The sequence below is a fragment of the Triticum aestivum genome, chromosome 4A (assembly GCF_018294505.1).
Source record: "Triticum aestivum cultivar Chinese Spring chromosome 4A, IWGSC CS RefSeq v2.1, whole genome shotgun sequence".
NCBI lineage: Eukaryota > Viridiplantae > Streptophyta > Magnoliopsida > Poales > Poaceae > Triticum > Triticum aestivum.
This window is the reverse complement of record NC_057803.1, coordinates 372,990,942-373,054,979: the sequence shown is the minus strand read 5'-3', so window position 1 is coordinate 373,054,979 and position 64,038 is coordinate 372,990,942. Positions and strand designations below refer to the sequence as shown.

General features: G+C 45.7%; 1 long non-coding RNA gene across 1 annotated transcript; it reads right to left on the bottom strand.

Annotated features, from left to right (window-relative positions):
• Window positions 1–32,282: 32,282 nt before the first annotated feature.
• On the bottom strand, window positions 32,283–35,771 carry LOC123082013 (uncharacterized). The gene is made up of 7 exons (XR_006438905.1): window positions 35,174–35,771; window positions 34,081–35,079; window positions 33,870–33,994; window positions 33,293–33,717; window positions 32,780–33,202; window positions 32,643–32,706; window positions 32,283–32,554 (listed from the first exon to the last, which is right to left on the bottom strand). It is a non-coding gene; the product is annotated as an uncharacterized lncRNA (long non-coding RNA).
• Between the last annotated feature and the right edge of the window lie 28,267 nt (window positions 35,772–64,038).

Genomic DNA, 64,038 nt, shown 5'->3' with positions numbered 1-64,038 from the left:
CGGCTCCCGCATCCCGAGGCCGCCATCCGCCGCCCTGCGCCGTTCGCCGCCATGCCCCGCCGCCCCGCGCCACCTCGGCCCCGCGCCTCCACTCCGGCTTCCTCCCCTTCCTCCGGCAAGTCCCGCCTCTCCGGTGAACATTTTTTCTGGCGAGACCCGACTGCTACAGTGAACTCCGTCGATCATCGTAATCCACGTCGATCTGGATCCAGATCTGAAAATATCTCGGTTGACTTTTCTCCCCGAAACCCTAACTTTTTGCATACTTTGACATGCCATAACTCCGCATCTGTAGCCCCGATTCATGCGTGTAGCATATCAAAATGTTCGTCTCGACGAGTAAATCATTTCATCTCATTGCGTCATTTTCATTTGAGCTCATCTTGATGCCTGAAATGCTATTGGACGAGGGCTATGTGATGATTATGTCAGATCTGTTTCAACAAATGGCCTTTTGTCATTTTTTTAATGATTATTGGGTGCATGCTATGATCATGAGCTCTACATGTGTTTTGTAGAATGCCATGTCATCTTTACAGGGGTGTATGCCATGTATTTTTGTGAACTTCGTGGTGACTAGCACAAGCATGCAAAGTAGCCTACTCATTGATGCTGATTTCAGTGACTTAGAATTTCACCAAGTCCTTAACCTGTCTTTATTTTTATGCCATATGTTCATGTTTTTTTCCTAGTGATTCGTGCCACTTTTGAGGATGATCAGTAAGGATGTTTTGTTAATATTGTCGTGCTCTATCCATACATGTCTTTGTTTGCAATTATGGAGCACCCTAGCTTGAGTCAATCGAGCTCTATTTTTGCTATAAATTGTTCCTGGCAGATTGTTAACATGTTCAGTAATTTTGCGGAGGTTGTTGCTATTGATTTGTGCATGCTATGATGTTGTTCTTGCCACGCCTAGCTTCTATGCCATGTCTTCTTCATGGGTGTATGCTTAGTTTGTCATGCGATGCTATGTAGTGAGTGCATCGAGATCGTAAACATGCCTACTTGTTAATCTGTTTGCATGCTCCAGTTTTTCACAAAGTCTGAATCTGTTTATGTTTTTGCTATGTTCACATGCTTGCAATTGTATTTTCTGATCCCTTTTGGCTCAAGGTCACTAAGGGACTTTTGTTATATAATTAGAGTAGCTTCATGCCATGCCTTGATTTGCCATGATATGTTCCTGTAGCATGTAGTTTTCATGTTCTAAAGATTGCTTCCTGATGATAAACCTGTTATCTTTTGCACTTTTGCCATGCTTGTTTGAACCTGCTATTGTGTGATTTGGCTGTAGCTCAGTGTTCATCTTTTGTCAAGCATCATGAGTGGATCCCTGCCATGTATTTTTTTGCTATATTTGGCTGATGTAGCATCTTGCTCTTGATGCATTTAGAAGGCTACTTGCTGTTTATCGCAGACCGGTGCCATATTTGTTATGCTTGCCATTTCCAAACCGTGCATCCGATTTCGGTGATCTTTATATCAATTTCAACCGAAATCACCTCACCTTTCCAGTGGCACTCTTGGATTTCCATGTTGAGGCCAGGTTCAATCATTCCTTTTGAAATCATGCATATGCATCACATACCGCATCCCGCATATCATACCATGTTCGTGTGTGGTTTGTTTACTATGTTGTGTGCTTCTTTCCGGTGTTGCTTCTTCGGGTTGGTTCCGATTACATCGCGTTTGTGAGGACCCGTTCGACTACGTCCGCTTATCTACTTCATGGACTCGTTCTTCTTCCTTGCGGGATTTCAGGCAAGATGACCATACCCTCGAAATCACTTCTATCTTTGCTTGCTAGTTGCTCACTATTTTGCTATGCCTATGCTGTGATACCTACCACTTGCTTATCATGCCTCCCATATTGTTAAACCAAGCCTCTAACCCACCTTATCCTTGCAGACCGTTGTTTGGCTATGTTACCGCTTTGCTCAGCCCCTCTTATAGCGTTGTTAGTTGCAAGTGAAGATTGGAGTTTGTTCCTTGCTAGAACATGGAATTTTGTTGGGATATCATAATATCTCTTATTTAATTAATGCATATATACACTTGGTAAAGGGTGGAAGGCTCGGCCTTATGCCTGGTGTCTTGTTCCACTCTTGCGGCCCTAATTTCCGTCATATCCGTGTTATGTTCCCGGATTTTGCGTTCCTTACGCGGTTGGGTTATAATGGGAACCCCTTGAGAGTTCGCCTTGAATAAAACTCCTCCAGCAATGCCCAACCTTGTTTTTACCATTCGCCACCTAGCCTCTTTTTCCCTTGGGAGTCGCGCTCCTGAGGGTCATCATTATTTTAACCCCCCCCCCGGGCCAGTGCTCCTCTGAGTGTTGGTCCAAACTAGAGCCCTGTGCAGCGCCCCCTCGGGGAAACTCGAGGTCTGGGTTTAGTTGTATGGAGCGCTCATCTGAGTGTGCTCTGAGAACGAGATATGTGCAGCTCCTATCGGGATTTGTCGGCACATTCGGGCGGTGTTGCTGGATTTGTTTTACCATTGTCGAGGATGTCTTGTAACCGGGATGCCGAGTCTGATCAGATTGTCTTGGGAGAAGGAATATCCTTCATTGACCGTGAGAGCTTGTGATGGGCTAAGTTGGGACACCCCTGCAGGGATTTGAACTTTCGAAAGTCGTGCCCGCGGTTATGGGCAGATGGGAACTTGTTAATGTCCGGTTGTAGAAAACCTAAAGTTGATCTTAATTAAAATGCACCAACCGCGTGTGTTACCGTGATGGTCTCTTCTCGGCGGAGTCCGGGAAGTGAACACGGTGTTGGAGTTATGCTTGACGTAGGTTGTTCTAGGGTCACTTCTTGATCATAGATTCTCGACCGTGCTTTTTCCTTCTCTTCTCGCTCTCTTTTGTGTATGTTAGACACCATATATGCTAGCCGCTTGCTGTAGCTCCACCTCATACCTTTTACCCTTCCTATAAGCTTAAATAGTCTTGATCGCGAGGGTGCAAGATTGCTGAGTTCCCGTGACTCACAGATACTTCCAAAACCAGCTTGCAGGTACCGTTGAACCATGCAGATGACGCAACCAAGCTCAAGGAGGAGCTCGTTGAAGATCTTGTCCTTTATGTTGTTTCGTTCTAGTTGATCAGTAGTGGAGCCCAGTCGGGGCGATCGGGGTCTGTGTAGCATTTGGGGTAGTCTTCTTTTATTTTGGTTCCGTAGTCGGACCTTGATTGTATCTGGATGATGTAATGCTTTTTTCATGTAATTGTGTGATGTGGCGATTGTAAGCCAACTATGTACCTCTTTCCCTTATTTATTACATGGGTTGTGTGAAGATTACCTTACTTGCGACATTGCTTTCAATGCGGTTATGCCTCTAAGTCGTGCTTCGACACGTGGGAGATATAGCCGCATCGAGGGCGTTACAGTAAGTCACCTTAAGAAAACCAAATAATTCGAAAACACTTAGGCATGGTACATTAACTCCCTCCCCGTTTCTTGTTTTGTGACATATCAACCAATAAGAGACGTGGGCCGTGCATGCTTTCAATGACTTGAGACTAAAAAACATGACATGTAGTGGTTAGTTCATTGCATGCAATGCTATTAATTAGCAAAAAGACATTAAGTTTTCTTGTTTTACTCTCCGCCTTGGTCGCAGTGCACAACGTAAGATGACTTACACACCTAGACGGAGTAGTTGTTTCCTCTTCGTGTATTTGTGTTAACCTACTAGTGTGGACTCATGCACCCTTCATGCACTCTGCCAAACACCCAAAAGTGGGTCGAGAAGGGAACTTTTGCTCCCATCCTGTGCACCCTTCATACACCCTGCCTAACACAATTCGTGCTTCATATGGTTCATGTTTTGTGGAGTACTGTAGCACCGTACTCTCCGTGCGCTGTAGACCTAGTTCTGTTAACATTGATCTCACCGTTCATTCTCGACCAGACAGTCGAGAAAGCGGTACTATGTTACTACATTACTGTTCATATAGTTCACATGCGCACAACATTATTTGTTGTCGGCATATCTTACTACACTAGCAACAAGATTATGTAGTACTGACGTATGAACCATTGCACATGCCTAGTAGTAGGAGCACTATGTATGTTCAAGTGGGTGCCGTGTTTCGCACTCCTCTGTTGTTAGAGTGGAAACGCTTGCTGTAATCATTTTTTTCTTCAGAAAAATAGTGGACATGCTCTACCATGCGGATCCTCCTCCAGCCATGCACTAAATTACTCACTTTCTCTGACGTGTGGGACAGCCAGCATCGGGGTCCACCAGCCATACACTAAATTACTTCATAGTAGAGTGACGGTAGACTACCCTGATCGAAGTGCCGTAGTAATGCCCAATGAGCCGTCAAATCACAAAACCCCCTCCTTTCCAGCAGTAAGTTGGACGGACGAAGCAACCATCATTTCACTCTTCTCTCTCAGCTTCCTCTCTACCCAACCCTTGCTTCTCCCTCATCTTGTTCCTCATTTCTTTAAGAAAACCCCAACCTGCTTCTACCATTGTTCTTCTCTCCCAAAGAAGGAAAGGTGGGCGCATCAATGGTGTTGATTCTGGCCAAGGCCCGGTCTTGCAACCCCGAGACTGATCTTATAACTCCCTCTCTTTTCTTCTTTTGGGTTTGTGATTATGGTTTCTTTTCTTTTATTTCTATTTCACAGTTTCTTGATGGATGCTGGAGCACCGCCCGAAGTGATGTCTATGGCTCTAGCCAAAACCATCGAGGCTCATGGTACGAAGAAGTGCAAGCACCCCGCCGAGACTACCACAGACAAGCTCAAATCCATCGCCATGTCCAAGCCCCCCTCTCTGGGATCACTCATTAAGCAAGTCTAGGTAATATCTCTTCTTGATGATCTTTTTCTCGATCTTGATCGTGTTTTTTCATCTAACACGCAGCACTAGTACTAGTAGTACAACTTTCTGAGTGATCTTGCATGTGATTTTTGTGTGCCAAATGACGGTTCTAAATTCCTCTTTTGACCAAAACATGCGAGTGGTTGACACTGATTTCTTATAGATTACCTTCAACTACTCCCTCTGTCCCAAATTTCTTGTCTTAGATTTTTCTAGATACGGATGTATCAAATACTAAAATGTGACTTGATACATCCATATCTAGACAAATCTAAGACAAGAATTTTTGGACGGAGGGAGTACTTTATGAACATCAATGCTACCTTTGAAGAGGGTATATTTGCTTCAGTAACTTGTGTTATGGATATTGCAAGCAATCCCTCTGCTCTCATGCCTTTGAAGACATGTTCTAGTGTCTTTGTTCACTCATTTCTATGCGTATATGTAGTCATCTATGGAGTATAATATCGAAAATCATCTTATATTTCTGAACGGAGGTAGTAATAAAATATGGTTTATGTTTGAATTAGAACCAGGTCCGCGGTGGAGATGAAGTTCTCAAAGTCATGCCGTGTGAACTGGAAGACCTGAGGATGAGTTCTAATGCTAAACTATCTAGCTGTTGTGTCCTTGTCGCCATGTGTCCTGAACTAGTGTTTTCCTGTAGCATTGTTGTCAGGCATGTTCTCGAGGCTGTACTGGACCACAACAATTTCCTGGCTGTGCCTTCGATTGTGAAGGGTGTGGTTCTTGTAAAGCTTCCCAACAAATCTGATGCAACCTGTCTTCATGATCATGTTTATGAGTGGAAATACCACTCTGTTAGGTTCTCCAAAGTTGACAAGATGGTGATGGTGCATGTAGACATCTCTCACGAAGTCCATGGCCTGTCAGTTATGCGGGGTTCATCCCATAGGTCAGTGGCAAGAAATCGTATGCAGAGTTTAATTAGTTCAACTTTGCTTGTCTGTAGTAAGTACTATTGTTCAGTACTTGATTTGTGTTTGTGAACCATGTCTTGTTTATTAGTACTACTGGTTTTGGTGTGTGGTCAGTCCTGAGAACGATCTACGTTAATGTCTATCCACTCAATTCAGTCTGTATATTTTGAAGTATCCAGATCATCTTTTTTGTGAGGACGGTTTATCAATTATGGTTACACTCCAATATCTATATGCATTGCAGGGTTTATCGCACCCACCAGGATTTCCAGTCCCATGGATGTTCGGTCCATACGATTTGTCACGACCTTTGGACTGTCCTGCTTGTGGGAGTAGGCGGGGGCCCTGCATGCCACCCGTAGTTGGACGATCAATCTTCTGTTTAGTACTTCAACATAGTGATTTCCTGGTAAGGATTCACTCGTGTCACATCAAGTAAATCTTATTGATTTACTGTCTAAATCTTATTGATTTAATGTCATGTTTTCTTTCTTTTCCTGCAATTTTACGATGCAGGTTTTGCCATGTGGCATTCATCACAGAATAAACTGTTTGGTTTTCTCTACGATGGCTATTTTTGCAGGTTCACTTCTTATGTCGTGTCAGTAACGAAGGCACTGTCCATCACTCATATTACTGGAAAAAATGGATCAGTCTGTTGTCTGAGTACAAGTTGAATCCCTATGATGAACTGCAGTTTGGTTTAACAAAAACGCCACAATTAGTCCTTCCCGCGTTCAAAAGAAATGAAGAAAAAAACTGGATCACGGTCACAAAGCCTAGTCAAGTTAGGAAGCTGATCATAGCAGACCAAACACGATTGCCGCTGTCTCGCACATCGGTACCACCTTCAGCAACGGATCGAGCACCAGCAGTTGCTCTAACACTGATAGCGGCAGCAGCTCAGTCTGATCCAGCTGAGGATTGGGCACCGACCGCGTGAGCGGATCAGGATGATCTACCGGAGGATCGGGCATCGACACCGGCACCAGCTCCGACACCGGCACCAGCTCTACAAGGAGCACCATCTCCGGCAGCAGCAGAGGCTTCGGCACCTGCACCAACACTTGTACTTGCATCTGCTCCGGCCCGTGCCACGACAACCGAACGAGCAGTTGCACCGGCAACAGACTGGGCTGTAGTTCGCACTTCATATACCAAAGTCCTTACAAAAACCAACATGTCCACCTTCTTGGTAAGCATTGGCCTCCCAAGTGTTTCGTTCTTTTTTATTTCCATGTTGTTTCGCATGATTCACTGTGTTGATCTAACTGTTTGGGTATGTCTTCTTGTTTGAAACAGAGAATTCCTAGAGCAACGAGGGAGTCGTTCAACAATCCGGGCGACAGCGGCCAAGTTTCTCTTACCATGCGCAACCTTGGTGTGAATGAACCAGCTCAATATACCATAAGTACAAAGGATGGTCACATGATGATTGATGCTAAAGGATGGTCAAGGTTAAAATCTAAATCATATCTTGCGGTAGGGGATGTTGTCAAAATCAAACTTTCTCGGCAAGGAGAACTGGTCCAAATCAACTTTGAAATTCTTCAGTACTGCCGAACTGATCTATCCGCCGAGAGATTTTGATGTAATACTCTAGCATGGTGAAACAAGTGTCCTGTGTGTGTAAGTAGTACGACACTATCATTGATAGAATTGCAACTCTGATTGCTGGTTAGGAACTGTCGTTTGATTTCATTCCAACAACGGTTGCGCTTTATTCAATTTTGTGTATTCGCCTTGCGACAACATCTAAAACCAGCGTCGTACCGTCCGCTTACAATATGAAAAGCGCTGAGGTAGAACACATGGCCCCCCAAACATGCAGCCCATCGGCTTGTGGCCCAAAGTCCAGAACCGTGAGCCTGTCTGAGTATTTCTCAGCTGAACCCCCATAATGCTCGTGTGTTGCACATAACATCAAGATGCATTTGTATGAGTATTTTATCTTGTGAGAGAAAGGGATGAACGAGGGAAGGCCTTATTTGCAAATGCGGAGAGGTGTGTGGGTACCTTTTTGCAAAATTGCCATAGTTTCCTTCCTATCCGTAAGATATAAATCGGACGGCCTATATTGCAGGATGACAGGCACACCATCATCACCAACTCGTCTATACCATGTTAAAAAACTCTGTTTTTTATAATTATATATGTTATATATATTCCCCTTGATTTTTCTTATGTATAAAGTTGTGATATGAAAGATCTTTATATTTCCTTACAGAGGGAATATCACTGTGTCAAAAATATATTTATGTGTAATAACTAGTTACTCATGTCTTTCTACTTCCTTGCGCTGATATGTGGGGCATCCGGCAATGGGGTCCACATGCCATATGCACCAAATTAGAGTGCACAACTGCACGGTAGACACATCCCGGTCGTAGCGCCGCATTAATGCCCAATGATCCGTCAAATCACAAAAAAACCACCTTTCCAGCTTTAGCAGTAAGATGGACGGACGAAGCGGCAATATTTCACTCGGCCTGAATCCCTTCTCCCTTGTCTGCTTGTTCAGAGAAAACCCCCGCTCGGCGATTGCATAGGGTTTTCTCATGGAGAACCTGGTACGAATTCTTCATCCATCCCCGATAAATCCAAGTCCCTTAGTCGCGGGTACTCCTAGGATGGCAGCCGCCACCGTTGATGCATTTTTCTTCCTACTGAATCAAGCGTGTTTCATTTGCAGTGCCCAAAGTGCGAGGACCCTATAGGTTTCTGCGCCCTCGGCAAGATGCCACACTTGTTCCTTCTCATCCTAACAAAGGATTTTAAAACACGCACAGTATGTTCCTAGAATCCTCTTTTCTATCCAGGAGGGTGGGGTTGTTTGAACATGATGTCGACTAATTTGGAAATTTGGATTGCTATATTTGGATAAAAGGTACTAGTACCATGGTCAACACTGACGTGAAGGAGCAAAGTATTTCTAGATTTGGATATAGGGAATACATTGTGTTCTCATATTATTTTTCCTGCAGTGCATTCCTTGCTCTGCCAGAACACATGTACCCAAGATGCTCGGCCTTGCCATAACTGAATACACTAGTTTAATGGTAACAGTGAAGACAAGCCATGGATATAAGTTTCGAGTTGGGTTCATGAACCAAGGAGATCGCTGCTTTTTTATGGCGAACTTGGATAAACTTTCTCAAGTGTTACAGACTGAAAGTTGGCGCACAAAGGTTGATGGAAATAGCAGAACCTGGTCTCATCTTCACTGTGATCTTCCACCTCAACGTCATTCCAATTGTTCATCTATCTTAGTTTTGTATCTGGTTCTTGCTTGTTGCCTCGATTACTTTTTAATCCACCTATTATGTCTAACTGATCACAATTTAACTTTAGAAATAGCAACGAATCTCTCACGAAGATGCTACTTCTAACTAATATTTTTTTATAATTGGTGACACGTGTAGGTTTTTCAGAGTTAAGCAGGCTGCTCGTTTGTTATTCTATAACAACTCGGCTGTTACTGATGGCACTGAAGTTGACTAGGACGACATCCACAAGTTCCTACATTTTATTGATCGTCTTGAGGTCCTTGTGGGGCGTTTCAATGGTGGAAGGCCACGTGGGATATGTGTGCCACTGCTGCACTCGTTGAACAGGTCCAACTGTGTCGAGAAACTTATGGTACGAGCTATTTTCTGTTATATATGTTGTTCATAAACTATTGCTTATACATAGTTTTACAACTGTGATCTTCTTGAAACAGAAACTGCCCAGTTCTATCGTTCCTATACGGATGGCTGACCATGGTCGGGTTAGACTTGCGCTTGGTCACAACATGATGTTTATGTCGACCTACTCCATTCCCCTTGGAGGTGAAAAGATACTTATTCATGGGTGGTCTCAATTAATGAAGGCCCGTCCATTTTGGAGAATAGGACAGAAGATTATGTTCCTGCTTTTCCGTGGATCTAAAGCGAATATCCTGTTTATTGACCACATTGCGAGATGAAGCTGCTTTCAGAAGGTTGTGGATGCGTGGGGTGGCGCCTGGGCCTTGTCCCGGGGCTTGGCGGCCTCACCCTTGGTTAACTGTAGGCAAAGTGGCACTGTTCGAGGCGTGCTTTGTATGGTTGAACCTGTATAAGTACTCATACTGCTTTCAGCTATGGTTTTAAGTGCCCCTGCTGGTTTCAGTTAAGGTTGTTCAGTACTCCTACTGCTTTTACAGTCTATCGTGTTTCTTCAGTCCTGTCTTCCTCCAGCCGCCAAAACCAAACCAGCGCCGGTGGGGCCGCCTGCTTCCGCCTCCCACAGCTGACTGTGCCTCAGCGCACGCATCGCCGCCCCACCGTCTCCTAAATCATTAACCAAGGGTGAAGTAGCCCATCCTCTGCGCGCTTTGGTGAGCTTGCCGCGGCGCCGCCCTCTCGCGTTGTCAACATGGTCAACAAACAACAGGAATCAACAGAAGTACGTGGAGAGGATGACATTAGGGCCCACCATGTCAGCATATGGAAAAATAAAATGCTTCCAACTAGTGTTTTCCTAACATCAGGGACCCACGACATTGTGAGCGTATATAGTCAATAGACAAGAGAACAGCACAAGATCGGCTGACACGTGGGATGTAGTAGCTTGAGCAGTATTTTTTTTGTTATAGTTGAGATGGAGCAGGGTTCGAACTAGGCTGTGGCCCGTCTGGCCCAGGTTTATATTTTATGTTCACCATGTGACCAGCCCAGCTATTTTTTCTTTGTGAAAATGAGCCAGTTTATTTTTCTAAAGAATACCCAATCCAGGCCTACTTATTTTTCTATGCCCTGATGGGCTGCAACTCTTTTAAGACGCCTGCAAATCTTGAAAGTAATATGAAATGGGTTGTAAATACAAAAACAAATGACAAATCGGCAATTACTTTATAATTTCTGATTTTTTCACATTTTCATATTCCTATTTCACTGGGCATTAACCTAATTTGAATATATCTTCAAAGTACTTTACATCTGGCTCGACATTTCGGTATTAAAAATAGTTTGGAACCCACAGAAATATGCGAAATTGGCCCTGGCCAACCAAAAAACGGACTGCAATAAATTACATAAGAAGTCGCAATGAGCTATATATAAATTAAAAAAAGAGGGAATGGTCTGACTTATGGGCCTATTAAGTTGAAGGGTATGCAAGATTTTTTTAGTTATTATATACGTCAACAAACGACTCTAGCAGACGTAACCATTGGATGTTAATCCAACGGCCGTCGTGTTTTTTCAATCTCTGATCTTCTTGCTCCAGCCGCCAAATCCAGCGTCGGCGGCACCGCCTGCTCCCGCCTCCCGTGCAGGCCTCACCGCCCCTACTACTCCCACCGCTGGCCAGGGCATCCCTCTACTCACTGACACCCCCTCTTATTCTGCGGCAACGGTAGCCTCACACCGCAACCGAACCAGTGAACCCTCGTACTCCTCTCCCGTGGGCATCCACTGCCGCGTCTTCCTCGGCTCTGTGTCGTCCCCTTCCTAAGCATCGTCGTCGTCCATCGCCCTGGTGCTCTCGGCGTGGCGTGGTCTACGTGGTCAAGGAACTACTTCCATCGGAAGAGTACTGTCATGGAGACGCTGATAGCTGGGTCCACGGCAGCCACAAGAAATGCCTCCTTATTACGCGGAAAATAATTATTCCTCCACCTGACAGTAGGGACCCACCGGACGGGCCACCAAATTTGGTGAAAAAAACATTTCCCCCGACTGCTGGGACCCACCGGACGGGCCACCGTATTTCGCGAAAAAACGGTTCCCTCCGCTGTCAGCTCGGACCCATAGGAAGTGCCTCCTTATTACGCACAAAAAAATGAATACTCACCCTGCTAGTTGGGACCCACCTTGGTGGGAGGCTGACTTGTGGACCTACTAAGTTGACGAGGACGGAGTGCTTTGTCAACTTAGTCAATATGAATGATTCTAGCTCCAGTGACCGTAGGATGTCAATCCAACGGCCGTAGTGCTTCTTCAACCTCTGGTCTTCTTGCTCCAGCCGCCCAAACCAGCGTCGGTCGTGCCTCGTGCTCCTGCCTCCTGTGGCCGGCTCCGATGCGGCGGAGGCCTCACCGCCCCCTACTACTCCCACCGCTGGCCAGGCCATCCCTCTACTCACCCACACCCCCTGTTATTCTGTGGCGACGGCAGCCTCACACCGCAGCGAACCAGTGAACCCTGTACTACTCTACGCATGTGCATCCACTGCCGCGTCTTCCCCGACTCCGCGTCGTCCCCTTCCTAGGCCTCGTCATTGTCCACCGCCCTGGTGCTCTCAGTGCGGCGTGGTCAACGTGGTCAAGGAATGGCTTCCATCGGACGTGGACTGTACGTGGAGAGGCTGACAGCTGGGTCCACGGCCACAGCAAGGTAGTGCCTCCTTATTACGTGCAAAATAATTATTCCTCCACCTGACAGCGGGGACCCACCGGATGGCCATCGTATTTTGCAAAAAAAAACATTTCCTCCTGACTGCTGGGACCCACCAGCTACATCTTCGCACACAAGGAAGTGCGTCCAAGCAAAAAAACGATTCGCCCCCTGACTGCTGGGACCCACCAGCTACATCTTCGCAGGCAAGGAAGTGCCTGACAGTCGGGACCTACCTGGTCGAAGCGTACGTAGCGTTGTCATTCTGGTCGCGAATGTGTACGTACATACTGGTCGATGTAGAGGCGCACACATGTCATAGTAGAGGCGCGCATGTAGCATGTACACGTACGTACAGCGGCCAGTATGCAAGAAAGAGAATATGGCCACGTATGTACATACAGGCAGGGTCTCGAACGCCTCCTCACGCATACGTACGGCCAGGGCTCGTGTACATGGCTGGGTCGGAACGGAGAAACAATGTCGTTGTCGTGTTCATGGGGAGCCAACCGGATAGGTCAGAACGGAATGCGTCGTCGTGTTCATCGGGAGGGCTTGGACGGAACAGCCGATGGAAACGAGGCATGGCGTACCGCAGAATGGAGGAAACGGCCTTGTGTTCGACTGGCCACGTTCGAACCGGGATCCTGTTCATCGAGAGGTGTCTGGCATACCGCAAAATGGAGGAAACGGACCTCCTACGATCGAAATGGGGGTCCTGTTGATTGGGAGGGGTATGGCGTACCACAAAACAGAGGAAACAGACTTGTGTTGGAGCGCTACGGTCGAAACGGGGGTCCTGTTCATCGGGAGGGGTGTGGCGTACTACAAAACGGGACTCCACGAGATACTATTCATCTCCACCGTCGACCCCCTCCAGCCTCCAAGGGCTACTGTTCATCCACCGTCGACCTCCTCCAGCCTCCGCCTATGACTGTTCATCCACGGGCTCCTCTTCATCCAGCCTCCACCATGCGCTACTCCACCGGCTACTGTTCAACCAACCCTCTCCACGGGCTCCTGTTCAACCACCCCTCCATGGGCTACTGTTCATCCTACACTCCACCATCTACTGTTCATCCTGCCCTCCACGGGGTGGTCCTACTCATCCTTCCCTCCACGGGGTCCTGTTCATCCAGCCCCAACCGGCTCGATCGATCGGGGTACTGTTCATCCAGAGGCAACACCACGGGTTCTTGTTCATCCACCCCCCCCCCCGCAACGCTCACTGTTAATCCAGAGGCAGCATCGATCGGCTTCAGTTAGCAGCAGCAGCGAAGGAATCGCTCGATCGGGTTCAGTTAACAACCATCGATCAATCGCTTGGGTTCAGTAACGCGTAGCCTGGAGTGCAATCGCTTGGGTTCAGTTAGATCCCAATGCCTCACACACACAGATGTACGTATGAGAGAAACGCGCATCGCTTGGCCCCCGACCACCCACCGTAACCGGGGACTCCTCGATATTTTCCGCGCCCTCGCTTCTACCATGGTATTTTCCGTCATGGACGGCCCAAAGAATGTCATGCAGCTGCATCTCCGACCCGCCCAGGATGAAAAGCCCATTTTCTGTCATGATTTTTTGTCATAGAAGTAGGACCCCACCACATCTATGATGATACCGTGTTTTGTCATAATTATTGTCATAGAAGTGTCATAAGTATGACAGAAAAAAATTTCGTTGGGCCCAAAATGTCACGGATGTGTCCTTTTTTGTAGTGGTAACTAGGTATCAAGGAGAAGACCATGAAGAAGCAAGAAGGGATCTCCAAGTACACATGGAGCCCAAAGGAGAAGAAGGGACCCCAAGACAAGAAGAACCAGAGGCTCTCACGACACCTCGGGTGCCTGCACCATATACCCCCGGGTGCCCGAACCATCCACTCCCGGGTGCCCGGACCATCCACTCCAGGGTGCCCGGACCCCCGAGTGCCCGCACCGGCCGCCCAAGTAGGGCGCGACTCCTCTGACCTCCTCGGGTGCCCAGACCCCCTTGGGTGCACCCCGGGTGCCCGACCCTTAGCCCCGGGTGCTCGGCCTCCTCCTCCAAGGCATCCCCGGGTGCCCGGACATTTACACCGGGAGCCCGGACATCCCGAAATGTGCATGCCTTCACATAGGGTCAAAATACCCTTGTACCCCCATTTTCCCTCATTTCGTCCCTAGGCTATAAGTACTCCTCATCTAGCTCATTTTTAGGGTTCGCAAAGTATTTGATAGACACTAGAGAGGTTTGTTCCTTGTATCCCCTCCTCTTGGAGATCAAGACCCCTCTTTGGGAAGAATCCTTGTGGATTATCAAGGCCTCCTCTTGGAAAAGTTCAACATCAAGACCCCATCTCCTTGGAGTGGGAAGAACTCTACCCTAGTTCTATTTTCCTTGAATTGTTCTTGTATGCTTGTGGATCTCATGTATGTTACTCTAGTGGATGTGTTATTTGGGTTTGTTTGAGTGATTTCCCTCATGTGTTCTTGTCTGTTCATCACTTTTTCCCCTTCGAGTGTGAAAAGATCCCCTCTAGGGTTTCACCCTACAACATCTTGGTATCAGAGCCAGGCTGATTCACATCTTGGAGTCCCACGCCCATTTGCTAGCCTAATTTCATTGCTTTTTGGTCCCAATTTGAAAATCCACACAAAAAATGCCCCAAAAACTTTCCTTGCAATTTTATTGGTTCTTGTGAGATTTTGTTGTTTTGGTCCATGGATTTGTTGTTTGGCAGGTGGATCTAGCCTCTCCCTAACAATCCCCACCCTTCCCAGCACGAAATCCACAAAAATCTTGAATTTCCCATAATTTTCGCCTAAATTTATCCATCACCGGGCGCCCGCACCCCGTACCCCTAGGAAAATTTCACCCACCATCCCTGACCACCCCGGGCACCCGCACCCCCTACCCCCGGGTACCAAAAGCCCTAGTTTTAGCTCACTTTCACACACCGTTTCGGCCATAACATTCACTCCCGAAGTCCAATTTCAACATTATTTAGCTCGTTGAGTAGCTATTGACATCCCCCATCCATGTAGGTAGGTTCCAACATCATTTGACTCCACTAAATTTTGGCATTTTGGCATCTTTTACTAGGCCCTCCACCATATCATCTACAAACCCACCATAGCTTTCCGCAACCTAACCCATTTTGAACCATATAGTATTTGTGGTTGCTTGAGTGGTGACTTGAGTCTCCTAAGGTGTTTGGGCTACTTAGGGACAGTTTCTTGTTCATAAACCACCACCACCACATCCGCATTGTCAACTCCAGAACCACCAACGCATTCCGCTATCACCATTTTACACGTTCCGTTTGATATTTTGAGTTTGCGGTTTTTCCGTTTCCTAGGGTGTTTCAGCTAACTAGGAACGGTTTGACATCATCAACACCGCCGCTCAACTTCGCCAAGGATTCGACATCAGCCACCTTCACTTTTTTGACACCCTAACCATAAGCAAGAATGGTAACCCCTATATTATCTTGGTATCGTGGTATCCCATCATTGTACATTCTTTCTTGACATTGCATTATTAACCCCTATCCCATTTTGCGACACTTTCCTATCGAGACTAGTCATTTGAGTATTGTCGGGCCACACTACTTGTGCACTATAGTGATCATTGATACAAACCTACCATTGCATACATACCTCATCTTGGTATCGTCATATCATCTATCGTGTCACAAGGTTGTTCCCGCATACACAATTGCTATCTTGGTTCGAGCATTTTGCAAAAGTGTCCAAAGAAAGAAAAAGAATAAGCTTTTAAGCAAAAAAGAGAACAACAAAGAGCTTGTAAGCATTAGCTATAGCATACCCTCATTGCATATCTTACTACCGTATTGATCATCTTGGATCATCGTGATCGAAGCACCTGAACATCATACATATATATCAAACTTGGAATAGAAAGTTGATACATTTTGCATCTCATAGGTTGTGCACAATTGCCGTATCCGCCTATTGAGCAATTGTGCTAGCGTCTATCTAGAGTTGTGCAACATGAGCGTTTTCCGTCGATTCCAAATTTTGAGTTCATTCCTTGGTTGCACGACCCCGTTTATCTATCCGTGTGTGTGTTTCCATGTGCCATTATTTACCATTGGTCTATTCTCTTTACATGCAATTTTGTGAACCATCTCAACATTATCGATATCTTGACTAACATTTGCTTGAAATTTTGTGACACCCATCACTACTGCAAGATGCTGCTAACGTGACACTACGATCAGAGACCCTTCAATGAAACTGTGTGCGATGCATTAATCACAAACGGTGATGTAAAAAAACTCGTCAAAAAAGATGCAAAATATTTGCGATGGCGGATACATCTAACACGATTCAGATTTTAGGTGCATGTGCGATGCGGGGCATACGGTTCAGTTCAATGAACTGATTGTGATGAGGTAGAAGAATAGAAACGGGCAGGCAGATGGAGGCATGTGCGATATACGACATACAATTTAGTCGGATTAACTGTTTGTGATGAGGTGGAACAACAGAAACGGGCAGTCAGATGAAGGTGTATGCGATATACAGTATACAATTCACTCAGATGAATTGTTTGTGATTAGGCAACACAACAGAAATGGTCAGCCAGATCAAGGTGTGTGCGATATACAGCAAACAGATTCCTAATCAGAAATGTGTGCGAAGACCCATAATAACATAGACAATTTCTCCTTGTGTGTGTTGTGGGGAAACATTTGCTGGTATACGATTGTCAGCGATTGATGGATTCATCACTGACGGGTTTCCTAGTATGGTCCGTTGCATTGTCATTGCATACATAACAAAAATATATGTACTTATGAGGACTTGATTCCATAACCAAATTGAACATCCAATTACATAGGTGGCTAGTAGACACATGACCTTCGCACACACCAAAGTATGTTAAAAACTGCCTAGAAAACTCAAACGATGCATAAAAAAGCAAAATGAACGCTGAATAATTTCATATTTTTTAGGACGGCACTCCTATAGTGGCATGTTGCCTCTGAAAATAAATCAAGGCGGGGAGAAACAGCGTACGTCGTTTTGCACACATATAGGTGACAAGTTCCCCCTCGGAACCATCAGGCTTCTTGAGAGAAGCTCCGGTTTGTAAGAAGTTTATACCAAAACTTGTCCCAAATTAGACTATTTCTTTATCACAACATGTTGGTGCCATGTCATAATACCATGCGATGTCTCATGATTTTAAGGCAAGTTTTGCATTTACAGTAATTTTAAAACCAGGTTTCGAAACGTTTACTGTCAAGTCGGCACCGCCCTAGATAGGCGTTGTCCTCATGGGTCCTAAATGTCAGAATACAAATCTTCCACTACCATGCAGCTTCTACTATTAAGAATTACATCCCATTTGGTGTGCTAGCTGAAAATAAGTTTGGGGGTGTAGGTGGGTGCTAAGAACTTGTGGGTTCTGTAATGAACAAAGATCAAAGCCCAGTATGAAAGAAAATATGGGTCAAACCCTAGTTGAAAAGGACATTAATGTCTAACTCCAGCTTACAAAAGGTACAAAAGCACGAGGATTAATTGTTCATCAGGTTTACACATAACCCGTATTGAACAGGGCAATAACATCTACTCAACCAAAGTTTTTGCCAGTCACAATCAAATGGATCGGTCCGATCCACAAAATCAAGATCCCGCTACAAAAGATCTACTAGTCCATGATGATGACAAGTTGTTGTAAATATAAGTCAAGCACGATCAGAAGCCCTTAGGTCCACCTGAAACTTCTTTTTATGTTGTTCAACATACAGTTCCATGAGAAATTTCTTGTTGAAAAACTTAATACTCAGGGACATTAGTGCCCTTGCATTCGTCATGAAGAATGTGACAAAGCCAGTGTTTACATGGTTGGATGCATATCCTTCCACCGTTATTGTCTTCAAATGAATGTCATGAGATCTGAGAAAATCCTTGTGCTTCCTCTGCCATCAATTGGTTAGACTTTTTTTCTCGAAGCCCTAGTACCTAATAATACATGAAGATTGAAAACAGTTAATGTCTAAAATATAGTATGTCGAAGGAGCAACAACTGAGTGGTTAATTCTAGTACATTATATATGGGCTTTGAATGTGTGTGAAATCATCACCTTTATATACAAATTCTCCAGACATGGAAAGCATCACAACAAGCCAATAGTGGTGTTCAGATCAAGACACCGTATTAAAATTTATAAGGTCTTGACAGAATCCAGCACCCCTGATACACCATCTATGGACAAGCTCTTCATTCAACATAGAACATAATAATAGCACCGAAAGTGTACTCCAAGATGATATTTAACTTGTGCACACAAATGAAAAATGCTGATTACTAAAGTTTACATGGATAACATACAGTACCTGAACAAGTGTAGAGCCAACCACCAACTTGTAACATTCAAACGGATGAGGAAATGCACCCAAGGTCTCCATTTTAGGCGCAAAGACCATTGTTATTTGCGATAGCTTATAACAACAATCAAGGAGCAACCTTTGAAGTGAAGGGGCATCTTAGATGATGAGCTCCTACCCTTCAAAATGAATTCCAATGCTTACAAGGTGAGTCGACATTATTTTGAGACAAGGGATATGGATTCCTAGTCCAAAAACAAGCATCAAATGCTCCAGCAGAGGGCAACTGGAGTGGATGATGTTGTGAAGTGAGGCCACCGATAGATCAACCAACACAAGCGCAAGTTTTCTCAGAAGTGGGAGTCGAAGAATTTGTACCAGATTGTCAGCTAGATGGCACCAGGTCAAGGTGGAGGTGTGGAGAGAGGAGGAAAACCATGAGATGGGCATCGGTGGTGAGGGCACAGATGCAGTTCTTGGTGGTACCCTATTGTTGTAGTAATGGTAGAACTCAAGTTGCTGGAGTTTATCGAATTGACAGGATGTTAGCCAGTCGGCCATCGTGCAGGGTATGTCCAGTAGGTAGCATGCCGAGATGTAGATGCGTTGAACGGAGCCTTGGTGGGATGAGATGATGGCTTCGGGGAGTTCAGAATCATCATCGGCAGATAGCTGACGACAGTCGAGATTAAGAGGCATGGCGCACCACAGGGTGCGCCACCGAGATGCGAGGACTTGTGCGCGGTAGCCATCCTTGGTGGGGAGAAGGGAGATGATCTCCCCAAGGATGTCATCCTGGAGATCGCTGATGCGGTCCGCTGGAGATTCTACTAGTTCCTCAGGTCCAGGGGGCGGGGCTGCTTCTGGCCGCACGGCCGGGTCCAAGATCTACATCCGGCGGTGGCACTGGTCGGAGCCTCATCTGTGTACATACCAATCTGAAAGAAAAAATGGCAAAAACATAAATGTAGGACATTCAAAATCAATTATCATGATCTGGAAGAAAAAGGCACAAACATATATGTATGACATTCAAAATCAATTCTCAAGATCTGGCCACGAATAATTAGCACATAAGCTAACCCTAGTCGGATTATTAGCAAAATCATCTGTACAGAACAAACAATTAATCACTGACTCTATACGGATGACAATCAAACAATCAATACACTACGCACGTCTAATGGATCATAATTACTCTGATTTCATGGACTGAGACAACATAACCATAGGTTTTGTATTCCAAAAAATTATAGAGGGGGGAATAAGCAGAGAAAACACATGATATGTTTGCTGCACAAATGGCTATATAGATGACTAACCGATTTTCCGTCGGAGTCGCAGTCATTGCCAGAGTTGCTGTTGACCTCTGGCTCCGGCTTGGTGGAGGGTGGGGGGCATGACGGCGTCGACGAAGTCAAGGTCATGTTGCTGCCCGCGTGAGACCTCGTCAGCGGCGACGGCAACCTATGTGCCAAGCTTCACGAGTTGCGTGGGTGCTTCACCAGCCCCGGCGTCGCCACTCCCTCTGATGATGCGCTTTGGCGGCATCCTCATACACTCCAGAGTCTAGACGTTGGTGACCACTATGGACCGCGGGTGCGGCCGCTTATTATGGCCAGTGGCTCAGGCGTGCAATTAATACGGACCAGTGGGAGCGAGGCAGGAGGCGGTCAAAGGCTGTCTCGCCTCCCGGTGAGCCTACACGGTGGACTTCTACCATTCGTACCATCATTTCACACAGCTACTCGCACGCCTCCCGTCAATACGCACACATGTACGCATGCCTGCCTGTGTGCCTATGCGGCGGACTGCTCACATGCATCCCGTCAACTCATGCCTGCTCGCACGGCACACGGGGCGTGTGGCAGCACATATATTTTTTGGTTTATTGATGATTCATTTTGCCGCTTTACTGCTTAACCGAAGCATGGAACGGTCCAACGCACATGGTCCGAATAAATAGTCCGTATGAGATATTGGTTGCCAGTTATTAGTAATCTCCCATTTGTAAGAAGATATCAAAACAAGTCTCAAATTTGACAAATATAATATCACAGTCTACATGTGTCCATATATGACACCACGATAAGTTTCATGAATTTCAACTAAGTTTTTGATTTATTGAATTTTAAAAATCTATATTCTCAAAGTTTTGAAATCTCTTGCACGGGGAAACATGCACCCAGGGACACATATGATTTTGCAATCCATTTTGGTGCACATGTAGCTCAAATTTGATTTTTGCACGTTAAATCCCTAGGAAATCAATTAATGTATAAAAATGATCGAATGATGTCTGTTTTTTTTAAATTAACACCACACTCCGCCTTTGGTCACATGTTCACTGCAGAAAAAGTTTGACATGCCTCAGAGTGGTTGTGGTGGTGCGAGATGTGTGTGTGTCTATTTGTGGGGGGTGGGGGAGGGGTCCGATAGTACACTATGAGTCGTGGACCTCCGTGTGGGATTATTGATCATTTTGTTAATCTTATATGCCAGATCAAAGTCGTGAATTGGTTATTTAAAGCATTACACAACCCTTTCATACATACATGCTCGGGCCATGCATTGGTCGTCCTCTTGGCCACTATCCCTCGTGCGGTTATCAGCGACGTGCCCATTCATTAGCCCACAAAGGTTTTCAGTTTCCACTGACAACGAGAGGCATTTTACCAAAAGGTGGATTCATCTTGGCATGTGTGCGGGGACAATGGTGAGATTCCATATCAAAGTTCATGCACGTGCATACACACCCTCCCAACGGCTTGAAGTGAGGGGGCTACTCATTGTGGTGTAGTGTGATTCCGGTTTGTGAAGCATGTGCCACATCAAAGTTGTGCATCGGGTATTCAAACATCACATAACACATGGGCACATGAATGCGATGGTTTTGTCCTATGATACTCACTCGCATGTGCTTCTCTCTATGGGCCCACGAGGTCGTCGTCGACCAGTTGAACGTACAACGAGACAGAGCTTAATTTGACCAACAAGGATGGTTCTTTTTTGGTTTGTGCTACGTATATGCACGGTAGGAGTATGTACATGTTAAAGAGGGGGCAACATGAATACTCTATATATATGCATGTCATAACCTTGCTCCATGTGGGGACTTTCCGGTTCCCTAGGCAGGTGCTACATCAATGTTGTACATTATATTGGTATTCAAACATCACACAATACCATGTAGGTGATGGTTTCCATATAGGAACTCACTCGCTTGTGGCGCTTCCATCCATGGGCATGGGAGGTTGTCCTCCCACTTTGAACCAACAAGAGAGAGGTTAATTTCACTATGAAGGAATGATTCTTTTTTGGTCTGTGATATAAAGTAGAAGTACATATATACCACGCGTCGAATGGGGGCGTACATGTAGCACATAGCACACATCATGAACCTTGCGCTCTGATGTAGAACATCCTATGATCATCCCCAAGCCCCAAGAGGACATACGATGAGACCTTGACCATGCGCCATTGGACACAAGGTGAACTCACTCCTCTTCGAACCGTCACTTTCCACATATGAGACATGGTTACTACCTCATGCATGGACCTTGTGTATACTCAGGCTGATATGAGATGACCATGGAAATTCAAAGGACCAAGGCCAAGCATGGAAGAGAAGATGGAAGAAAGGAGAAGAAGACGGAGCGGATGCTGGAGTCAGCCCGAAGGTCCGGACCTCCGTCTGGATCATCCGGACTCATCCGGATCATTTGGATGCCCCCGGATCATCCGGGTAATCCCACAGCCATGACAACCGAAGCTTGCAGAATACACCCGACGGAGCCCGATCATCTGGACGAGGAATCGGATCATCCGGCCTTTGCCTACGCGCATGACTTGGGCCGAGGCCCGTGTACCCCTTCGCCCCTCATTTACCCCTTCGTGGCTTAGAACTATATATAGACACCCTCCTCCTCCTAGTTAGGGTTAGCAATGTGATAGCTCATATTAGAGATAGAGCTTTGCTCATCCACTTTGTTACTTCTCCTTTGGAGTCAACTACCTCTTCGGAGAAGATCCCCCAAGCGGATTCAAGACCCCTTTACCGGGAAGAACCCCCTCAAGACCTCCTCACGGAGAAGAACCGGTTACCTTTGTATTGTCCCCTGTTGATTGTGGATCATGTATCTCCTTTTGTGTTTCAAGGATCTAGCATATGTGTGACCGTATCTTGTTGGTTTGAGTGATTCTCTCATGTTTCCCTTTGTGATTTCTCCTCATGTTCTTCGTGTTCATCGCGGGATCTGCTCCTTTCGTGAAAGATCGGCCATCTAGGGTTCCACCCAACATCATCTTGGATCAGAGCAAGGTTGATCACGAGTTTGGAGCCCCTACCCCTTGTTTTTCTAGCCTTGTTTTGTTGGTTTCGTCCTAAATCCAAAAATCCCCACCAAAATAGCCCCATTTTTTGTCATTTGTTGGTTTGGATAATGTTTTGTTGATTTTCATCCATGGATTTGCTTGGTTTCGAGTGGATCTAGCATCTCCCAAAGTTTCCCCATCTTCCATCCACGAAATCTCCTCAATTTTGCCCTGAAAATCATCCATTTTCTGCCCAAAAATTCGTCCCCGAGAGGAAATCCCGAGAAGTTTGACCTGCTCGGATCATCCGGAAGTGCTCCCGGATCATCTGGACACCTCCCGGATCAGCTGGACCCTCTCCCAGACGGATAACCCACGCACCTGAATACCCGAACCAGAGTTGACGAACCTGGATCATCTGGAAATACTCCCCGGTCATCTGGACATAGCCCGAATGAGATGGACATCCTCGCGGATGTCCGGTTAACCCTGAAGCTGACACGGACAGATTTCTGTTTTGGTCATAACTAATTCATCTGGGGTCTGATTTTGATGTTCCTTAACTTTTTTGAAGCTATTGACATCCCCCATCCCACAAAAATACTACCAACACCATTTGAGTCCATCAAATTTTTGGAACTTTGGCATCTTTGCCTAGGGCTTCCACCATATCTACCACATTACCACCACCGATTTCCGCACCCTAAACCATTTTGTTCCCTATAGCATTAGGGTTTGCTTCAGTAGTGATTCGAGTCTCCTAAGGTGTTTCGGCTACTTAGGGACGGTTGCTTCTTCATCAACCAGCACTACCACTTCCGCATAACCTTGCCCCACATACATTTCTGCCACCCTAACTTAACCCAATTTTGTTTGTGTTGTGAGTTGTGTCTCCTAAGGTGTTTCGGCTACTTAGGGACCATTCTTCCGACTTCGACACCGTGTATAGCCCATCATACACTTCCGCCACCTTAACCCATTTTGACCGGTTCCCACCAATACTTCCGCAACCACCACCGCATTCCACTATCACCATTTGACATTTGAGATTTTGAGTTCGTGGTTTTTCCATTTCCTAAGGTATTTCGACTAATTAGGAATGGGTCTACATCCAGAACACCGCCACTCATTATCACCACGAGGTCATCATCGACATTGACCACTTCATCATTATCTGTCCTTATGTACACTCGACAAACCATTGACGGTAACCTCAACGACACCAATGTACATTCTTCTTGCAATTGCATTAATAACCCCTAGCCCATTTTGCGTTACTTGCCTATTGAGACTAGCCATTTGAGTATTTCCTGACAATGTTACTTGTGCACATTAGTGATTCGTACCTTTCATTGCATATATACCATATCATCTTGGTATCATCCCTTGTGTCACAAGATTGTTCCCCGCATATACACAATTGCTATCTTGGTTTGTGCATTTCGCACTGTGGTCGTATAAAAAATGAGAATAAGATTTTAAGCAAAAGAGAAAGAGCAAAGAAGCTTATAAGCAAGTGCCATAGCATCGACACATTACATATCATACTACCATATTGATCATCTTGGATCATCATGTGCAAAACACCAGGAACCATACATACATAGCATACTTTGGATAGAAAGTTCATACGTTTTGCATCTTATAGGTTGTGCACGAGTGTCGTATCCGCCTATTGAGCAATTGTGCTAGCGTCTCTCTTGAGTTGTCAACACGAGCGTTTTTCGTGGATTCCACATTTTGTGCTCATTCCTTGGTTGCACGACCCCATTTATCTAGCCGTGTGTGTGTTTCCGTGTGCCATTCATTGCTATTGGTATACTTGTTTCACTTGCGAATTTGTGAATCTCTTTCAACATTATTGACTGTTGCTAAAATTTTGCATCAAAGTTTTGTGCCACTACCCTCACCAAGCTACCCCATAAGCCTTAATTGTGTAGGTGTGAGAAATCGACGAGAAACAGTACCAATTGTGCCATTTCCTTGTTACATCGTTGAGTGATCATTGATCCATCTTCAACTTCGGTCAAGGTACATTTGGGATAAGTTATTATCTTTCTCCCACTCATATTTGCTCGTGTCTTGTGATGGATAGGCAAGGCATTTCATCTCCGGTCTTCCACGACAACGACGGCACAAACAACTACATCACCAAAATGTCCATCTTCGGACTACAACACTAAATGCAAGGTGCGCAATCTAGCTTGCGAGAGCGCCTTGACGACCTCACCATCGACATACGACACTCTGAAGCAAGGAAAAGGGAGTACATCGGCACCAAGTTGGACGAGCTAAATTATCAACTATGAGACATGGTGGCCGACTACAAGTCTTCTTCTTCCCCTTCATCATCCTCAAGGCGAAGGCGAGCAAGTCGATCATCTTCGGAGCGGCCAAGCGATGCAAGCGCAATTCGTCCATGTCCACATCTCCATGGCGACCACCATCACATTCGTGATCCAGACCGTCATGAAGGGCGAGTCACCTCCAAGCATCATGTGCACGATGACGACGAACAACATCTTCTACAAGCTCAAGAACAACAATGACACCATCATCATGAAGATGCTCGACACGCACAAACCTACAAGTCCCAACAAGCTCTACATCAAGCTACGGCCAAACTTCATGAGCACAAGAAAAGACTGCGAGACAAGCACCACCAAGAGGACGCTACGGCTACTACAACCACCACTTCGGTATCCTCACCAAGTGCTATCAAGGCATCTTCTCCTTTGGATGTACGACATCTTCACCTACTTCCCATGAGTTCGCCTACATCGACATCTTCAACAACAAGGCGACCACCTACGAGCGAGGGCGACACTTCCATCTTTGGAAGCCCCTCAAGGAAGATGGCCGAGCATGGGAATTTCCCTTCGGTCATGGAGACGAGCTACCAGGTGCCACATTATATGGGCCTCCTACAACAAGACCGCGACAAGACGGTCGAGCAAGGGCCATCCCCTTTGACCATGGCGGCGAGTACATATGTCTTCCACAAAATGAAGACGTCGCCCCAATATGTCTCCTACTCCGAGTCAAGCTATGAGACCGCACATGAGACCTTCTCTTTGTTCTCGGAGGAGAGTGATGTTTTGTCACATCCTACGGCATTCACCTTTGCAGTCATTGTGGATGAGGAGGTTGAGCATGGGACTATCCCTTCAACCAAGGCGGCGATAGGAGTTGAGCATGGAGACATTTGCACCAACATCTCTCTGACACCCACATGTGATGAGATGCCCCAATTCCCATGTGAGGAGAGCGACTCCACCATGAGTGATATGAGTGACTCCACCATATGTGACATTGAGTGCATTTCCTATGAGAGGATAAGTGTAACCACCACTAGCCCCTCATATGAGAGCATGCCACACATCCTATGTGAGGTTGAGAGCCATTTGAGTGACTCCACCAACCATATGAGTGAGAGCATCTTACCGGGAGTGAGTGAGACACATCACTTAGTGAGTGAGGTAGTTGACACGGCATGTGAGGCCACTATGATTTCTAATGACTTAACCTCTACTCCTAGTGTGTTTTCTTCTTTGGTGCTAGGTCTCCTATATGACGACATGCATGTCCTCGATGAGTCCATGCCTCCAATGGAGATGATGATGGCCATGGTGGACGATCATGCACCCCCACATGGTTCCATCAAGATGAAGATGACCACGACTTGGTCTTTGACACCTCACCTACAACACATGAGAGATTATCCAAAGGTAACATAGGTGATGGTGACTATCCCACCAATGATTGCTTGCATGATGTTGATCCACCCATGCTTCATGCTAGTGCGAATTCTTCATGTCATGACTTACCCATTTATGATGAATATGATGATGAGCATGTTGAGTTGCCTAGTTTTGATTCTATGCTCCATAGGATATCATGTGAAAATTCTATTGGTCACGTCATGTTTGACAATACATTGAACTTGGCATATGCGATGAGTGAGATCTCCGATATTGCATCATTTCAATCTCAACATAGTAACTATGCAAGCCCCATTGAAATAAATCGATTTGCACTTATGGCATAAATTACGAGATGATGGTCATTGGCTTTTGTTTCTTTTGTGATGATATTGCAATGCTTACTTTACATGATTTGCGCAATTCATCTACTACACCATGCCATGATAACATAGAACCAAATATGCTTTGTTTCGGATGTTGTCAATATTCTCCATATGATGTTTCCACTAATGATCATGAGGAGACCCCCATAGTTTCCTCATACATATTAGGAGATTTTGATGCATTCCATACTTTGCATGATTACCATAATTGCGTGCACCATATGCATTCCATGAATAACAGTGCTCTACCTATTTCTCATGATGCATTACATAATTTGAGTCTCCATTATGCTATCAATAATAATCAACCTCTCATGATTGATGACATTTTTCTATATCACACATCTCATTTATTTGAGCATTGGCTATTTTGTGCTAACCAACACATGCACGTGCGCATCATAATGGATGATGTGTACATATACCACACACACACACACGCACACAATTTTCCCTTCGTCTTTGTTTTGTGTAGGTACTCACGTATACTTATCAACCTCTCAATCCCAAGAGTTGACGAAACGAGCTCTTGAGAGCAAAGATGACTTGGGATCGAGTGAACTATCCTTACCACCGTTCTCTTTGCGCAATGATTTTGTGCATTCCCTTTACTTGGCTCTCACACGGCTATGGGCTATATATCACTTGTCACATTATGCCCATTTTACCATGTTCAGTTTGCATGTTATGCTTGCTTCTATGCCTTTGCCATGCAATTGTGACCATTTCTTGCATCTACAGATGATTCGCCATTTTACTACTCATATGTGTATTTGCATACTTGGTGGACATCCTTGTTGCTATTGCCATGTTTACCACATGCCTCATGCTATTGTTGACTCTTGCATTGGGAGAGCCATGATGTTCCATTGCTATTTACATAAAACCTCTTGCCAATGGGATAATTGAATTTATGACCCTAGTTGGGTCACACTCGGCAGGTTTACCCCTAGTTTCCGAAAACACTTGTTCCTGCCCAAACCACTTTGCTCCTCTTATGCTTTTGCCCTTTGACCGTTTGACCATCACTTTTAAAACTTCATAAAAAATTCATACTAACTCAGAAAAATTCAAATAAGATATCAAAATTTTTAGAAAAGCATCACCTATATGTGCATGTCATTTGCATTCATGAAAAAAGTGTTGGCTAGTCCCCATCTCAGTTTTAGCTCATATGATCTTAGCATGAACAGTAAAATCTAAAAAATCTAAAAATTCTAAAAAAAATTGGTGGCAAACTATGAGAAATGTTTTGAGTGTTTGCTAAGTTTCATAAGGGAATGACATTCGTGGAAGTCGTGGCAAAAAAACAAAAATCAATGCTCCAAAATTTCATTTTTTACCACGACTTCCACGAATGTCATTTCCCTTATGAAACTTGGCAAGCACCCAAAACATTGGTCAAAGTTTGCCACCAATTTTCTTTAGAATTTTTAGATTTTTTTAGATTTTACTTTTCATGCTAAGATCATATGAGCTAAAACTGAGATGGGGACTGGCCAACACTTTTTTCATGAATGCAAATGACATGCACATATAGGTGATGCTTTTCTGAACATTTTGATATCTTATTTGAATTTTTCTGAGTTAGTATGAATTTTTTATGAAGTTTTCAAAGTGATGGTCAAACGGTCAAAGGGCAAAAGCATAACAGGAGCAAAGTGGTTTGGGCATGAACAAGTGTTTTCGGAAACTAGGGGTAAACCTGCCGATGGACAAAACTAAGGGCACCAAATTAATTATCCCCTTGCCAATACAATGATGACACTTTGCTCATATCTTGTTTTCATGCTTGTGATATGTCATGTGCATTATATATGCCCACTATTTGCACACATGCCATGATTACTATGATTCATACTAGTACGTTGCATCTTCGCACTACTAGCTTGTTTGACTTGATCACTTTGATTGCTAGCTTTGTCGCATCACCCATGTTCCATTCTTACTCGCTTTCTTGGGTTGATGACATATATATTCATGCCTCTCACGTGATATATCTTTATCATTGTCTCTTGTCTGCCTTAGTTGCACCTCTCATATGCCATTATAGTTAGTGCACCCATGCTATGCTTATCTATCCTGGAGACTTGGGCATATTACTTGTGAATCTTGCTTGTTTCATAGTGCCTGATGTCTTTGGTTGTAGTCGCATCATATGCTTTCACACCATGCCACACCTTGTCATTTCTTATGTCAAGAATGATGAGAACACTTGTTGAGTATTTCACCACACGAATGATAGGTTTTGCTTTCACACTAACGTCATTTGTTTTTCCGAGTGTTTGTCATGTTCTCCTTTTTTGAAGGAATCACAAGGCACCACTATCATGAGACATATTGGTTATGTGAAGGCGTACATGACGTGCAACTCCAACATCTCCGAGAACATTCATAAGGTGAACTCCTTCCCTTTGAACCATCCTCACATACGCATATTGGATGGGTCATTCTTTCAATGTTGTTTCCTTCTTCTTGTCTACATGATACACATATTGGAGAGAGGACCGACATTGGAGATGGACCTCTTGACCTTCATGTTGAGGAGTGCCACAACATCGAGCTTTGGTACAACACCACACATAACAAATTTGCATCTTATACATGGATTGCCTCACATTATGATTGCCTTGTTGCATCTTGTATTACCATGTCATCCATGATATATGATCTTGTGCACTTTCTTAGCAAATTTGTTGTGATCTTTCTTCATGACATATTCTTACATCATGATCATATTGCCTACCATCAATTGCATGATAACTTAATCATATTGAGCATCCATTGCCATATTCATGCAATTGATAAATCGTCTCACTATGACATCATTTTGCACCGTGGTTGCATTGATCATATTCACAACACATTTCTGTGCACAATGAATGCTTTTGCTCCCATGAACACTTTGCGTATCATTCTATATCATCTTGATAAGCTTCATGAGCTTTGTCACGAACAATCTTGCCGCACAGACTCGTTCTTACATGATGGACACTTTGTGTTTGCTAAGTATTGTGTTTTCGAGTGTCGTTTGTGTTTGCTCTTTTTGCATGTATACCACTCCGGCGACACCTTGGAGTACTTGGATTGTGCAATGTCTTCAACTCCGTCCAACTACAAGTCCGTCCACAACAACTGTTTCCATGGTGATTAGGATCACGATCCGAGGTCGGATCATTCCCAAGGAGGGGAGATGATGCGGAGCATCCTATGATCATCCCCATGTACACTTTGACTACTCCCCAAGCCCCAAGAGGACATACGATGAGACCTCGACCATACGCCATTGGACACAAGGTGAACTCACTCCACATATGAGACATGGTTACTACCTCATGCATGGGCCTTGTGTATACTCAGGCTGATACGAGATGACCATGGAGATTCAAAGGACCAAGCCCAAGCATGGAAGAGAAGACGGAAGAAAGGAGAAGACGGAGCGGCTGCTGGAGTCAGCCTGGATGTCCGGACCTCCATCCGGATCATCCAGACTCAGTCGGATCATCCGGATGCCCACCGGATCATCCGGGTAATCCCACAGCCACGACACTTGAAGCTTGCAAAATCCACCCGACAGAGCCAGATCATCCGGACGAGGACCCGGATCATCCGGACGATGCCCGGATCATCCGAACCCCCATCCAGACCATCCGGCCTTTGCCTGCGCGCATGACTTGGGTGGAGGCCCGTGTACCCCTTCTCCCCTCACTTACCCCTTCGTGGCTTAGCACTATATATAGACCCCCTCCTCCTCCTAGTTACGGTTAGCAATGTGATAGCTCATATTAGAGATAGAGATTTTCTTATCCACTTGGTTACTTCTCCTTTGGAGTCCACGACCTCTTTGGAGAAGATCCCCCAAGCGGATTCAAGACCCCTTTACAGGAAGAACCCCCTCAAGACCTCTTGACAGAGAAGAATCGGTTACCTTTGTATCGTCCCTTGTTGATCGTGGATCTTGTATGTCCTTTTGTGTTTCGAGGATCTAGCATATGTGTGACTATATCTTGTTGGTTTGATTTATCATGTCGTGTTTCCCTTCGTGATTTCTCCTTGTGTTCTTCGTGTTCATCGCGGTATCCGCTCCTTTCATGAAAGAATGGCTATCTAGGGTTCCACCCTATATCACACTCTCTGTGGGGGCTTTTTGGTTTCTTATATATGTGGTGCCACATCAAAGTTGTGCATTGTGTATACAAACATCACACAAACACCTCTTTGGGCCACATGCAGGCGGTGGTATGTAGTCCTATATAGGATGATCACTCGCGTGCGATGTACGCTTCGCTTTTGCGCTGGGCCCGCGAGTTCGTCGTCCATCACTTTGACCTAGAGAGAGAGGTACATTTGACGAACAAGGAGGATTTATTATTTTAGGGATGTGTTACTAGGTGTATAGTACGTGTCGCAGGGGGGTGACCAACATATATATATATATATATATACAAATGCCCGTGCGTTGCACTGGGCAAAAAAAGCATATAGAGTTCTCTTTGTTAATAAATCAGGCCATATTCACATGCATTGAAACATTTTATAATCCAGACTATGCCAGTTCAAAATTGACACCATGGGTGCCCAAAACTGTAGAGTAGAAAACCAGCATGATATGCACGTCTACCATCATGTACATCTGAATATAGCTCGTACTGTGATGCTTTGCTAACAGGATGAAAAAAATAGTGCAGCTCACTCTTACATATCACTAACCATAAATGACATAGAGCAAGAATCTTGTTCATATTAACAGTGATCATAAAATTGAATTTATATGTACTAATTTGTGGTCACTATAAGAGATGACTACACACCAGAAGAAAACAAAAAAGTATATGTAACTAAACCATATCAGATTGACTACTATTTGTATGGTTCGTCCATCCAATGTATGCCTGATGTGTAACAATTTTTTTTAATATAGTATATGCTCCAGTTTTCACCACTGGAACACCATATAGGGATCACATTCATATGGTTTGAGGTGCAGGTTTCTAGATATTGAATGCAAGCATCATGCCAAATATCAACCAGAGAATCATGTGTTCCAATGCAACAGTATTACTATAGTTTATCCTATTGGTTCTAGTAGTTTATCATATATAGTTCTCACAAAACTAACTGGATAACTATGAACATCATTTTCGATACTATTGACATGCAGGCAAAAAGAATCAAATATTTAGTTCTAGGTGCAAAAAGAATCAAATATTCAGTTCTAGGTGCAGATAAGTGTGATGTATTTTAGCCACCACGACAAAGCAAAGAGTTATTTGTTAAAATTGACTTACATATCAATATGTTGAGTGAGTGCTGCACCAAAGAGCACATATAATTAGTAAAATACTAGAAGCTTTGGCTAAAAAGAAGGTTAACCTCTACTATCGGTCAGCTCTGCTGCACCAGAGAATTACAAACGTGGACATGATGAAATAAGGAACCATATAGGCGTATTACAAGCATGAGTGTGAAGCAAACATATCTTAGTTGTGGGATCTAACCACTGAAAGGAACATGATAAGAGTATTTGAAAGAGATTAAATACTTGAAGCATCTATTTTTTGAAGCTTGACATTTTAATTCTCAGCACAACCTCCAAACTTGTTGTTGCAACATAAGATTTGTCTATGATCTCAACTGTAACAATTCTCTGTTCTGACACAAAATCTGCAGCAAAACAATAACAATCAGTTGTGAGTAAGATGAGAGAGACATGTGATCTTCCAAGGGCATATGGGGTGAGAGAAGTACTAACGGAGTGGTAGGGAGATGAACTTCAGGCAGATGGTTTCTAGGAGAACTGCCGTAGGTGTGGATTCCTGAAGAAAAACAAATGGTCCATAACAATTCATGTGCAGCTGTGTAGTGATTCAGCGCTAGGAGATTAACTACCTGTAGATGAATCCACCATGAAGCTGGAATTTGGTAGAGGAGAGATGGGGCAGCAAGGTAGATGGAAGCAGGAAGGACATTAGTGGAAAATATATCAAGTTAGTGGAACCATAGTGTTACACCATGTTGTTCTACAACATAAACAACAAAAAATTATCCAAAGGTTGAGTAAAAATGGTCCAATGTTCATTATTAAAATCCAAAGAAGCTAATGCACCGAAAGTAAACATTTTAAGGTAGAATACTAAGCATAAACTACAGGGTTAAGGTAGCATTATTTTTGGACACTGCATCTTATGGATACTGCAAATTACTTCCAAAAAGTATCTCTGATCTAAATTGACGCAGAGAAAGAGAAAAATATACCAACCGCCTATATAAGCTGGGACAGAACAAACTCGTCCATATCATGAAGTCCAGTAACTGCAATCATCCAAAGCAAAGTAAGAAACAGAAGTACCATAAACACATGTAAGATGGTTATCGGCCACTTGTCTAGCAATGCAAGCTTACTATCAGGGGCGCCATCACAGACAATCAAGTCTGCTTTACATCCATCAAAATGCCTGATACCGACGCCAAGGCTGCATCGTTTTCCTTCCGGAGCAGATCATGGTCCGGGACATCATCCTCAACCACAAAGTCTCCATGAGCTTTGGAAACGTTGGCTAGTTCATGATCCAGCCCATTGTTTGTCCTTCCGACAGCCCTGATGTGATATTTACTCAATGCAGATTTAATATCAACAATAATTGGGTAGGACAATGTTCTGCTTACGAATCAGCCCCTAGCTCCTTTCCCCACTGCATAGTCGATCTCCACCACAAGGGAGCCTCAGAATACGTTATTCAGTCAAACCAGAATAGCGCTGGCTTCGGCCTCCTCGACAATTATGCATGCGCCCAGCTGCCTATTGGCAAGCAATTTTTGCATTATCTCTGGTATTCCATGCACATAGTTAGTGTGATTATAGCATTGTAGGCAACAAAAAGGAATCCATATGTAATCTGAATCTTCACTGAAATTTTTAGGTTTGGCCGTACAGGATCTCGATCACACAAAATTCGACAACTCAAACTTTTGCCCTTACCTGTCCACATCATCCATGGCATATCCTTCACATACTTGGCTTCACATTGAGACAGTTCACTACCTTCATCTCACATGACTTGTCACACTGCATATCCATGAACCAATCCAGCTAATGTTCGACGACTGAAAAAAAATTCAAAGTAAATCGATGGATGCATGAATAAATGGATTGATGCATTGCAACGGGAGAAAAAAAATCACACACACACCACCAAGCTCTAGGACCTTTGCCTCTGACATGGCAATCAAGCATACTCGGCGCCCATGGCAATGGGTCCCACGACGATCTTGCCCCCCTGCGGCCCAACCAGCGACGTCGTCGGCAAGTCAAGGCAGCGGTGGAGTAGACGCGACACGGCTGCCACGAGCTGCTTGGCCGCCTTTCCTGAAATTTAACACAACAACAAAGGGAACTTGGCTAGAGATTGCAATTGAACACTTAGTTGTAGCAGAGATGACTAAAACTTTGAAGAATACAAATTTGGCTGTGCATTACAATGGGAAATACAGTGTATATAACGGCGAAAACAGGCAAGGAAAAAGAATAGGAAATGATTAAATTTGTTTTTATTCCTGACAACATCCTTTTGCCCTGCATCACGTATTGTAATGATGTCACAAGCATGCTCTTGACGACAATGATTCACATGTGCTGGAGACCTACAGAGGATGGAGAAAAGAAGGGCAAAAGAGGAAGGCTTGTATCTATCAAGCATAAATATTTACTGAATAAAATCGAGTTAATCTGTACCAACTTGGGAAGGATTGTCGAATAGCTTCCTCTTATATAGCATATACATCAGAAAATCCAGCACACCAAATATATACATATGTTTAGCAATGACACAGAAATCAGATTGTTTCAAAGATAGTGAGGATCGACAAAGGGTCTTGAAGAATTCTGACAATGTAAACCGTAATAGGTTACAACCTCCATCACACATCTAATTTTATCAAATTGACAAGGAAAGTTATAGGAATTGTGGCCTAAAAATTGGTTCCATCCAAATCTTGGTATATTCCTGTTTGAGATCGTTTATAGAATCAATAAAATGTAAGGACATTAGGCATATCAAGGATCAAAGATCAATTAAGAAAATAATGGATGGGGGAATCATACTTACCTTGTTAAGAATGACACCGATGGAATTAGTGAAGGGATGTGTGGTACGCAGGCCAATGGATCTGTGCGTCCTTGATATACACATCTACATACACGAAGGTTGCTGGGTTGAAACTTGAAAGAAGATTGATTCATCTGTCGACCCCACATACACGAACACAATTTTGTAGATGTTGTACCTGGACCTCCTGTAGGATTTGGAGGAGGTTGCCGGTGATCGAGGCATCAAAGTCCTCCTGCGACGACGACGCTTCATCGGGAGGATGCGGAGGATCTCGGAAAGCGCGGGGCAGCCGGTGTAATCCTCCACGATGGAGGCTCCACCGCCGCCGTTCGGCGGCACGCGGCAGTCGGCGTAGCCAGCGCAGAGCGTGGCCCGATGGGCGCGATTTGGCAGCAAGCCTGTCGGTCAGTCACCGGAGCTGCCATCGCCGGCGACTGCCTCCCTCACCCTGCGTGCGCCCCTTCTCCTTCTCCTTTCTTCCTTTGTCTCCTCTCTCCCTCAGGCCCTTGTCTCTCCTTCTCTGGATGAGCAGGACGCCGCTGGCACCGGAACAAGCCGCCGCACCACCCGCCAGATCGGCGACGCTGCGCACACATCTGCCGTCTTCCTCGAGCCACCACCGTGCCTCGTTTTACCCGCTGTCCGCCTGCCGGTTCCCGCGGGTTAGGCATCTATATCGGGTTGGGAGAGGGGAGGGAGCGGAGAGGATGGTGGTGGTCGCCTCTGGTGTGAGGCGAGGTCGAGCGGCGGGGTGGCCTGCAACGATGCCAATCGAGGCGAAGCGGTGGGGGCGATGCACACCTATTTGGGACCTTTTTTCTATTGCGAATCGTTATTTCACTTAGGGACGTGAGTGTGGGTTGAATACCTAAAACAACAGGGACTATTTCACAAAAATGCCATGACGGTGAACCTGGAGACTCAATTCGTGCTTTATTATTAGGGAGATATATATATATACTAGGTTGTAACGCCCCGAGACCGTTGCGCCAGGTGTCCTCCAGTTATTCGTGTTGTTGACTTGTCATTCGCTTGCATGTTGCATCTTGCCATGTCATCATCCGCATTGCATTGGCATGTTTTCAAAACTTGCATTTGTCTGGGTTCCTCCAGTCCCGTCTGTCGTCCGTTCGGAGCCCAACCACACTCGCACGCGCCCGTGGCATGTCCGAAATAGTATTTTATAAGTGGCCATAAAATGTTCTCGGAATGGGATGAAAGTTGGCGTGCGGTCTTATTATAGTGTAGGTAGGCCGCCTGCCAAGTTTCATCGCATTCGGAGTCCGTTTGACGCCCCAACGGATAACTGTAGCGGCAGTATAGCCGGACTTTTCGTCAGACGTTTTCGGTCTCCGGAAACCGTGTCGGGCTGCATATCTCCTCTCTTCTCTCAGACCAACCCGCTCTCCATAGTCCACCTAAGCCTAGCCTACCCCTCTTTGCGCCGTGCATAGACCTCTCGTGCGCGTTCGAAACTTCCCCGAACCCGACCGGACACTCGTGACCGTTGGATTCGGATCATCCCCAAACATCTACATTACATCACTGTTTTCTTATTTGGACGCCCTACCTATTTTTTTCTCTCGACCATCCGATTTAGAATAGATGGACCAGATTAGCCCCTGCCCAAAAATCCTATTGCTATATATAGTCCATTCCTAGACCAATCCCTAAAACCTAGGCTTTTTGTCCCTCACCCCGCCGCCGCCACATTTTCCTTGGGATCCCCATCGGCCAACCCAGCGCCTCCACTGTTTCGCCTGATCCAATCCCCTCCGCCTCCACTCTCTGCCTCCACCACACATCCATCCATCCGCCGCCTTGCCTCACCCAAGCAGTAGCGCAGCATCGAAGCAGCCCCGAGCTCCTCCTCTTGCGCCTCTATGCTCGATCCCCTTTGCCTCGTGCCACTTCGCCGCCGGCAAGCTTCGTCGGAGATGAGCGCCGATGCCCGCTTCTTCTTCATCATCCCGTGCTCCTCCCGTTTCCATCTCTCATCTACCTGTTTTTCTCTCTTTCTGTGAGTAGGGGATCCGCCATCGACAGTCGCAACAGCAACCTCCATGGACCCCGGCCTCCGACTCGGAGCTCCTCGTCGCCAAGTCCCGTCCAGCCTCCGCCCAAGCATCTCCTCCTCGTTGGTGCTTCCCCATGCGGCAAGCAGGAGACGTAACCCCTGCATCCTATCGTGCTCCATGCACGCTGCCGTTCCTTCACCAATTCCCTCGCCAGCCGGAGCTCGCCTTCGCCGTCAGTAGCAGCAGCGCCATGGCCTGAGTTCGGCCTGGAGTCCCCATCGCCGTCGTTCTCCTTCACGAGGACAAGGATGAGTCGTACCCGGCCTCCCCATTAGACCGGCTCCCCTCCCCAAGTCTTGTGTCATCCAGGCCCCAGCGGCCTTGACCCCTGCCTACTGTCGCGTCGCCTGCGGGAGCCCTCCTCTGCTTCTCCTTCGCCGGAATTGCGCCAGATCCCGCGCCTCTCCTTCCCTGAGACCCGCGTCGCCGCCGCCTTGCTCCTTCCCCACCGTTTCCACCGACGGCCTCCTCTCAAGCCGGTGCCGCCAGCTGCTTCCCCGCTGGAGCTTGTCCGCCTCGCCTCCATCCGTCGCTGCCGCCTCCGCCTCGGACCTGCTGGGTCACGCGCCCCTCGCCGCTCCCTGCTGACGTTGCCGGAGCCGCGCCTCCCCATGCTTGAGAGCGCCGGCCATCTCCCTCGCCGGAGTCGCGTCCTGCTTCTGGTCGAGTAGCGCCTCGACATGCTTCTCCTCTGCCTCTGTTCGAGAGGAGATGCTGCAGACGCGCCCGGTCGCTCGCGTTGACCGCGACCTACCCTTCTCCTTTGCCTCCTGGGCCACCAAGAACCTCCCCAACCCGGCCTGGTTCGGCCTCCCTCCACCACCGGCCCGACCTGGCCCTCTGGTGAGAAGGCCAGTCCGCCTGAGATGCAGCCCAGTTACTATTTTTTAGATCTACGAATTTAGTTATAACCAGCGAATTACCTATTTTACACAAAACCCCTTCTAGTTCATGCATTTAATAACTCTCAAACCGTGCATCGCATCTAAATAAATTATATATGTAACTTGACTAGAATTTCATCTAGTGTCATAGTATCCAACTGTCATGCATGTTTGACATGTTTAAAATGCTTTTTGATTAATTTTGCTCCAATGCCATGCTAAAATGTTTTTTTCATAACTTAATAACTGTAGCTCCAAACCTAACAAACTTTATATGAAAATGGGGTAGAAAAATGCCTAGTTTGACATGGTGCACTTTTCTTGCATGTTTACCAACTATACAATATGCTTTAGGGCAGAACAGTACCAAATCTAATATATGCTCATGAGGATTTTCTGGAATTGTTGTTTGTCATTTCCGGCCTCATTTAAACTTGCCTAGATAGATAGTTTTATTATGCTTCACCCCTTGCCATGCTAACCAACATTTAATTTTGTTGAGCACTTAAACGAGAGAGAACTAAATAAGTTACGTGGTGTTTCGTTAATATGCACTTTGCTTGTGCACTTAATTTGTAGGATTGCTTGTGCACTTTGCCATGCCATGCTTCATTAAAACCGGACATGCATCATACTTGGTTGTGCATCATGCCATGTTGATGTGATGGTTGTTTACTATGTTATTTGCTTCTTTCTAGTGTTTCTTCTTCGAGTTAGTTCCGATAACGTCGCGTTTGTGAGGATCCATTCGACTACATCCATTTGCCTTCTTCATGGACTCGTTCTTCTTCCTTGCGGGATCTCAGGCAAGATGACCATACCCTCGAAATCACTTCTATCTTTGCTTGCTAGTTGTTCGCTCTTTTGCTACGCCGCGATACCTACCACTTGCTTTATCATGCCTCCCATATTGCCATGCCAAGCCTCAACCCACCTTTCCTAGCAAACCATTGTTTGGCTATGTTACCGGTTTGCTTAGCCCCTCTTATAGAGTTGCTAGTAGCAGGTGAAGTTGAAGTTTGTTCCATGTTGGAACATGGATATGTTGGGATATCACAATATCTCTTATTTAATTAATGCATCTATATACTTGGTAAAGGGTGGAAGGCTCGGCCTTATGCCTGGTGTTTTGTTCCACTCTTGTCGCCCTAGTTTCCGTCATACCGGTGTTATGTTCCTTGATTTTGCGCTCCTTACGCGGTTGGGTGTTATGGGAACCCCTTGACAGTTCACTTTGAATAAAACTCCTCCAGCAAGGCCCAACCTTGGTTTTAACTTTTGCCACCTAAGCCTTTTTTCCTTGGGTTCTGCAGACTCAAGGGTCATGTTTATTTTAAACCCCCGGGCTAGTGCTCCTCTGAGTGTTGGTCCAAACCTGTCAGCCGCCGGTGGCCACCAGGGGTAACTCTAGGTTGGTCTACCAGAATCTTGGGCAATCCAGTGTGCCCTAAGAACGAGATATGTGCAGCTCCTATTGGGATTTGTCGGCACATTCGGGCGGTTGTGCTAGTCTTGTTTTACCATTGTCGAAATGTCTTCTAACCGGGATTCCGAGACAGATCGGGTCTTCCTGGGAGAAGGAATATCCTTCGTTGACCGTGAGAGCTTGTGATGGGCTAAGTTGGGACACCCCTGCAGGGTTTGAACTTTCGAAAGTCGTGCCCGCGGTTATGGGAAGATGGGAATTTGTTAATGTCCGGTTGTGGATAACTTGACACTTAACTTAATTAAAATGCATCAACCGCGTGTGGAGCCATGATGGTCTCTTCTCGGGGGAGTCCGGGAAGTGAACACGGTTCTGGTGTTATGCTTGTGTGTAAGTAGTTTCAGGATCACTTCTTGATCACTTCTAGCTTCACGACCTTTGCGTTGCTTCTCTTCTCGCTCTTATTTGCGTATGTTAGCCACCATATATGCTTAGTGCTTGCTGCAGCTCCACCTCACTACCCCTATCCTACCCATAAGCTTAAATAGTCCTGATCTCGCGGGTGTGAGATTGCTGAGTCCTTGTGGCTCATAGATACTTCCAAATAGATGCAGGTGCGGATGATGCTAGTGCAGGGGAAGCTACCGAACTCAAGTGGGAGTTCGACAAGGATTCGGGTCGTTACTATGTTTCTTTTCTAGATGATCAGTAGTGGAGCCCAGTTGGGGCGATCGGGGGTCTAGAATTTGGGGTTGTCTTTCTTTATTTTGGTTCCGTAGTCGGACCTTGATTGTATTATGGATGATGTATGATATATTTATGTATTGTGTGAAGTGGCGATTATAAGCCAACTCTTTATCCCCTTCTTATTCAGTACATGGGATGTGTAAATATTACCCCTCTCGCGACATGCCTACCATGCGGTTATGCCTTTAAGTCGTGCCTCGACACGTGGGAGATATAGCCGCATCGTGGGTGTTACAAGTTGATATCAGAGCCATCCCTGACTTAGGAGCCCCCTGCTTGATCGAATCGCTGATTTTGTTGAGTCTAGAACAAAATGTTTTGAGTCTTAGGATTATATATATCGAAGAGTAGGATTCTTTTACTCCTCAGTCCCTTCGTCGCTCTGGTGAGGCCTCCTGACGTAGAGTTTTGACTCTTCTCTCCTCAAATTTCACGATTTTTTTAGGATCACGCGGGTATCTTGGAATCGTTCTGATGGTTTTGTGACGAGAACATTGTTCTTGGTGCCTCCTGACATTTAGGGGTTGTGGCAGTGTCCCGGGGAGTTGAGCTCTGAGGTGTTGTCGTCAAAATTTTTTCGTTGCAGTTCTGGAATACCTGAGTTCACCGACATCGAAAATCTCTTTTATGCAGTTGTTGGTGAGATAACCTCGACACCACCCAGTACTGGGGCGGGAGTTCGGGAGTATTGCCATAACTCGTATAACGGATGCTTTTTAAAGGTTGAGGTACACGATTTCCGAAAGGTTTCTTGGTCATGTGTTGAAGTATGGATACAACTGGATGTAGGTATTGTTAGTTTGGGTGAGATATTATGCTTCCCCTGTATCCCCAACACCTGATTGCATAACCAGAAAGTTTCGGGAGTTTATAAGTGGGAATTCAAGTAGCTCCTAGAATATCTTTACAGCAGACACATGATACGATTTGGGGTCTATCATATGTTTGTTTCCGGCTTATTTTGCTAGCCAATCCTTTGTTTTTTTTTGGTTTGTGGTATTCGAGTTGCTTCAATGTCAAGTGTTGATTCCATACCTTTCCTAAGCGATGCTCTCTTATTTCTATGCGAGTATTAATCCTTCGTGATCATCAAGGTTGTCATCTCAATTCTATCTTCCAACCGGTGCACTTCCCTTCAAGTGGATCCGATCATTTTTAACATTCGCAAGATCAATTCTAAGTTTTTCTCAACGGTGTTTGTTTCATTCGTCCCAAGTTGTCTTTGTTTTTCCCGCCCACCCACCCTTTTTTCTTCAAGGATTCAGATTTCTTAATCAAGTATCCTTTTATTGATGGGAAGCCTCTGCATTCTTTTCCGTCAATATTCTTATCTGGTGATTCTCAGGAAGTTACTAAGGAAGCCTCAAGTTCGTCACTCTTAACTCACTTTCTTCTCTGGTGGATTTAATTCAAGCTTTGTCGATCAAATCCTTTGCTCGGTTCTAATGCTTTATCATGCCGATGCACCTCGTAATCATCCACTTCTCGCTATTCAATTGTTCTGGAGTGCTCAAGATATCTCGAAGATTCGTGTTTCCACTCTGCTTTCGTTCAAGCTCTTTCGAGGATGTTTTCTCATTCAAGCCAATTAACTCAATGGTGCAATCTCTCTTTTAAATCATTCAACGGTGTATCTTTTGAGTGGGCCCTAACCCACAGGTCTTTTTCTAGGATCTTACCTGACTCTTCTAATTTTCCCGGAGTTATTCTCAAATTCATTTCAAAGTTTGACATAAGAATGAGTTATCATCAATCAAATGTCTTTCACCAAGATCTTTCAAATTATTTTCATCGTTGATTCAACCTTTCTAATTGTCATTCCGGAGTGCCTCAGCAATTCATGGTGGTGTTTCTCGTCATCATTCTCGAATTTTTGAAGACTAAAGAAGAGTTTTTCCTCCAAATCTTATCCGTTCTCTCAGAGATGTGTAGTTCAAGCTTGATGCCATCCTCTCATAATTGTTTTAGATTGTGAGAATTCTTTTCACCCATCCGGAGCAATTCAGGTGTCTTTCCAGTTTGATTCTCCAGAGCCCATCATCTCATAATTATTCATTCCAGCTTTCAGTTATTGTTCTCCAAATCTTACCGGTGGGTCATTCAAGTATTCTCTAATCATCTTGTGATCTATTCGTTCTCATGTATCTAAATTCCATCAAGTATCTTCATTCGTTTTCCAATTCTTCCCAGTGAATTGTGCTTTTGCTACTTTCATGTTCAATTCTTATGGTGGTCCATTCAAGATTACTCTTCTCTAGGTATCTTATTAATTTATTCGTTGTTTCCAAATCCCACCAACAGTTCCATCAAGACCTTCCCAAGTTTACGCTTTATCTCTCCTTTATCATTTCCAATGAGAATGAGTAGTATGCCAAATCTATTGCTTGTCATCAATCTAAATTGAAGGATATGCATAAATTAATTCTCATTCTTGTTTTATCCAAGTGATTAATTCCTTATTCTGGAGGTTCATCAAGATTCTTGATTTCATTTGTTCATCTTTCTTCCCTGGAATTCCAAGATCTCTCAATTATATCATCGCGAAGCTCCATCTAATCATTGCAAGGCTTCAATCTTATTCTTTTTTATCATTCTTTTTTTACCGGAGTTCTTCATGGAGGATCAACATGGTGGTTCATCAAGAATTCCTTTCATTCTTCAATTGTCTTTGAAGTTTTCTCTCGAAGCTAAGATCCGTCGAACTATACTCTAAAATAAACATGGTGTTCAACACATGTATTGCTTTGAGGAGTTCAAAGCATTCTTCATCTTTCATTCCGAAGTGCAATTCTCTCTACCTTATCTTTTAAGGTGGTGTTATGTCATTGTTGATAATTTTCCCTTCGTGTTTCTTGATTCACAAGTTTTCAAGAGTGACATATCTAAAAATCCATCATTTTCTCTTCGCTCAAGACATCTTTTCAATCCATCAATCTCTTCATTGGAGTTACATTGGGTTATATTTCACCTAAAGCTTTCCCTAAGGATTGTTGCTATTTATGGTGCTTATAAATGGTCCAAGTTCTTCAATTATCCTCCCGGTGAAATAAGCTTCTCAGCTCCTTGTTCATATCAATCCAATATATTGTTTCTATTAGTGGCAGAGTTTCGCCTCATAGTTTTGAGATGTCTTTCATAAGCCCACAGCAAGCTTATCCTTTCGTTGTTGATAATCCAACAACTCCGTTCTAGCATTTGTTGTAAGCTGCTCTCTCAAGATCTTGTTTCCCTCCTTTCATTCCATTCCATTCTTACATTTCTTCCGGAGGCATTGTATTGTTGCTATATTCACCCATCATCTCGTTTTGTCAATGATCATGTTATTTCCTTTGCTTATCCATTCAACCGGAGTGTCGTGTCCAACATTCAAGTTATCCCATCTTATCATGATTTTCCTCCCCCCCCCCCATCTCAACCGGAGTGTTGTATGAAATCTTTCTTATCCCTTGTGCAATTCTTTCAATAGTTTCGGTTGTAGTGTGTTGTTGATTTCATCAAGTACCCTATAATCTTTTCAAGTTCATGTTCAATTCCGTCCATTTACAGTCGGAGTGCTGCCCAAATTATAGCAATCTTATTCCTTATCTAACTTGTTTAAACCAGAGTGTTGTGTCATCTCTTCGAGTTCTTGTCATCTTGTCAAGTCTTGTATCAATTTTCAATCGGATTGCTGCCCGAATTTGTTCTTCCTTGTTCCTCTTTCCTAATGGAGTGTTTTCAACTTTGTTCATCTTTGTAGCATTCTTCCTTTCTATTTGCTCAACCTCTCGAGGTTCTTTGGTCTCACTTGTTTGTCAAAGAAGCAACTTAGTTTTACCTCTTCTCTTCCTCTTCTGTTTTCCCTCCGGTGCAATCCAAGATCTCGGGACGAGATCCTCTTGTAGTGGTGGAGTGTTGTAATGACCCGAGACCGTTGCGCCAGGTGTTTTCCAGTTATTCGTGTTGTTGCCTTGTCATTTGCTTGCATGTTGCATCTTGCCATGTCATCATCCGCATTGCATTGGCATGTTTTCAAAACTTGCATTCGTCCGGGTTCCCCCAGTCCCGTCCGTTGTCCGTTCTGAGCCCAACCACACTCGCACGTGCCCGCGGCATGTCCGAAATAGTATTTTATAAGTGGTCGGAAAATGATCTTGGAATGGGATGAAAGTTCGTGTGCGGTCTTATTATAGTGTAGGTAGGCCGCCTGCCAAGTTTCATCGCATTCGGAGTCCGTTTGACGCCCTAACGGATAACTATAGCGTCAGTATAGCCAGACTTTTCGTCGGACGTTTTCGGTCAATGGAAACCATGTCGGGCTGCATCTCTCCTCTCTTCTCTCAGACCAACCCGCTCTCCACAGTCCACCTAGGCCCAGCCTACCCCTCTTTGCGCCGTGCATAGACCTCTCATGCGCGTCCGAAACTTCCCCGAACCTCACCGGGCACTCGTGACCGTTGGATTCGGATCATCCCCAAACATCTACATTACATCACCGTTTTCTTATTTGGACGCCCTACCTATTTTTTTTCTCCCGACCATCCTATTTAGAACAGACGGACCGGATTAGCTCCTACCCAAAAATCCTATTGCTATATATAGTCCAACCCTAGACCAATCCCTAAAACCTAGGCTTTTTGTCCGTCACCCCGCCGCCGTCGCATCTTCCTCAGGATCCCCATCGCCCAACCCAGCGCCTCCACTGTTTCGCCCGATCCAATCCCCTCCGCCTCCACTCTCTGCCTCCACCGCACATCCATCTAGCCGCCGCCTTGCCTCACCCAAGCAGCAGCGCAGCACCGAAGCAGCCCCAAGCTCCTCCTCTTGCGCCTCTATGCTCGATCCCCTTTGTCTCGTGGCACGTCACCGCCGGCAAGCTTCGTCGGAGATGAGCACTGATGCCCGCTTCTTCTTCATCTTCCCGTGGTCCTCCCGTTGCCATCTCTGATCTCCCTACTTTTCTCTCTTTTTGTGAGCAGGGGATCCGCCATCGACAGCCGCAGCAGTGACCTCCATGGACCCCGGCTGCCGACTCGGAGCTCCTCGTTGCCAAGTCTCGTCCAGCCGCCGCTCAAGCATCTCCTCCTCGTCGGTGCTTCCCCGCGCAGCAAGCAGGAGACGTTACCCCTGCATCCTCTCGTGCTCCCCGCACGCCGCCGTTCCTTCGCCAATTCCTCACCAGCCAGAGCTCGCCTTCACCGTCAGTAGCAGCAGTGCCATGGCCTGAGTTCAGCCTCGAGTCCCCGTCGCCATCGTTCTACTTCACAAGGACAAGGACGAGCCGTCCCCGATCTCCTCCTCAGATCGGCTCCCCTCCGCCAAGTCTTGCGTCGTCCAGGCCCTGGCGGCCTTGACCCATGCCTACTGTCACGTCGCCCGCGGGAGCCCTCCTCTGCTTCTCCTTCGCCAGAATCATGCCAAGTCCTGCGCCCCTGCTTTCCTGAGACCCGCGTCGCCACCCCCTTGCTCCGTCCCCGCCGTTTCCACCGACGGCCTCCTCTCAAGCCGGCGCCGCCAGCTGCCTCCCCGCTGGAGCTTGTCCGCCTTGCATCCATCCGTCCCTGCCGCCTCGGCCTCGGACCTGCCGGGTCCCGCGCCCCGCGCCGCTCCTTGCTGACTTCGCCGGAGCCGCGCCTCCCCATGCCTGAGAGCGCCGTCATCACCCTCATCGGAGTCGCGTGTAACGCCCTCGATGCAGCTATATCTCCTACGTGTTGAAGCACGACTTAGAGGCATAACCGCATTGAAAGCAATGTCGCAAGTGAGGTAATCTTCACAACATCCCATGTAAATAAATAGAGGGGAAAAGATACATAGTTGGCTTACAATCGCCACTTCACACAATACATGAATAAAGCATTACATTCATCCAGATACACACAAGGTCCGACTACGGAACCCAAAATAAAAGAAGACTACCCCAAATGCTACACAGATCCCCGATCGACCCCAACTGGGCTCCACTACTGATCAGCTAGAACGAAACAACACAAAGGACAAGATCTTCGTTGAGCTCCTCCTTGAGCTTGGTTGCGTCACCTGCACGGTATCATCGGCACCTGCAAGCTGGTTTTGGAAGTATCTGTGAGTCACGGGGACTCAGCAATCTCACACCCTCGCGATCAAGACTATTTAAGCTTATAGGAAGGGTAAAAGTATGAGGTGGAGCTGCAGCAAGTGACTAGCATATATGGTGGCTAACATACGCAAATGAGAGCGAGAAGAGAAGGCAAAGCACGGTCGAGAAATTATGATCAAGAAGTGATCCTAGAACAACCTACTTCAAGCATAACTCCAACACCGTGTTCACTTCCCGGACTCCGCCGAGAAGAGACCATCACGGTTACACACGCGGTTGATGTATTTTAATTAAGATCAACTTCAGGTTTTCTACAACCGGACATTAACAAATTCCCATCTGCCCATAACCGCGGGCACGGCTTTCGAAAGTTCAATCCCTGCAGGGGTGTCCCAACTTAGCCCATCACAAGCTCTCACGGTCAACGAAGGATATTCCTTCTCCCAAGACAATCCGATCAGGCTCGGCATCCAGGTTACAAGACATCCTCGACAATGGTAAAACAAGTCCAGCAACACCGCCCGAATGTGCCGACAAATCCTGATAGGAGCTGCACATATCTCGCTCTCAGGGCACTCTTAGATAGGTCAAGTTACAAGTAAAACCAACCCTCAAGTTTCCCCGATGTGGCCCCGCAGGCTGCCCAGTTCGGACCAACACTCAGAGGAGCACTGGCCCAGGGGGGTTAAAATAAAGATGAACCTTGAGTCTGCAGAACCCAAGGGAAAGAAAAGGCTAGGTGGAAAATGCTAAAACCAATGTTGGGCTTTGCTGGAGGAGTTTTATTCAAGGCAAACTATCAAGGGGTTCCCATTATAACCCAACCGCGTAAGGAACGCAAAATATGGGAACATAACACCGATATGACGGAAACTAGGGCGGCAAGAGTCGAACAAAACACCAGGCATAAGGCTGATCCTTCCACCCTTTACCAAGTATATAGATGCATTAATTAAATAAGAGATATTGTGATATCCCAACAAGTAAACATGTTCTAACAAGGAACAACATCTCCATGTTCCAACAAGGAACAAACTTCAATCTTCACCTGCAACTAACAACGCTATAAGAGGGGCTGAGCAAAGCGGTAACATAGCCAAACAACGGTTTGCTAGGACAAGGTGGGTTAGAGGCTTGGTTCAACAATATGGGGGACATGATAAGCAAGTGGTAGGTATCATAGCATAGGCATAGAAAAAGAGCGAGCAGCTAGCAAGCAAAGATAGAAGTGATTTCGAGGGTATGGTCATCTTGCCTGAAATCCCACAAGGAAGAAGAATGAGTCCATGAAGAAGACAAACGGACGTAGCCAACGTATCCTCACAAACGCAAACGTTACCGGATTACCGAGAAGAAGTACACCGGAAAGAAAGCAAACAACATAGTGAACAATCATCACATAAGCATGGCACGATGCGCAAACAAGTATGATGCATGTCCAGTTTAATGAAGCATGGCAAAGTGCACAAACAATCCTACAAATTAAGTGGAGCTCAATATGCAACTCCGTTGCATATTGACGAAACACCACATGACTTATTTAGTTCGATCTCATTTATGTACTCGACAAAATTAAATGTTATTTGCATGGCAAGAGGTGGAGCATAATGAAACTATCTATCTAGGCAAGTTTAAATGAGGCCAGAACAACAAAACAACAAGTCCGGAAACTCCTCATGTGCATATTTTGGTTATGGTACTGTTCTGCCCTAAACATAATTTTAGAGTTATTAAACATGCAAAGTAAGGTCACCATGTTAAACTAGGCATTTTTCCACCCCATTTACATATAAAGTTTGTTACAAACGGAGTTACGGTTAAATAGTTATGAATTAAATCATTTTAGCAAGTTATTTAAGCAAATTTAAACAAACAGCATTTTAAGAATTTTAAACATGGATGAAAATGACATATTATGAAACTACACAAAATTCTAAGCAACTTCCATATATAATTTGTTTTAATCCGATGCACGGTTTGTGAGTAATAAAATGCATGAAGTTTAGGGACTTTTCTGCAAAACTGCTCTCTCTGGGAAAAAACGTTCTAAGGGAAAAAACAGGAAACGGGCCGAAATAACAGGCTGGCCCAATAGGTGGAAGAAACGCAAGAGGAGGGGCGCTGGGGGGGAGCTCACATTGGGCCTGGGCCGGCCAGTGGAGAGGGAAGCCGGTGGGGCTGCAACCCACGCGGTTGGTGAGGCGCGGTCAACGTGCACGAACGGGCTCCTGCTGCTCGTTACCATCAGAGGCGGCAGAAAACTTGCATCGCAGCGACAGCAGAAAGCGTCAGAGGAATGCGGAGGCCAACGGATGGCAAGGGGAGGTTTCTCCGGTGAGCGGCAGAGCAAAGGACGGAGGGAGGCGCTGATCCAGGCGCTAGACTTGGTGAAGGCACGGCCAACGCGAGGCACGGGCGAGCGGGCGCCTCGTCCTCTACTTGTCAGGATGCAGAGCAGCGGCGGCGTCTTAGTGCGGCTCCATGTCGGTGCCGGGGACGGGGAAAACGGGTGGAGGAAGGAGCGGATCCGCGGTGGCTCGCGGTGGTCCTAGACGGCAATGAAGCAAGGGAACGGCCCACGCGATGGCGAAACAAAGGAGGGCCGGCGTGGGCGATGTTCCAGCGGGGCGCGGTGCTGGACTCGTGGTCGCGGCGACGGCTTCAAGGGCTCCTGGTGGTGCATCGAAGGAGGCAGGGGAGGCAAAACCGAGGTCGACCATGGTAGCGACGTTCCTGCAGGTCTCCACGGAGAAGACAGAGAGCAAGTGAGAGAGAGAACCGGATGGAACAGTTGAAGGAGAAGCAACGAGGGATGCGGGGTCCGGCCCGATGGAGATGGTCACCGACGGTGACGCGAGTGCGGCTCCGGCGAGGAGGCAGGAGGAGCAAGCCGCGGAGGCCTCGGGCGGCTGCAGGGGCTCGGGCTCTTGGTCCAGATATAGGCAGGGAGGACGATTTGGAGGTGACTGGCTGGTGGATCGGGAGGAGGCTGCGGGATTGGAGGAGGTGGACGAGGGGATCGGGGAGGATCCTGATGTGGATTCGATGGAGTGTGGCGGCGACTGAGGGGGCACAAAAGACCTAGATTTTAGGGTTGCTGCCTAGGGATTGGTCTATATATATAGCACTGGATTTTGGATAGGGGCTATTAGGACCCTCTGATCGCAATTAGACGATCGCGAAAAAATAGTTAGGGAGTCCAAATAAGAAAACGGTGACCTTTTGCAGATGTTTGGGGATGTTCCGGACCCATCGGTCACGACTGCTCGGGTCAGGTCCGAGACAATTTCCGGACGCGCGCGCGAGGAGGGCCGCGGGCTGACGAGAGAGGTTAGGTTGGGCCTGGCGGTAGGTAGTGGGCTATGTAGACGGTCTCGAGCTGAGAGAAGAGAAGAGAGGGAGGCCCGGTGACTGTTTCCGAAGACCGAAAACGTCCGACATGTGCCCGGCTATAATGCCGCTATAGTTTAACGGTTGGGCTATCAAACGAACTCCGAATGCGATGAAACTTGGTAGGCGGCCTACCTACAACATAACAACACCACATGCCAACTTTCAACCCATTCCGACAATATTTTCCGGCCACTTATAAAATACTATTTCAGACATGCCAGGGCGCGTGCAAGTGTGTCTGGGCTCAGAACAGACAACAGACGGAACGAGGAGACCGGGACGGATGCAGGTTTTGAAAACATGATGATGCAATGCACATGATGACATGATAAAATGCAACACGCAAGCGAATGACATGGCAACGACGGCGAATAACTGGAAGACACCTGGCGCATCGGTCTCGGGGCGTTACAACACTCCACCACTATGAGAGGATCTCGTCTCGAGATCTAGAATGGCACCGGAGGGACAACGAAAGAGAAAGAGGAGAGGTAAAGCTAAGTTGCTTCTTTGACAAACGAGTGAAACCATGAGCCTTGAGAGCTTGAACAAATTGAAAGAAAGAATGCAACGAGAATGAGCGAAGTTGAAAGCACTCCGTTAGGACAAAGAACAAGGAAGAACAAATTCGGGCAGCACTCCGGTTGAAAAGAGATGAAAGACTTGATAAAATGAAAGAACTTGAGCAGCGGACACAACACTCTGGTTAAATGGATAAACCAAGAAAAGACCACGATCCTGACAAAACAAGAAGATGGGTTGAAGAGAGCAACATCACAATGCCTCCGGAAGAGAGAAATAGAAGATAGATAATTAAAATAGGGGAATGGAGAAGAATATGACAACTTCTGCCACAAAAAAGTTTGAAAAGGCATCTTTAGGAGAAGGTTCCAACGGAGTTGTTAGAAAACCAACAACGAAAAAGAGTAAGCTTGTACTGGGCTTCTGGAAAACCTCTCAAAATAATGAGGTGACAACCTGCCACTCACGGGGAAAAAATTTGATTGGATTGATATGAACAAGGAGACGAGAAGAAAGAGAAGTTGAAAACACAAGGTGAATCCTTGCAATGATTAGATGGATCTTTGGAATGATATAATTGAAATAACTTTGAGCTCCAGAAAAGAAAGATGGACAACTTGAATCGAGAATTTGATGAACCTCCGGAATAGGGAATTAATCACTTGGATGAACAAGAATAAGTATTACGTTATGCGTATCCTTCACCAATTTAAATTGATGACAAACAACGGATTTGGCATACTACTTATTCTCTAAGAAAGGGTTAAGATAGATATCGCACCAACTTGAGAAGGTCTTCAACGAAACACCGGTGGAATCGAAACAACGAATGAATTGATATGATAACGAAGAAGAGGAATCTTGCACGGACCACCGTAAGAATTGAAAATGAATGAAGAAAAGATAAAGAAACACCGGGAAGAATTAGCAAATGAACGAAGAAGCTTGAGGGGATTTGGTTACATGAGAACGAAGAGATCAAGAACTGATTAGAGGATAATTGATCGATGCACCGGTAAGATTTGGAGAACCATAGCTGAAAGCTGAGAATGAATAAATCTTAGATGATGGGCTCCGGATAATCAAACTGAACAGAATCTTGAATTGCTCCTAATAGGTGAAAAGAATTCGCACAATCGAAAACAATTATGAGAGGATGGTGTCAAGCTTGAACTACGCATCTCTGAGATAATTGTTAAGATTTTGAGGAAAACTCTACTTCGGTCTTCAAAATCTGAGAATGGCGATAAGAAACACCACCGTGAATTATTTAGACACTCCGGAAGAATCAAAAGCGAAGAGGTTGAGCCAACAATGAAAAGGATTTAACCGATCTTGGAGAAATACATTTGACTTATGATAATTCATTCTTACGTCAAATTTTGAAAGAATTTGAGGATAGCTTCGGGAAAATAGAATAGCGAGAAGTGAATGAATATGAGGAACACCGACATGAGAGGGTATTTGAAACGAGGAAAAAATGATATGGTCTACACTGAAATCTTGAATTGGTTCCACCGGAGAAGAAAATGAGTGAAGAGTGATGAACTTGGAGCTCCATTAGAATCTTCATGAGAATCACCGAAGAAGGATATTGATTGAAAAGAATGGAGAGACTTCCATCAGAAAAATGGATACTTGATTAAGAAATTCGAGTCCTCGAAGAAAAAGGGAGGGTGGGCGGGAAAACAAAGGCAACTAGGAGACGAATGAAACAAACACCGTTAAGAAGACTTAGAATTGATCTTGCGGATGTTGAAATGATCGGATCCACTAGAAGGGAAGCTCACCGGTTGAGAAGAAATTGAAATGACAAACTCGATGATCGAGAAGGATTAGTATTCTTTTAGAAATATGAGAACACCGCTTAGGAAAGGTATGGAATCAACACTTGACTTCGAAGCAACTCGAATACCACAACTCAAAAGCAAAACAAAGGATTGGCTTGCAGAATAAGCCGGAACAAACATATGATAGAGATTTCGTCCGAAGTTTTCGTGGTATGGCCTACACGGGATCGATCGTACAACACCATCATGTATAAGGTAGTGCACATGACATACGAAGCGTCCCCGAGTCGGCATAGCCAAGGACTCTTTAAGACACAACGAGACCACTATAAAACCAACCGTGGATAGGCGGACCACTAGACGTCGAACCCCAATTTCATATCATATATTTGTCGGAAAGATATCCTAAGAGCTACTTGAATTCCCACTTATAAACTCCTGAAACTTTCCGGTTATGCAATCAGGTGTTGGGGATACAGGGGAAGCATAATATCTCACCCAAAATTAACAAATCCTACATCCAAGTGTATCCATCCTTCAACACATAACCAAGAAACCTTCAGAAATCATCTACCTCAACCTTCGAAAAGCATTCGTTATACAAGTTATGGCAATACTCCCAAACTCCCGCCCCAGTACTGGGTGGCGTCGAGGTTATCTCACCAACAACTGCATAAAAGCGATTTTCGGTGTCGGTGAAACTAAACTCAGGTATTCCAGAACTGCAACAATAAAATTGTGACGACAACACCTCGGAGCTCAACTCCCGGGACACTGCCACAACCCCTAAATGTCGGGAGGCACCAAGAACAATGTTCTCGTCACAAAACCATCGGAACAATTCCAAGATACCCGCGTGATCCTAAAAAAAATTTAGTGAAATTTGAGAAGAGAAGAGTCAAAACTCTACATCAGGATGCCTCACCAGAGCGACGAAGGGACTGAGGAGAAAAAAGAATTCCTACTCTCCGATATATATAATCCTAAAAGACTCAAAACATTTTTCTAGACTCAACAACGCCAGCGATTCGATCAATCAGGGGGCTCCTAAGGTCAGGGAAGGCTCTGATACCAACTTGTAACGCCCTCGATGCGGCTATATCTCCTATGTGTCGAAGCACGACTTAGAGGCAGAACCGCATTGAAAGCAATGTCGCAAGTGAGGTAATCTTCACAACATCCCATGTAAATAGATAAAGGGGAAAAGATACATAGTTGGCTTACAATCGCCACTTCACACAATACATGAATAAAGCATTACATTCATCCAGATACACACAAGGTCCGACTACGGAACCCAAAATAAAAGAAGACTACCCCAAATGCTACACAGATCCCCGATCGACCCCAACTGGGCTCCACTGCTGATCAGCTAGAACGAAACAACGCAAAGGACAAGATATTCGTCGAGCTCCTCCTTGAGCTTGGTTGCGTCACCTGCACGGTATCATCGGCACCTGCAAGCTAGTTTTGGAAGTATCTGTGAGTCACGGGGACTCAGCAATCTCACGACCTCACGGTCAAGACTATTTAAGCTTATAGGAAGGGCAAAAGTATGAGGTGGAGCTGCAGCAAGCGACTAGCATATATGGTGGCTAACATACGCAAATGAGAGCGATAAGAGAAGGCAAAGCACGGTCGAGAAACTATGATCAAGAAGTGATCCTAGAACAACCTACTTCAAGCATAACTCCAACACCGTGTTCACTTCCCGGACTCCGCCGAGAAGAGACCATCACGGTGACACACGCGGTTGATGTATTTTAATTAAGATCAACTTCAGGTTTTCTACAACCGGGCATTAACAAATTCCCATCTACCCATAACCGTAGGCATGGCTTTCGAAAGTTCAATCCCTGCAGGGGTGTCCCAACTTAGCCCATCACAAGCTCTCACGGTCAACGAAGGATATTCCTTCTCCCAATACAATCCGATCAGGCTCGGCATCTAGGTTACAAGACATCCTCGACAATGGTGAAACAAGTCCGGCAACACCGCCCGAATGTGCTGACAAATCCCGATAGGAGCTGCACATATCTCGTTCTCAGGGAACACTCAGATAGTTCAAGCTACGAGTAAAACCAACCCTCGAGTTTCCCCGAGGTGGCCCCACAGGCTGCCCAGTTCGGACCAACACTCAGAGGAGCATTGGCCCGAGGGGGTTAAAATAAAGATGACCCTTGAGTCTGCAGAACCCAAGGGAAAGAAAAGGATAGGTGGCAAATGGTAAAAACAATGTTGGGCATTGCTGGAGGAGTTTTATTCAAGGCGAACTGTCAAGGGGTTCCCATTATAACCCAACCGCGTAAGGAACGCAAAATCCGGGAACATAACACTGATATGACGGAAACTAGGGCGACAAGAGTGGAACAAAACACCAGGCATAAGGCCGAGCCTTCCACCCTTTACCAAGTATATAGATGCATTAATTAAATAAGAGATATTGTGATATCCCAACAAGTAAACATGTTCCAACAAGGTACAACATCTCCATGTTCCAACAAGGAACAAACTTCAATCTTCACCTGCAACTAACAACGCTATAAGAGGGGCTGAGCAAAGCAGTAACATAGCCAAACAACGGTTTGCTAGGACAAGGTGGGTAAGAGGCTTGGTTCAACAATATGGGGGCATGATAAGCAAGTGGTAGGTATCGCAGCATAGGCATAGCAAAAGAGCGAGCAACTAGCAAGCAAAGATAGAAGTGATTTCGAGGGTATGGTCATCTTGCCTGAAATCCCGCACGGAAGAAGACAAACAGACGTAGCCAACATATCCTCACAAACGCAAATGTTACCGGATTACCGAGAAGAAGTACACCGGAAAGAAAGCAAACAACATAGTGAACAATCATCACATAAGCATGGCACGATTCGCAAACAAGTATGATGCATGTCCGGTTTAATGAAGCTTGGCAAAGTGCACAAACAATCCTACAAATTAAGTGGAGCTCAATATGCAACTCCGTTACATATTGACGAAACACCACATGACTTATTTAGTTCGATCTCGTTTATGTATTCAACAATATTAAATGTTATTTGCATGGCAAGAGGTGGAGCATAATGAAACTATCTATCTAGGCAAGTTTAAATGAGGCCGGAACAACAAAACAACAAGTCTAGAAACTCCTCATGTGCATATTTTGGTTATGGTACTGTTCTGCCCTAAACATAATTTTAGAGTTATTAAACATGCAAAGTAAGGTCACCATGTTAAACTAGGCATTTTTCCACCCCGTTTACATATAAAGTTTGTTACAAACGGAGTTACGGTTAAATAGTTATGAATTAAATCATTTTAGCAAGTTATTTAAGCAAATTTAAACAAACAACATTTTAAGCATTTTAAACATGGATGAAAATGACATATTATGAAACTACACAAAATTCTAAGCAACTTTCATATATAATTTGTTTTAATCCGATGCACGGTTTGTGAGTAATAAAATGCATGAAGTTTAGGGACTTTTCTGCAAAACTGCTCTCTCTGGGAAAAACGTTCTAAGGAAAAAAAACAGGAAACGGGCCGAAACAACAGGCTGGCCCAACAGGTGGAAGAAACGCAAGAGGAGGGGCGCTGGGGGGGAGCTCACATTGGGCCTGGGCCGGCCAGTGGAGAGGTAAGCCGGTGGGGCTGCAACCCACGCGGTTGGCGAGGCACGGTCAATGTGCACGAACGGGCTCCTGCTGCTCGTTACCATCAGAGGCGGCAGAAAACTTGCATCGCAGCGGCAGCAGAAAGTGCCAGAGGACTGCGGAGGCCAACGGATGGCAAGGGGAGGTTTCTCCGGCAAGCGACAGAGCAAAGGACGGATGGAGGCGCTGATCCGGGCGCTAGACTTGGTGTAGGCATAGCCAACGCGAGGCACGGGCGAGCGGGCGCCTCATCCTCTGCTTGTCAGGACGCAGAGCAGCGGCAACGTCTTAGTGCGGCTCCACGTCGGTGCCGGGGACAGGGAAAACGGGTGGAGGATGGAGCGGATCCGCGGTGGCTCGCGGTGGTCCTGGACGGCAACGAAACAGGGGAACAACCCACGCAATGGCGAAACAGAGGAGGGCCGGCGCGGGCGATGTACCAGCGGGGCGCGATGCTGGACTCGTGGTCGTCGGCGACGGCTTCAAGGGCTCCTGGTGGTGCATCGAAGGAGGCGGGGGAGGCAAAACCGAGGTCGACCATGGTAGCGACGTTCCTGCGGGTCTCCATGGAGAAGACAGAGAGCAAGTGAGAGAGAGAACCGGATGGAATGGTGGAAGGAGAAGCAACAAGGGATGCAGGGTCGGGCCTGATGGAGATGGTCGCCGACGGTGACGCGGGTGCGGCTCCGGCGAGGAGGCGGGAGGGGCAAGCCGCGGAGGCCTCGGGCGGCTGCAGGGGCTCGGGCTCTCGATCCAGATCGAGACGGGGAGGAGGATTTGGAGGTGACTCGCTGGTGGATTGGGAGGAGGCTGCGGGATTGGAGGAGGTGGACGAGGGGATCAGGGAGGATCCCGATGTGGATTCGGTGGAGTGTGGCCGCGGCTGAGGGGGGACAAAAGACCTGGATTTTAGGGTTGCTGCCTAGGGATTGGTCTATATATATAGCACTGGATTTTGGTTAGGGGCTATTAGGACCCTCCGATCGCAATCAGACGATTGCGAAAAAAAATAGTTAGGGAGTCCAAATAAGAAAAGGGTGACGTTTTGCAGATGTTTGGGGATGTTCCGGACCCATCGGTCATGACTGCTCGGGTCGGGTCCGGGACAATTTTCGGACGCGCGCGCAAGGAGGGCCGTGGGCTGATGAGAGAGGTTAGGTTGGGCCTGGCGGTAGGTAGTGGGCTATGTAGACGGTCTCGAGCTGAGAGAAGAGAAGAGAGGGAGGCCCGGCGACTGTTTCCGGAGACCGAAAACATCCGACATGTGCCCGGCTACAATGCCGCTATAGTTTAACGGTTGGGCTCTCAAACAAACTCCGAATGAGATGAAACCTGGTAGGCGGCCTACCTACAACATAACAACACCACATGCCAACTTTCAACCCATTCCGAGAACATTTTTCGACCACTTATAAAATACTATTTCGGACATGACGGGGCGCGTGCAAGTGTGTCTGGGCTCAGAACGGACAACGGACGGAACGAGGAGACCGGGACGGATGCAGGTTTTGAAAACATGATGATGCAATGCACATGATGACATGATAAAATGCAACACGCAAGCGAATGACATGGCAACGACGGCGAATAACTGGAAGACACCTGGCGCATCGGTCTCGGGGAATTACATCGTGTCCTTCTTCTGGTCGAGCAGCGCCTCGACATGCGCCTCCTCTGCCTTTGTTCGAGAGGAGATGCTGCAGACGCACCTGGTCGCTCGCGTTGACCATGACCTGCCCTTCTCCTTCGCCTCCTGGGCCACCAGGAACCTCCCCAACCCGGCCTGCTTCGGCCTCCCTCCACCACCGGCCCAACCTAGCCCTCTAGTGAGAAGCCGAGTCCGCCCGAGATGCAGCCCAGTTACTGTTTTTTTAGATCTGCGAATTTAGTTATAACCAGCGAATTACCTGTTTTACAGAAAACCCCTTCTAGTTCATGCATTTAATAACTCTCAAACCGTGCATCGCGTCTAAATAAATTATATATGTAACTTGACTAGAATTTCATCTAGTTTCATAATATCCAACTTACATGCATGTTTGACATGTTTAAAATGTTTTTTGATTAATTTTGCTCCAATGTCATGCTAAAATGTTTTTTTCATAACTTAATAACCGTAGCTCCAAACCTAACAAACTTTATATGTAAATGGGGTAGAAAAATGCCTAGTTTAACATGGTACAATTTTCTTGCATGTTTAACAACTATAAAATATACTTTAGGACAGAACAGTACCAAATCTAATATATGCTCATGAGGATTTTCCGGAATTGTTGTTTGTCATTTCCGGCCTCATTTAAACTTGCCTAGATAGGTAGTTTTATTATGCTTCACTCCTTGACATGCTAACCAACATTTAGTTTTGTTGAGCACTTAAACGAGAGAGAACTAAATAAGTCACGTGGTGTTTCATCAATATGCAACGGAGTTGCATATTGAGCTCCACTTAATTTGTAGGATTGCTTGTGCACTTTCCCATGCCATGCTTCATTAAAACCGGACAAGCATCATACTTGGTTGTGCATCATGCCATGTTGATGTGATGGTTGTTTACTATGTTGTTTGCTTCTTTCCGGTGTTGCTTCTTCGGGTTTGTTCCAATAACGTCACGTTTTTGAGGATCCGTTCGACTACGTCTGTTTGTCTTCTTCATGGACTTGTTCTTCTTCCTTGTGGGATCTCAGGCAAGATGACCATACCCTCGAAATCACATCTATCTTTGCCATCTAGTTGTTCGCTCTTTTGCTATGCCGCGATACCTACCACTTGCTTTATCATGCCTCCCATATTGCCATGCCAAGCCTCTAACCCACCTTTCCTTGCAAACCGTTGTTTGGCTATGTTACCGCTTTGCTCAGCCCCTCTTATAGCGTTGCTAGTTGCAGGTGAAGTTGAAGTTTGTTCCATGTTGGAACATGGATATGTTGGGATATCACAATATCTCTTATTTAATTAATGCATCTATATACTTGGTAAAGGGTGGAAGGCTCGGCCTTATGCCTGGTGTTTTGTTCCACTCTTGCCGCCCTAGTTTCCGGCATACCGGTGTTATGTTCCTTGATTTTGCGTTCCTTACGCGGTTGGGTGTTATGGGAACCCCTTGAAAGTTTGCTTTGAATAAAACTCCTCCAGCAAGGCCCAACCTTGGTTTTAACTTTTGCCACCTAAGCCTTTTCCCCTTGGGTTCTGCAGACTCAAGGGTCATTTTTATTTTAAACCCCCAGGCCTGTGCTCCTCTAAGTGTTGGTCCAAACCTGTCAGCCGCCGGTGGCCACCAGGGGCAACTCTGGGTTGGTCTACCGGAATCTTGGACAATCTGGTGTGCCCTGAGAAGGAGATATGTGCAGCTCCTATCGGGATTTGTTGGCACATTTGGGCGGCTTTGCTGGTCTTATTTTACCATTGTTGAAACGTCTTGTAACCGTGATTCCGAGACTGATCGGGTCTTCCTGGGAGAAGGAATATCCTTCGTTGACCGTGAGAGCTTGTGATGGGATAAGTTGGGACACCCTTGCAGGGTGTGAACTTTCGAAAGCCCTGCCCGCAGTTATGGGCAGATGGGAATTTGTTAATGTCCGGTTGTAGATAACTTGACACTTAACTTAATTAACATGCATCAACCGCGTGTGTACTCATGATGGTCTCTTGTCTGCGGAGTCTGGGAAGTGAACACGGTTCTGGTGTTATGCTTGTGCGTAAGTAGTTTCAGGATCACTTCTTGATCACTTCTAGCTTCACGACCATTGCGTTGCTTCTCTTCTCTCTCTTATTTGCGTATGTTAGCCACGATATATGCTTAGTGCTTGCTGCAGCTCCACCTCACTACCCCTATCCTACCCATAAGCTTAAATAGTCTTGATCTCGCGGGTGTGAGATTGCTATGTCCTTGTGGCTCATAGATACTTCCAAACAGATGCACGTGCCGATGATGTCAGTGCAGGGGACACTACCGAACTCAAGTGGGAGTTCAGCAAGGATTCGGGTCGTTACTATTTTTCTTTTCCGGATGATCAGTAGTGGAGCCCAGTTGGGACGATCGGGGATCTAGCATTTGGGGTTGTCTTTCTTTATTTTGGTTCCATAGTTGGACCTTGATTGTATTCTGGATGATGTATGATATATTTATGTATTGTGTGAAGTGGCGATTGTAAGCCGACTCTTTATCCCGTTCTTATTCAGTACATGGGATGTGTAAAGATTACCCCTCTTGAGACAAGCCTACCATGCGGTTATGCCTCTAAGTCGTGCCTCCACACGTGGGAGATATAGCTGCATCGTGGGTGTTACATAGGTGTCACATGATCCTCACTCTGTGTGAGGACTTTGCCATTTTTTAGGCAAATGCCACATCAAAGTTGTGCAATAGGTATTCAAAACATCACAACACACCTCTCCATACATATGTTCTGGCACACGTGCAATCGCGATGGTTGTTGTCCTATATATGGCACTCATTCACGCGGTTATCGGCAATGCTTCCATCTGTCAGCCCGCTTGGTCCATCACTTTGACTGAAAACACGAGAGAGGTTACCTAATTTGGGTTAGGAGGGGATTAATTTTTTTGTCTCATGATATATATCATGACGTGCGATTACATGTATATATAATAGCGCATGTGTACACATGAATCCATCCCACTAGTTTGAAGGGGGGAAAGCACACGACACGTCATGAACGACCTCTTGCTCTGTGTGGGGACCTCTGCGATTTTCAATGCATGCACCACATGAATGTTGTGAATTGGGTCGGGTATTCGACACAGATGCATGCGTCACACACCTCCATAAATATGTTCGGGACACACACATGCAATGGTTGTGTTTGGACACACTCTCACTTGCTTGGTTATGGGCCGCAAGCCTATATATATTTGTGGGCCCGCATGGACGTCCATCATTCGACCAATGACGAGAAAGGTCACCAGGGTGGATTCTTCTTCTTTACTTCCAGTTACCATATGGTAGGTCGACTATTCCAAGCCTAATTAAGTTTGAGTGCATGCTTGTAACACCCACAATGCGGCTATACCTCCCACATGTCGGGGCACGACTTAGAGGCATAACCGCATGGTAGTTTTCTCGCAAGAGGGGTAATCTTCACACAATCCCATGTACTGAATAAGAAAGGGATAAATAGTTGGCTTACAATTGTCACTTCACACAATACATAAATAATTCATGCATCATCCAAATACACTCATAGACCGACTACGGCCAAATCCAACAAAAAAGGAAGATAAACCCCAAATGCTAGATTCCCGATCATCCCAACTGGGCACCACTACCGATCAACTGGAAAAGACACATAACAACGACCAAGATCTTCATTGAGCTCCCACTTGAGCTCGGTAACATCACCTGCACTGGTATCATCGGCACCTGCAACTGTTTGGAAGTATCCGTGAGTCACGAGGACTCAGCAATCTCACACCCGCAAGATCAAGACTATTTAAGATTATGGGTAGGGTAAGGTAAGAAGGTGGAGCTGCAGCAAGCACTAAGCATATATGGTGGCTAACATACACAAATAAGAGCGAGAAGAGAAGCAACGCAGCGGTCGAGAAGCTAGAAGTGATCAAGAAGTGATCGTGAAACTACTTATGTTCAATCGTAACACAAGATCGTGTTCACTTCTCGGACTCCGCCAAAAAGAGACCATCACGGCTACACACACGGTTGATTCATTTTAATTAAGTCAAGTGTCAAGTTCTCCACAACAAGACATTAAAAAATTCCCATCTGCCACATAACCGTAGGCACGGCTCTCCAAAGTTTATACCCTGCAGGGGTGTCGCAACTTAGCCCATCACAAGCTCTCACGGTCAACGAAGGATATTCCTTCTCCTGATCAGTCTCAGAATCCCGGTTACAAGACATTTCGATAATGGTAAAACAAGACCAGCAAAGCCGCTCGAATGTGCCGACAAATCCCGATAGGAGCTGCACATATCTCGCTCTCAGGGCACATCGGATGAGCAATCCGTACAACTACAACCAGCCCTCAAGTCTCCCCTAGGTGGCGCTGCAAAGGGCTCTAGTTTGGACCAACACTCAGAGGAGCACTGGCCCGGGGGGATAAATAAAGATGAGCCTTGAGTCCGTGGAACCCAAGGGAAAAGGCTTAGGTGGCAAATGTAAAACTAAGGTTGGGCCTTGCTTGAGGAGTTTTATTCAAAGAGAACTGTCAAGGGGTTCCCATAACACCCAACCGCGTAAGGAACGCAAAATCAAGGAGCATAACACGGGTATGACGGAAACTAGGGCGGCAAGAGTGGAACAAAACACTAGGAAAACGGCCGAGCCTTCCACCCTTTACCAAGTATACAGATGCATTAATTAAAATAAGAGATAATATGACATCCCAACATATCCATGTTCCAACATGGAACAAACTTCAGCTTCACCTGCAACTAGCAACGCTATAAGAGGGGCTGAGCAAAAGCGGTAACATAGACAAACAACGGTTTGCTAGGAAGGTGGGTTAGAGGCTTGACATGGCAATATCAGAGGCATGATATAACAAGTGGTAGGTAGCGCGACATAATGATAGACGAACAACTAGCAAGAAAAGATAGAAGTGATTTCGAGGGTATGGTCATCTTGCCTGCAAAGTTCTCAGAGTTGTCGAAAGGTTGATCCTCATTAGCATACTCAACAGGTTCCTCGGTCATGTAGTCGTCTCCCAGCTCTACCCAAGGCAAGAACACAAGCAATGGAACAAACAATCAAACATGGTGCAATGCACAAGCAACATGATGCAAAACATGGCATGATATGCAAGATATGATATGCAATGCATATGCGTGCTCCGTAAGGGAAAGAATGATCAAGGCATCAACTTGGCAAACCAAGTATGCCGCTGGAAAGATGAGATGATATCGGTCGAAATCGATATAAAGATCACTGGAAATGGATGCACGGTTTGCAAATGACAAGCAAAACAAGGATGATGCAAATCTGCGATTAACATCATGATGGCACTTAGAATGTAACAAGAAACTAAGCTACTGTACTCCAACATAGCAACAAAGCATATGGCAGTGATGTACAAGAGATGCTTTACAACACATGAACAATGAGCTATGGCTGAATCACAATAGAACATGTTCAAACAAGCATGGCAAATGTGCAAAAGATAACAGCTTCACAGACTTGGTGAAAATACTAACATGTCAAAAACGACATCAGGACGCACTATTTAGAGCTAGCAAACAACATGCTACAGGAACATATAATGGCAAATAAAGGCATGGAATGCTTCCACTAAATGCATAGAACAAAAGTGCCTTAGTGAACATGAGCCAAAAGGCAGAGAAGGTATGATGGCACCCATGTAAAAATAGCAAGTTTTATTGACAGTTGCAGACTTGGAAGAAAAACAGAGCATGGTATAAACAGATTCATGATAGCAACTTTGCGAGCTCATGCCACTCACCACTAAGCATTAAATGACAACATAATCATACCAATAGCAAGATTACATGTTCATGAAGCTAACCATGGGAAGAACAAGTTAATAGGAAGCATGGATCACTAGCAAAACTCCTGGCACTTTTGATTAATATGTTAACAATCTGCCAGGAATAATTTATAGCAAAAGTAGAGCAAGCAAATGGCATGCTAGATCACTCCATAATTGCAACCAGTGGCATGCATGGATAGATCATAACCACATGTTCAAAACATCCTTACTAAATTAACTCAAAACAAGCATGGATCTCATGGTAGCATCAAGTTTACATGGCCTCAAAATAACAGCAGGAAAAGGACTTTGCAAAATCCTAAGTCCCTAGAAACAACAACATCACGGAGCCTAGTTTGCATTCTTGTTCTAGTCACCACATAGATCACAAAAATACAAGACTTGCACCCCTGTAAAGATGACATGATGTAGTTAAAAACACATGTAGACCTCATGTTCATAGAATGTACACATCAAATGCAACAAAAATGACAAATCACCATGATCTGATAAGTACCAGCAGTTAACATTTTATAGCACTCTTGCAACAATGAAAATGGCATCATAAAGGACAGTATCATGTATGGAAGTGCTGCTAACATTAAGAGCTCAACGAGACAAACATTTTCACATATCACATGCATGATTCGGAGTAACGAGCGTGGAGATATGGCATGTGAAAGGAGGCATAAAAATAACAGGGAAAAGACTTAGTGGAAATTTCACCTCCCAGAAAATAGATCTAGGGTTTGCATGCTTTTCGAGGACCGCCGGGGATGTCGCCGGAGCTTGCGAGGAGAGGCGTCGCCAGAGTCGAGGGAGGCCGGAGCGGGGCCGGGGCACATCGGGAACGGCCGGATCCGGGCAGATCCAGACGGCGAAGGACGATGCGAGGTGCGAGGGAGCTCCGGTGGTGGAGCTCGACGGCGAGAGGCGGCGACGAGTGGTGGAGCGGGCGGTGCGGAGGAGCAGGCGGCGGCGACTAGCGAGCGTGTAGCGACAAGCGGTGGCGCGGGCGGTGCGGCGGAGCAGGCGGCGGCG